This window comes from Dermacentor andersoni, chromosome 6 (assembly GCF_023375885.2).
Source record: "Dermacentor andersoni chromosome 6, qqDerAnde1_hic_scaffold, whole genome shotgun sequence".
NCBI classification, from domain to species: domain Eukaryota; kingdom Metazoa; phylum Arthropoda; class Arachnida; order Ixodida; family Ixodidae; genus Dermacentor; species Dermacentor andersoni.
The window spans coordinates 154,941,240-155,013,328 of NC_092819.1; positions in this window are offsets into that span (position 1 = coordinate 154,941,240).

Genomic DNA, 72,089 nt, shown 5'->3' on the forward strand with positions numbered 1-72,089 from the left:
TCAAAGTGACCCGCTGGGCACACACACACACACACACACACACACACACACACACACATATATATATATATATATATATATATATATATATATATATATATATTTAAATATATATATATATTAAAATTAAATTATGGGGTTTTACGTGCCAAAACCACTGTCTGATTATGAGGCACGCCGTAGTGGGGACTCCGGAAATTTGGACCACCTGGGGTTCTTTAACGTGCACCTAAATCTAAGTACACGGGTGTTTTCGCATTTCGCCCCCATCGAAATGCGGCCGCCGTGGCCGGGATTCGATCCCGCGACCTCGTGCTTAGCAGCCCAACACCTTAGCCACTAAGCAACCACGGCGGGTATATACATATATATATATATATATATATATATATATATATATATATATATATATATATATATATATATATATATATATATATATATATATATATATATATATATATATATATATATATATATATATATATATATATATATATACACAATTAGTGTAAATGACACATCCTTCTTTAGGACATTCAGGCAGACATATTGGTTGTCGTCACGAGGCTCTATGTTAAGTCCGAGCGGATGTAGATAATTACTTTCGTGCTTGCTTTCATGCTTTTGTGCTTACTTTCGTGCTTGCAGTCGATGTTTTAGTGGAATTGACGTATTTGGTTCGCAAATGATAAGTAATGGGAAGCGATTTGTAAAAATGAATTGGCGAAAGTCTGCCATACGGGTCCGTAGACCCCCGCCATTCCACTAAAACATCGACTCACTTTTAACTTCAATGCGGAAGGGGAAGATTCGTCGATCCATGATGCTTAAACGATGCTAGCAAGCACTGCATTTAGTGAATCCAGGAGCGTTATAACGCAAAACTATTCCATACTTTTCCATTCCATTTCTGCAATCAGCCCTCCGCGATTGGTCAAAAATATTTTTGGACCACCCCCACTCTACCTGTCTCGCTCGCGACGCCACGAAATTCGCGATAGCTCTTCATCTAATATGACGTGTACATACGGATTATGCAAGATTTAACAGAAAAAACTAGTTATTTCTGATTCGACGTCTTTTCGCCATTAGCCCTCGGATATTGCTCAAAAGTTTTCGTGCTGCGCCCACTTCGCCGGCCTGTTACGGGACGTCACAAAACCGCTGAAACTCACCGCGTCCAAGTGACGTGTACGCTTTATTGAGGAATTAATATGCCGAGCTAAACTGAATTTCTTCTGAATAGGCACGCGCTTCCCCGTTCTGAAAGGAATAAAAGATGGCTGTCGCCGATCGCTCAGCCACTGGCTAGTTGCACCTGCCGGAGAGCACAGGGTTTATTTGCGTGTAATAAAACTTCGGCTTCTGAAGCACTTTCGGCACGTTTACGATTTCATTCTTCCAACTCTTGTTTACTGAGGATCCGTTTTAACGTATTCTTAAGCTTCCGTTGCCTGCCGTCGCGATTTTTGAGCAGCCACCGCAAGCTAACTAAGGGAAAGCGGACCAATCGCTGAAGCCGGCGCCACCCTCTTCACCCGATTATCGATATTCAGTGCTATGGTTCCGCCCCATCGAATCCCTCTCCACTTAAGCGTGCTCCTCACTTCTTGGGAGCCAATTAGATACGACAAGCCGCTGAGTGCAGGCAATGTTATTCGTTTTTCAAGCAAGCAAAAGTAGCCCCCTATGAACGAGCAGAGCGTTCGATTTGTGTCTGTTTGCGGATGATCACCCGATGATTGCGTCGGCGGTTGCGGAAATTTGACGTCAAAAGATTGGAATAAAAACAGATTGGAATAGTCTCACGTTATAGGGCCCCATTTTTTGCAGAGCACTTCGAGCTGCTGGTGTTTGCAGCTTGTTCAGTAAATTGCGCATTGTATTAATTAGCGATTGTAGCATATCAGCCACCTGCCTGTCTTGGTCGCACATATCGATGGCAGTAGACGTCGGGGGTTGTCCAGTGAAAGTTTGCCGTGATTCTGTCGGTGAATGCTGTCGTTTCGGTAGAGCCAGCCAAGGTTCTGCTGTTGTGGTCTTATCAGTGGTCTTGTTCTTCGCGGTCCTTTCCACAGTGTCTGGCCTGGGCGGTAGAGGAGGAGGGGGTGTTGTAGGAAGTAGCATGCGCGTCGAAGAGGCAACAGCCTTCCTTGAGGAACGCCGCCGACGTGAACGTCACTTCCTGGTTTTATCGGCGCCTTTGCAATAAGATGAATGATCTCTCGCCATCTCTTTCAAGATGGCCATTTCCTTCTTAATATCTGGGCAGTTCTTCTATGAAGCTTCATGTGATCCTTCGCAGTTTGAACACTTCATCACAGTCGCGCCCCATTTATCTCCAGCGTGGGGCTCGCCGCAGCGGGGGCATGCAGCCTGAATTTCGCAGACGCTGCTCACGTGTCCCAGTTTCATGCATTTGGGGCACTGAAGTGGTTTTGCAATGAAAGGCCGCACTGAATATCTGAAGTGTCCCAACTTAACATGCGAGGATATATATTTACCCTTGAATGCTGTGTTTATGCAGCGTGAACTGTCTAGCCTCTGAACATCAACAATCACCTCATCATAGGCAGGCTTGATAATAGTGGACAAGTCGTTATTAAGGTTGACGACGTCTACGCCGTAGATAACGCCGGTGACTACGTCAGATCCCAGAGGGATGTAAGCGCGCACCTGAATGCCATCAAAGTCCGTTACGCTGCGTAGAGTGGTCATAGCAGCCGCATTCTTGACATCAACCTCTAGTAGATTTTCTTGGGTGCTCACTCGAAAGTCCAATATCTCATTTGGCACCAGGGCTTCCAGTGACATCGAGACAGATTGCCTGGTAAGTATCTTTACCTTGACGGTGGGAAGCAGGGGAATAAATATGGTGGTATTGGCGTCCGACCTTTGCGTGTATCTTAGTGTTTGCGTGCTTGACGATGAGGACGCCCTGGTGTTCCTTCTCTTTGCTCTTCGGCTCTGCAGAAGCAGGAAGTCGTCATCGGAAGTGTCCTCACTGCTGAGAGACTATACATGGGTGTCCTCGCTGTCGCTATCGCTCTGCTGATCGATTTGATTCCTGGAGGCGGCCGCCACTGACGCCACCGTCGCCAGCAGATATGCGGGGTCGTCCAATCCATCACGACCGAGCAGGGAGCGAGGACTAGCGGATGAACTCATAGATAAAGAAACAACAGCACTGCATGAAAAACACCTTCGTCGTCGTCCCCCTATGCATCAGGTTTCTGAATAGGCAAGGAGCTCTTGCTTCGGTCATAGGACTTGAACCTCCATTGTAACATTGTAAAATATGACCCACATATGTTTATCTACAGCAAATCATCATGGAATGCTAACGGAAGTTTGGCGCTGTTTAGTGTTTTAGAAGTTAAGAACTATTGTGTATAGCCGGCACAATGCGTTGGCGGGCTAGTTGGTGCGAATCCATGAATACTTTGTTTAGCGCAAAACGACAGACACAAGAAAGACGACCAGGACAAGGCGCTACTCTCAACGGAGTTGAGAGTAGCGCCTTGTCCTGGTCGTCATTCTTGTGTCTGTCGTTTTGCGCTAAACAAAGTATTCATGTGTATAGCCGGCACACAGCAAACAAACAAAAAGTGCGTCGGATAATTTGCAATAACAGAGCAAGGCACATGGCTGCCAGAAAGACAATCATCTTGCTTGCATATCCGAAATTTTATCTGAGCGGCGTTGGGCTGTTTTCTACCCTTATACTGTTTCTGACGTTAAAAGAGGCGTCTCTTAGACACCTTTAAAAAGGGCTAAGCACAGTAGGATGACAGGCGCGTCTCAGCCGATTGAATATTGTCACGTGGTGGTGACGTAGAAGAACACAGTAGCAATACTGTGAACGAGAAAACTAACTTTTATTGGGCGAACTTGTGCCCACAAAACAGGCTACACTTATAGCACAACGAAAGCGGCGAACACAGTCGGCGATCGTCGGAAATCTGATCAGCGGGTCAAGCGCGTCGGCTTTTATACAGCAATCATCGAATGTTCCAGATTAAACGTTGGGACCCGCATGCCTTCTAAAATGTTCTACACCATTCGTGTCAAGCGATGAAATCAGATAACACAACGTTCGGCGACAACAGACAGCGGGTAGAAGCATCGATAACTTTCCAGAAACTTCGGATACATGCAGGCGCGTCCCGCGCTGTGCGATAACATTTGTTCGGCGGCAAAACTTGTCGCCCGATAGAGACAAGTACACGTGTCAATACCCCCCTCTTAAAAAGCATCGACCCGATGCTGCAAACAAATCAAAGTAATAAGTAAGCACTGATAGCAAAGAATAAAGCAAAATAGAGAAAGTTCGTTAGCGTCCGTAAAAGGGTTTCAGACGCACCACGTGGACCACTTCAGGTCGTGCGCGACGTCGCTGTGAATGCGAAATGCCGTCTGGCACGACCTCATAGTCCAGTGCGCCAATACGTCGGATGACCTTGTAGGGTCCGAAATAGCGTCGCAATAGTTTCTCACTCAGTCCCCGTCGGCGTATCGGGGTCCATACCCAAACACGGTCGCCGGGCTGGTACTCGACGAAGCGTCGTCGGAGATTGTAGTGTCGGCTGTCGGTCCTCTGCTGGTTCTTGATTCGCAGGCGGGCGAGCTGTCGGGCTTCTTCGGCGCGCTGGAGATAGGCAGCGACGTCAAGATTCTCTTCGTCCGTTACGTGCGGCAGCATGGCGTCGAGCGTCGTCGTCGGGTCCCTGCCGTAAACCAACTTGAACGGCGTGATCTGTGTTGTTTCTTGCACCGCCGTGTTATAAGCGAATGTTACGTACGGCAGGACGGCATCCCAGGTCTTGTGTTCGACGTCGACGTACATCGCTAGCATGTCGGCGAGGGTCTTATTCAGCCGCTCCGTAAGACCATTCGTCTGCGGGTGGTAAGCCGTTGTCCTCCTGTGCCTTGTCTGACTGTATTTCAGAATGGCTTGGGTGAGCTCCGCTGTAAATGCCGTTCCTCGGTCGGTGATGAGGACTTCTGGGGCGCCATGTCGCAGCAGGATGTTTTCGACAAAGAATTTCGCCACTTCGGCTGCGCTACCTTTCGGCAGTGCTTTTGTTTCAGCGAAGCGGGTGAGGTAGTCCGTCGCCACGACGATCCACTTATTTCCGGTTATTGACGTCGGAAAGGGTCCCAGCAAGTCCATCCCGATCTGCTGGAATGGTCGGCAAGGAGGCTCGATTGGCTGTAGTAATCCGGCTGGCCTTGTCGGCGGTGTCTTGCGTCGCTGACAGTCTCGGCATGTTCTGACATAACGGGTGACGTCAGCGGTCAGGCGCGGCCAATAATACTTTTCTTGTATCCTCGATAGTGTCCGGGAAAATCCGAGGTGTCCAGCGGTCGGATTGTCATGTAGGGCATGCAATACTTCTGGACGAAGTCCTGACGGGACAACAAGAAGGTAATTGGCGCGGACTGGCGAGAAGTTCTTCTTCACGAGTAGACTGTCTTGAAGCGTGAAGGAAGATAATCCGCGCTTAAATGCCCTGGGGACAACGTCGGTGTGCCCTTCCAAATAATCGACGAGGCCTTTAAGTTCCGGGTCCGCTCGTTGTTGTTCAGCGAAGTCTTCCGCGCTTATTATTCCAAGGAAGGCGTCGTCATCCTCGTCATCTTGCGGCGGCGGGTCAATGGGGGCGCGTGATAGGCAATCGGCGTCTGAGTGTTTTCGTCCGGACTTGTATGTTACAGTGATGTCGTATTCTTGTAGTCTGAGGCTCCACCGTGCCAGCCGTCCTGAGGGATCCTTTAAATTCGCTAGCCAACACAAGGCGTGATGGTCGCTGACGACTTTGAATGGCCTGCCATATAGGTAAGGGCGAAATTTCGCTGTAGCCCAAACGATGGCGAGGCATTCCTTTTCGGTTGTAGAATAATTGCCTTCCGCTTTTGACAACGACCGGCTAGCGTAAGCTATCACGTGTTCATGTCCATCTTTTCTCTGGACCAGGACGGCGCCGAGGCCTAGGCTACTGGCGTCAGTGTGGATTTCGGTATCGGCGTGCTCGTCGAAGTGCGCAAGTACGCGCGGCGACTGCATGCGTCGTTTGAGTTCTTGAAATGCCTCGGCCTGCGGCGTTTCCCACTTGAACTCAACATCACATTTAGTTAGACGTGTCAACGGCTCGGCGATGCGTGAAAAGTCCTTGACAAAGCGCCTGTAGTAGGCACACATGCCAAGGAATCTACGCACTGCCTTCTTGTCGGTGGGCTGCGGGAACTTTGCGATGGCAGCTGTTTTCTGGGGGTCGGGGCGTACTCCGGATTTACTGATGACGTGGCCTAGGAACAAAAGCTCGTCGTAAGCGAAGCGGCATTTTTCTGGCTTCAGAGTGAGCCCTGATGACTTGATGGCCTCTAGTACTGTGGCAAGCCGCCTAAGGTGATCGTCGAAATTTCCGGCGAATACAACGACGTCATCCAAGTATACGAGACAGGTCTGCCACTTCAATCCTGCTAAAACCGTGTCCATCACGCGCTGGAACGTTGCAGGCGCCGAGCACAGTCCGAATGGCATAACCTTGAACTCGTAGAGGCCGTCTGGGGTGATGAAGGCGGTCTTTTCGCGATCTCTTTCGTCGACTTCTATTTGCCAATAGCCAGACTTTAGGTCCATGGACGAGAAGTATTTAGCGTTGCAGAGCCGATCCAATGCGTCGTCTATCCGTGGGAGGGGGTATACGTCCTTCTTCGTGATCTTGTTCAGACGACGATAATCGACGCAGAAACGTAGGGTTCCGTCCTTTTTCTTTACCAGAACAACAGGGGATGCCCACGGGCTTTTCGACGGCTGGATGATGTCGTCGCGCAGCATTTCGTCGACTTGTTCTCTTATAGCTTCACGTTCTCGCGCCGAAACTCGGTAAGGGCTCTGACGGAGTGGGCGAGCGCATTCCTCGGTGATTATGCGATGCTTGGCGACTGGTGTTTGACGAAGCCTCGATGACGTCGAAAAGCAGCTTTTGTATCGTCGGAGCAGACTTCTGAGCTGCTGTTGCTTAATCATAGGGAGATTTGGATTAATGTCGTAGTCTGGTTCGGGAACCATGGTCGTCGGGGTAGATGCGGCGGAATCCGAGAGGACAAACGCATTACTTGTTTCCAGAATTTCCTCGATGTACGCGATCGTCGTGCCCTTGTTGATGTGCTTGAACTCCTGGCTGAAGTTTGTCAGCAACACTTCAGTTTTCCCTCCATGCAGTCGAGCGATCCCTCTTGCGACGCAAATTTCATGGTCTAGCAGTAGACGTTGGTCGCCTTCGATGACGCCTTCTACGTCAGCGGGTGTTTCGGTGCTGACCGAAATAACGATGCTGCAGCGAGGCGGGACGCTCACTTGATCTTCGAGCACACTCAAGGCGTGGTGACTACGAGGGTTCTCCGGCGGCATTGCTTTATCTTCCGACAGCGTTACTGACTTCGACTTCAGGTTGATGATTGCGCCGTGTTGGTCCAGGAAGTCCATACCGAGAATGACGTCTCGTGAACACTGTTGGAGGATAACGAAGGTGGCAGGGTAAGTCCGGTCATGAATGGTTATTCTTGCCGTGCAGATCCCAGTCGGCGTGATGAGGTGTCCTCCAGCGGTGCGAATCTGAGGGCCTTCCCATGCGGTCTTAACTTTCTTCAACTGGGCGGCGATGTGTCCACTCATTACGGAGTAATCGGCCCCTGTGTCGACTAAGGCAGTGACTGCGTGGCCGTCGAGAAGCACGTCGAGGTCGGTGGTTTTTTGTCTGGCGTTGCAGTTGGGTCGTGGCGTCGGATCACGGCTGCGTCGTGTTGAACTGAAGCGGGAACGTCGCGTCGTCAAGTCGTCTTTCGTCGGTGTAGTCTTGGCTTCCCGACTTCTTCGGGACGGCGGCGTGTCGTCTTTAGGTCGTCGAGATGGTTTCTTCGTCGTCTTCGTCGGCGGCGGAGGATCTTCGTCAGTTCGACGAACAGCAACCGCACCTCCATCGGTTGCTGCTTTTAGTTTTCCGGGTATGGGCTCGCAGAGCGGCCCCGGGCTGGGCCAGTGTATGGACGGCGCTGCGGCGACAGGTAGCGGCCTGGTGACGGCGAACGGGACGGTCGTCGAGAGCTCCACTGAGTGCCGGCTAGGTAATCGGCAATGTCACGTGGGCGCTCCCCAAGCTGTGGACGCGGCGCGTTGACGGCGAACCCTCTCAGTCCCATGTCGCGGTATGGGCATCGGCGGTACACATGGCCGGCTTCTCCGCAGTGATAGCAGAGCGGGCGGTGGTCGGGGGCTCGCCAAATGTCCGTCTTCCTCGCATAGGTGCGCTGGGCGACGGGTGGGCGCGCTGGCGGTGGCGACGGTGGACGACGGAATTGCGGTGTTGCAGGACCTTGGCGCGGTCGCGCAGGGGGGCCTTGACGGCGGGCGACGGCGGCGGCGTAGGTCATTGCTTCCGGCTGCGGTGGTTCTGGTTGCACCTCAGGAACTCCAAGGGATCGGTGCACCTCTTCCTTCACGATGTCGGCGATAGAGGCCACTTGAGGCTGCGACGAAGGCAAGACCTTGCGCAGTTCTTCGCGCACAATGGCCCTGATGGTCTCGCGCAGATCGTCCGTGGCCAGTGATTGAATTCCTGCGTAGTGGGTAGAGCTTGTGCGGCGGTTGAATTGCCGGTTCCGCATTTCGAGTGTCTTCTCAATGCCGGTGGCCTCGCGAAGGAACTCTGCTACGGTCGTCGGTGGGCTTCGTACCATTGCGCCGAAAAGTTCTTCCTTCACACCACGCATGAGTAGGCGTACTTTCTTTTCCTCGGCCATATCCGGGTCGGCGTGGCGGAACAGACGGCTCATTTCTTCCGTAAAGATGGCAACGTTCTCATTTGGTAGCTGCACTCGGGCGTCCAGCATAGCTTCGGCCCTTTCCTTGCGCACGACGCTTGTAAAGGTGCGCAGGAAGCCGCTACGGAACAGGTCCCACGTTGTCAAGGTCGACTCCCTGTTCTCAAACCAAGTTCTGGCGGCGTCTTCTAAGGCGAAGTAGACATGCCGCAGCTTGTCGTCGGAGTCCCAGTTGTTGAATGTCGCGATCCGTTCGTAGGTTTCCAGCCATGATTCCGGGTCTTCGAATGTTGAACCGCGGAACGTTGGAGGCTCCCTGGGCTGCTGCAGCACGATGGGGGACGCTGGGGCTGCCATTGGGGTTTCCGTGGCCACAATCTTCTTGGTCTTCTCAGGTAGAAGTCCGTGCTCCGGGGGCAGCTGCTGAATACGGCGGCTTGCTCGATGTTCCGGGACGGCGCTGGTGTTGTCTTTGCGGTCCGGGCTTGTATTACGGCTTGTCGGGGGTGTCCGGTACATGGACGTAAGGCACCTCCACCAGATGTCACGTGGTGGTGACGTAGAAGAACACAGTAGCAATACTGTGAACGAGAAAACTAACTTTTATTGGGCGAACTTGTGCCCACAAAACAGGCTACACTTATAGCACAACGAAAGCGGCGAACACAGTCGGCGATCGTCGGAAATCTGATCAGCGGGTCAAGCGCGTCGGCTTTTATACAGCAATCATCGAATGTTCCAGATTAAACGTTGGGACCCGCATGCCTTCTAAAATGTTCTACACCATTCGTGTCAAGCGATGAAATCAGATAACACAACGTTCGGCGACAACAGACAGCGGGTAGAAGCATCGATAACTTTCCAGAAACTTCGGATACATGCAGGCGCGTCCCGCGCTGTGCGATAACATTTGTTCGGCGGCAAAACTTGTCGCCCGATAGAGACAAGTACACGTGTCAATATCTACTTACCTGTAGTTCACGTAGCCGTTCAGGTCATAAGCCCGTGTGAAATTAGCCACACCAATTCGAATAGTTTATTGTGTAAATGTCGCTGCAAGCAGCTTGTATTTTAATAGTTCCGTATACATTTCATTCTTAATATGACAACTCGAAAGCTTTTCTTTCATGCTGGTTTAACATTTCACCCAAGGTGCGGTATGGTACGCGACATACGCCACACCCGTATCAAGTACTTAATCATGCTGTGGATATGTCAAGTTTTGAGACGGCTAGATCACACAGACACAGCTTGATAGAATATTGATTCACCTGCATATCGCCCGCAGTGCCATACCAGAAGTTTTTATTGGCTTATCTTAGTGACACGAATATGCACAGGGGCAATGAAGGATGTCGTGGTCGAGGCCAGGGAATAAATTTGATCTAGGGTTTGTTAACTTTCAATGCAACCTACAGACACATGTACATGTAGGTTTTTCAGAGCGAAGCTGTATATCGCTAGGGCATTTCCTTCGTCGGCGAAGAAACCGCGAACTGCCTTGTTGGCGCCCCTCGGCGCCACCGCGGGAACGCGCTCGTATATTGCTCACGCGCTCTTCGTCTTGGTGTCCTTCAAGAGCTGGTTCCACTGCCGCTCATTGCTTAAGGCGGTTTGAGCCAATAAATGAGATGACGCAACTATCGTCCTCATCATCATGAGCTATCATCATCAGCAATAGCTCGAGAATTTTTATGTTCTTCCGCGACTGGCTCCCTTGCCGGTCATCGTTCTAGCGTAGAATTTCACTTCTCTTCTGTCTTCATAATGAGGAGGCCGTGTTTAAATTTTTTTCTATATTTACGGTGGTATCAACCATTGCTTAAGAGGACATGAGGCAGTCATTGTCTGACGTGACGGACGCATTTAACCCCCCCCCCCCCCCCCCATTAAGAACCAAGAAAAATCTACCAGTTTCAATTTGTTGATTTTTTGTCATAATCTTTTCCGAGTGTACATAGATTGGGAAAATCTTGTGAGTTGCACTTTATCTTTTGAACGGCTACGGTAATTTCCTTTTTAAAGTACGCCGGGCCTTTATGAGTCCAAAACCTGATGTAGGTGACGAAATGTATATGCTATGTGTTGGACCTTCCAAAAATGAGAGAGCTTGATGGGAAAAGTCAAAGGAAATTTTTTACAAGCCGCATAACGTTATGGTTGTAAAATTAGCGTTTCAGTGGGAAATATTATTTGTTATGGAGGTGTGTTTACTTGTCGGGTGTGCAACGTGACTTCATCAAGTAACAAGTTAGGGCTTTGCTGTTGCTTTCAGACGCACGCACGACCCAAATTTAATATTGGCGCCCATCTAGACGTGGTATTTGGCAATTAATACAGGCATTCAATACTAGAGCATTCAACATTTAGTCCAGTTGTAATCGAAACATTCAACAGACTGATGACATCTTTTCAGATGGCAGTCGGCTTTTCCTTTGCAATCCTGCTGTATGGTTATTACTGTGTTACAATTCCGTTGTACGAAGAGGTGGGGACTACATCTCGTTCACCAATCTTGGTTAGCCTACTTTTATTGCACACCTCATCTTGATTGGCATAATAATATACGTAGTTTTTGTTGCTTTCTTTTCCCTCTCATCGATTTTTCAATTTTTAATAAAGAATGTATGAATCGTATTTTTTTCTAAATATTCTTCGTATGATATCAAAACGGTTTCTTTTTGTATCAGTTTGCTTTAACAATGCACGCTACTTTATGGACTGATAAGACGAGCATCGCCATCTTTGTCGACAGCAACAAAGGAATCTAGATAGATAGTAGTAATGTCGATGTAATTTTAAATATATTTTTTTTTGCCAGCAGTCTCTAGAATTCTTGTAGCCAACAGAAATATTTTGACGGAATACAGGCAAAAAGAAAAAAAAAACTATCGTATGTGATTCGAGATCATGCACACGCCTCCAGCATACATATAACCCAAAGTACTCTACAAAGTACACCTGCTTTCATTTTCTTGCTGCGGTATAAATATCTATTGCATAGAATGCTATGCGTTCATCGTTTACACCTTCGTTTACTAAAACATACCCAAAAACTTCAGCTTCGAGAACTGTATGCTACGCTTGACGAAAAAGAAAGAAGCAGCATGTGCAGCAGCACCAGCTGTGTTCAGCACTTTTCCAAGTTTGTCGATGAATAGATCAAGCACATCATGCAGCTTACAAAAACAGCAATGCGGTCGTCTTTGCAGGCATCTTTTTAACAAAACAGCGTACCGAGGAACACTGTGTGTTTTGTCTGTAATTATTCACGCATGAAAATGGTACTTTACTTTTAAAGGTACGCTGGGCGCTTATAGGTTAATACAGACGTAAAATGAAAATGTGTGTGCACACCCATCGTCATGATGCCCACTGACCGAGAACAGTGCATATGTTCGCACCTGTGTTCAAAATTCTGCGTCGCTTCTGTGTGATATGCCAAATAGCATCGCTTGCCATGCACCTTCACAGAGTGGAATGGCTGATGCTTTCTTTAAAAACAGAAAAAAATATATGACCGTAAGGGCCGGCTTTAAACCTATGACCTCATACAGACCAGCAGACCATAAAGCCCCTGCAGCCAACGCGGTGGATGTCGCAATATTATTTTGGCCCTGTGCAACAGCCTATAATCGGTTTCATTACGCTTTCACCAATGCTTAGCTATGATGCAAGAGGGAGTATAGGCTTCCGTGTGCATAAAGACATAAACGACTGCACGTCTTTCTTTGTTGAGAGCTTACGAAAACAGTGGAACAATTCCCAGTTGTTCAAACTACCGCGCCTCACTTGAGGCACATCTGTGAAGCAGTCCTTTAAGCAGTGACCAGTTAAAGATGGATTTTCGCTACTCCCCCGTTTTACCACACCCTCAGAAAAGCTACTCTGCTTGTTGACGTTGCCTGTGCAGAAATAAAAAAAAAACAATCAAAAACAAAAAAAAAGAAATTGATGTTTGTGGCAGTGAACTGTTATTTGGCCAGGCGCCTGCACGCAAAAGCGTAAACCGAGGCTAAGCGACCTTAAGGAAGCAAAGCCTACGTATGGATATTTTGAAACTACCACTATTTAGCAAATCTGCATAACTTCTTTGAAAAGAAGCTTTCCAGATTACGAGCACTGCAACGACAAAAGGGTGGTCTTCCTTTTGTTTTATCCGTCACGCGGTGAAGCCGCCCGACAATCGCACGAGACGAAAAAGTTGCACGCGGCATGGGATGGAGGGATGCAGGTCGCTTAAGATTCTGCACTCGACTTCTGATAGGGCGACCAAAGCTCTTGTACTCGTATCAATTGTAGCAAAACCGCTGATTAATACACCGTAAACGTAAATGAGCCAAAAATGGCATGTTAAGGGATGTGGCCTCCCTTGAGACTACTTGCCTGAAAACCGTGCGCCCTTACACTGGTGTAAAAATGTTCAGCGTCCTCCATTTCGCTCCTTCGCAAAATGTGTATGAAAGAAGGAGGAAGAGCCTGAATTCTACATCCATTTAGGAGGGAGTTTAGAAGATAGACAACACCCTATAGCGTAAACGGAGTTCTACGTCTAATGTTGTGCGTTATTTTATTTTGTTTTACACATCTGTGAGAAGGAAACGAGAAAGGAGAGATATATTGTCCAAGTGGTTCTTTTTCTTTTTTTTTATTTCTGCAAAATTTTACATTTCCAGAGTATAAGCCAACTTATTTAGGGTGAGATAATAGAGGATTTGTTCGTCTCGTCGACCTGTACGTCCTGTCGCGCGGCCAGAACGCCCGGTCGGCACCTGACGACCTGACTTCGGAAGCGGGACCATGCAAAACTTTGACGGCTTCGGCCGCAAAATGTCCTCGCTTCTGTGCGTTTTCCCATCAACTAAAGGTGAAACTGAAGGCAAAGCCCGAGAAACACCACTGTCGTCGGCACCGCCGTGAAGGCACCTCTTTTGCGCTTTGTAGTTCTGCGTGTGTGTCTATATGCGTGCTTACGAGAGAATTTAGGCGGCCGTCGGATAGTGTTTCGTGCACTCTGGAACCTCCAAGAAAACTACCTACCCCCACTGCGCAGCACAGCACGCAGTGATCGCGATCACCGCAGCGCAGCACGCGGTGATCGGCCACCGCGTAGCCATCGCCTTCTCGTGATCTGTGTACTACCATACACTTCTGTCGTTCGCGCGGCCGTGCTCGGGCATTCCCTGCTGCGCCACGATATGAAAGAGGCTAGTCAAAGCTTACCCACAGTCATCACTAAATCGGAGCGCGTACAGTGTCAACTGCTTTGGAAACGGCGCGTTTCGGATTACCGCTTGCCCAGTTGCGTCACGTTTCACGCGGCCTTTTTCAGCTGCGGTGCTGAGTATGGCGCGGACCAATTGCGCCATGCGCATAATGCTCACACCTTTTATGTCGCGGAGTTGAGAACCATTGGTCCGCTCAAGAGAACTCTAGGAGCTAGTGCTGCATAAAGAAGAGACATTTCTTTCTTTTTTAAATTTCTCGTGTTTTACGTGCCAGAACCACGATCTGATTATGAGGCACGCCACGCAGTTGGAGACTTCGGATTAATAGTGACCTCCTGGGGTTCCGAACCGTGCACTGTTCTTAATTGCACGGCACGCGGGCGTTCTTGCACGCCCTCGTATCAAAGTGCGGCCGCCGTGGCCAGGATTCGATCCTGCGACCTCGTGCTTAATACTAAGCGCAACGCCAAGGACACTTATAGCAACCACGCCGGGTCAAAGAGTGTTGGATTATCGTCATCAGGTGTGCTTGATAACCATTTCGCCCTAAGTGTCGATATAGGTGGCGACAGCCCACTTAATTGAAAAACAAAACAGGAATTTTTAGTCTGTCGTATTTTGGGACGTTGTTTCTGTTGTCTGTAGTGTGACGTCCTGTAGTTCTTGATCAATATTAAATTAAAGATTGACATAGACCTACTTAACGCTATGCAATTTTGTTTGTAGAAAAAAGAAAAATATAAAAGTTAAAGATGCTTCGCCGATGATTTCATCTTTGGACATGACAATCCCGAGCCTAGCATCATACCACTGCACCATGACGAATTTTTTTTCTTTCTTTCATGGTATATATTATAGTCGCATTCAACCCGACATTCACCAGTTCTGCATCGTCAGAGAATGGAAAGCACAATGAAAGTCACACACAGAAAAGGCAGCTTTCATACTGTGAGTAGAAACGTTGGTTTTACTTTAGAAGGGTGGTGAGGATAAGCACCTCACCGAAATAGGGTACCAGTCCGGTTGTATATCGAGTTCGTCGTAAACATGTTTAAGGTGCAGGGTCATTTGGATAAAATGTACCCTTGTAGGTACCACCGTTTCGGCGTTTCTGTCCATTATTCGCGTTTTCCACAAACTGTGCATTCCCATGAGAAAAAACATATCGAAAGGTGCACTATTATCAGAGGTTGGCAGCAGGTATCGCACAGTATGAGCGTTAATCTCAAAATCTTTCTTTAAAGTCTGTTGGAGGACGTCCCAGAATAAGATGGCATCGGTGCAGCTAATAAATCAATGTTCAATTGTCTCTGGTACATCACAAGGGCAACAGTTACAAGAAGAAACAAAGATACCCTTTCTTGTAGCCATGTTTTTACCGGTACAGTTTCACTATGAAGTTTATGAAAGAATGTTTTGCCGCAAGGGGATAAATACATTTCGCGAACTTGCTTTTACACATCGTGACCTGGTCATTTATTGTATAGTGATCGGTAAAATGGAGGCGGAAATATCATGGACAGTATATCTTAGTGCAACGTTTTGAAGACACAGAGTACAGGTATTCAGTGGAAAACTGAACTGTGAGGAAACGAACCGCCAAGTAAACTTCTTGCACGAATGCCCACAAGCATAAACGCGAAGAAAAATTTGAAGAAACAACTAAATCAGGTAACGCATTACCAAGTGCGACTTGCATGTATGAGCGAATTATAGCATGCGAAGTATCACGAAAAAAGAAGAAACGAGACGCTATTTGCCGGACACAAAGATGTACTAAGCCCGGCCCACCTTCACAAACAGGCCTAAAAATATTGTCTCGCCTCATGGGCTCAAAAGTTGAAGACCATACGAAGGTTGCAAATATAGGTGAAATCGTTGGATGTATACCCAAGAACAATAAATAACTTGCAATACATAGCAAATTTTTGTTGCCAAGAAGTTATTACAGGCTTCGGCTTTACCAGAAATAGGAAATCGTTGTAGAAGAAATGTCTGGGTGTAACTTTGCAGGGCCGAAACCCGTTCTTTCCAATCATCATCATCATCATAATCAGCCTGGTTACGCCCACTGCTGGGCAAAAGCTTCTCCTATACTTCTCCAACTACCCCGGTCATGTACTAATTGTGGCCATGTCGTCCCTGCAAACTTCTTAATCTCATCCGCCCAACTCACCTTCTGCCTCCGCCGGCTACGCTTCCCGTCCCTTGGAATCCAGTCCGTAACCCTTAATGACCATCGGTTATCATCCCTCCTCATTACTTATTCTGCCCATGCCCATTTCGTTTTCTTGATTTCAACTAAGATATCATTAACTCGCGTTTGTTCCCTCACCCAATCTGCTCTTTTCTTATCCTTTAACGTTACACCTGTCATTCTTCTTTCCCTAGGTCGTTACCTTGTCCTCAACTTAAGTAGAACCCTTTTCGTAAGCCTCCAGGTTTCTGCCCTGTACGTGAGTACTTGTAAGACACAGATGTTATACACTTTTCTCTTGAGGTATAATGGCAACCTGAAGTTCATGATATGAGAATGCCTGCCAAACGCACCCCAGTCCACTCTTATTCTTCTGATTATTTCTGTTTCATGATCCGGATTCGCGGTCTCTACCTGCCCTAAGTAGATGTATTCCCTTACCACTTCCAGTGCCTCGCTACCTATCGTAAACTGCTGTTCTCTTCCTAGACTGTTAAACATTACTTTAGTTTTCTGCAGATTAAGTTTATCACCCGCTCTCCTGCTTTGCCTGTCCAGGCCAGTGAGCATGCATTGCAATTGGTCCCCTGAGTTACTAAGCAAGGCAATATCATCAGCGAATGGCAAGTTACTAAGGTATTCTCCATTAACTCTTATCCCCAATTCTTCCCAATCCAGGTCTCTGAATACCTCCTCTAAACACGCTGTGAAAAGCATTGGAAATATCGTTTCCTCCTGCGTGACGTCTTTCTTTATGGAGGACTACGGTGGCTGTGGATTCGCTATAGATATCTTTCAGTATTTTTACATACGGATCGTCTACACTGTGATTCCGTAATGCCTCCATGACTGCTGTGGTTTCGACAGAATCAAACGCTTTCTCGTAATCAAAGAAAACTATATATAAGGGTTCTTTCCAATAGTGTGCCCTTAATTTATATGCGTCTAGCGGCACGCCAACATCCTTTGGCGGGACACCGGTCCACTTAACGCCTGCAAACTGTTCTGGTGTATAGGACCATGAGCCAAACCATAAGCCTAAAGTTTTTGAGGAGTTCATTCGTGCTCCTGATACGCTGCCAAATTCTTCTATTGTCGATACTACCTCTACGGCGCTACTATACCTATACCTATACCTATACTATACCTATACGGCGATAATATACGGCGCTCTGTCCTGTTTACAGGCTCGTCCTGTGTTGCGCTGTTCCTGTTTTTATTCTAAAGATGAAGCAACCAGCCCTATTGAACACACTGCTACATTTTCAACACTGGACTTATCGGTGCAGAAGAACGCTGGATCATCTGCAAAAGCTAAGAATTTTACTTCATTTATCCAGTATTTTGAAGACAAGGATGTAACTCGACTGAATTACGCTTAAGCACAGCGGTTCCAGGTAAAGGGCGAATAGTAGTGGGGACATCAGTCATCCTGATTTTACTGATGAGGAAATGGAAGCGGGTTCGGTGAGTTAACAACTAAATAGCCGAATTGCCAAATAACTGAATGAGTCATACAACAGGTGCAGAAAAGTCTAACGCCTTTAAGTACAACGGAGCCACATTGGCATGCTCCAGAAGAGAAAATAAATAGGAGCGACTGACACGATGAAAAGCTTTAGCAAGGTCTACCTGGAGCATTGCAAGCTGCTCAGTGGAACCATAACAGTATTGAAGAACTGTACGGGCGATATGTATGTTGGTTTGAATTGATTGGCCCCTAATTACACACGTCTGATGGGAACCATTTGGAATTGACATCGCAAATTGCAATCTATTAGATAAATCTTTTGCAAAAATTTTATAATCCACGTTTGACAATGTTATTGGTCGGTAGCTTTCAACAGAATGCAGTTTCTCTTTATCTGAAGTTTTGGGAAATAAAACTGTGCGGGTTTTGCAAAAAGATTGTGGAAGGGCTTCCACCTCTAAATATAATAAAAATGTCCACTATTATGGGACTGATAATTGATTTGAAAGCTTTGTAAAATTCACTTGAAAGTCTTTCGGGGCCGGTTGTTTTCGAAAAAGGCAGCTGATCAATAGCTAGCTCAATTTCTTGGATCGTAAGGCTACCACTCAGGACTGCACAGTCATCATCCTGTAGCGGTTTTACAAGAGATACAAAACTATCTAAAACTTTTGCATCGTGATTGCCCAGAGGGGCACTAAACGACAGTCTAGTAAGTTTCGAAGTGAGAAATGGTGTCATATGTATTTGTTATAAGACAACCTTCGGAGTATATTTCCGGAATTACTTTCGAAATACTGTGACGACGCTCGTCAAGTAAAGCTTGACGTGTTGGTTGCTCAGACTGCAGAGCACGCCTATTTCGAGATTGAGTTCGTGCACCTCTGTAACGCAGTGCATCATACTTTTGTAACTCACATTTAGGATTTTCTGTGTCAACAATGTAAGTGCCTGGCATTTCGCATTCCATCTCATAAAGGCTACATAGGCCTCTAAAAAGCATTTTTTCTTCATTTCTTCTATAGAATGATTTGATCGTTCCAATTTCTATAGCCACTGTACGAACCTACTGTATAAATAGTTCCCAAGCAGCAAATAATGGCAAGTCAGCGGAAAGAGAATTTGTTAGGGCCATGCGCCCGCGATTAATAAATTTCTGATAATTTAGGAGCTCAGAGTTAAGCTTCCAGAGGGCCCACTGGGGTCGGAAATTAGTTGCAGATTTTTTTACCAATCTTTGCAATAACCACACAATGATCAGAGAAGGAAACTGGGATAGTAATACAGGATAGTCCTCGAGAGAGGAGTGATGAAGAAACATAAATTCTATCAAGGTGGGCGTAGGAACGACCTTGAATTCATGTATAAGGGCGAGCTCCCTGTGTCCACACTCCTATATCAACGAGCTCTGCATTTTCTATTATGTTAGACAAAACTTCACCACTCCTGTCCCGCTGAGTGTTAATGTCGCTTCGATCGCTCGGATCGCAAAGACAATCGAAATTTCCCATTAAAACAATCACAGTCTAATAGACTAGACACAGCATCAAATCAAATAATTCGTTTTGCAGCGTCATTAAATGCATAGACATTGACTATTCGCCATGACACACCCTGCAACACAAAATCACAACATATATATCGACCTTCAGTTTCGACATAGTAATTATATGCTAAACAAAGTAGGCTCTTTTTCTGAAGCAGGAAACAGCCCGCGGATAAGCCAGGAGCGTGTGAAACGCAAACATTATACCCAGACAGAAAAGGTCGCAAAGCCCTTTCTGTCTCGTCATCACTCTCAATCTTCGTCTCCTGCACGGCGACGAAGTCGAGGCGCTTCCTAGACAAAATCCGGCGAAGCTGCGCCTGTTTTTGCAAAGACCTAAGGCCTCGTACGTTCAAAGTTGCGAAAAGAAGTTGCTGGGACAGGGCCATGGTGACAACCAACTATTTGGTCATAATGATCCATGTGATCGGTCCTAGAGGGCAAAGTTAAGGTTCCCTCCGTGCCCCCACCAGGCCTTCTGGACCGTGATCGTCGGCACTTTCCTGAGTGTTTCGATGTTTTGCGGTGACGTGCTTTTCTTGTGGTACTGGTCGTCTCGCTCTCCGTGCTCGATTCCTATCTGTTAGTCACACGGCGCTTTGGAATTGAAGTATCCGCGATACTTCGCCTGTCCTCTGCCAGCATAGCGCACATGTCGACATGCTTGGGTGTATCAGATGAGTCATCTCCGGCTCCCTCATTCGCTTGCTGGGCAGCATCTGACTCCGTGGTAGCGGGTGCTTCTTTGTGTTGTTGATTCGGTTGGTCATCTTTCTCTTCGCCACTTTCCTTTTTCACGGGCACTTCTGCGATGCCATTGTCTTTAACATGTAGAGGGGCTTTACTGGCACAGCTGGTCTCCGCGGAAGAGGAAACGTCTCCAGTCGCGTCGAGAACCTCCGTAATATTCATTATATGATTTTGCAAGCTTTCATCTGGAGGTGTTGTTCTCTGTCGTAACTTATAGGCGTATGTTATGACACATTCTTCAGCTGTGTGGTCAAAGCGCTGGCAGGCTTCACAACGTGGGGTTCAGCAGTTTCGACGAATGCGCGCCACCCTGTTACAGCACAGACAAAGCGGGGGCTCGCCTGGAATTAATACAAGGCTCCGTGCTCCACAACCAGGTAGTAGATGTGGAAGGTCCCCCACGCTGACTTCATCGGCAAGGGTCAACACCACGTCACGATTTAGCGTACGCATTTGTTCTATCCCTGATACTCTCCAGCTTTCTGCTGATATAGACTTCACATTCCCGTAAGCCTGGAGTGCATGTCGAATGTAGCCGTCTTCCAAACGCGCCTGAAGCCACAAAATCTTCATTTTAACTTCTGTGGGCTCAGGATCAATAACGACGCACCGTCTACCTTTTACTGATTATTCCCCCCATGTGACTAGCTTTGATTTTGTCATTCCTGATTTGCACGTCACGATCCACACGTGCGACATCTGAAATTGACCGATGAAACTCATTTCCTTCAGGTGAATAACGTTCCGAAGGGCGTCTCTGAAGTCTTGGGCTCTGTACGGTCGACCACTTAAGTAAGTGTACAGGAAAACAGAGTCCACAACCAGCGTACCGGTAGGAAGACGAGGTAGCACAACACAGTAGTCATTGCTGCTGGCTGAAGCCTGAGCAGCACCTCGGCCAGGGGCCAATAAATCGTTCGAAACGGAGAACATGAGAACCACGACGAACATGTGTCTAAGTGTAGATTTTAGCTATGTCAACAGTACGAATCTCTGTCTGTGTTGATGTTTACATTTGAATTTTAAGAGCCAAGGTGCGCTTTCACTCCACCGCGTCAGCTGCCGCATCTCAAGAAAAGTAAAAGTGCTCTTACCATCGACAGGCACATTGTGTAGTCCTAGGACATCGATTTCGATGTAGGATATCGATATTAAGTAAGAAATAGAGAAATAGACAATGGTGACCGGGGACACTGTTAGGGTTGTTACTGCTAATTTCGACAGTTGTCTCTCGCTCTTTACATTTTCGAGCGTACACATTATTATGTGTTGAATGCAAAATAGCTACATAAACATTCGTGGATGATTGTTCATTCTGACAGCAAAGTGACTTCTCTCGGCAGTGCTGTACCAGAATAATGAGAGCCGAGCGAGACACATTTTTCAGGCAACTTTGTGCAACAACCCAGAACTTCTTTTTCGCTTCGTAAAAGCTTATGCAATATTTCTGGGAAATGAACAGTGTCAGTGTAACGGCACATGTAAGTCCACAGGCCTGTGTGCCACACCTTACCAAATAACACAAAACGGATACGCAGCCATTCCCGCAGATGGTATAATTTTGATCAGCGGCCGATTTTGTGGAGCCCGGTAGGGCGTTTATGGTGCTTCGTCATCACGGCACAATTATAACAATTGGCCACGTCGACTTTAATACCGGTGTCGGTGCTATCAGCATTGCCGGTTTCAGAGAAGCACGATTGAATACCGCACAAGAGAAATGTACAGAGTACGCCACCGGTATAAACTGATATATAATTTTAAAGCGCCGGGACTAAAAGCGCTTCTGTCGCGGCGTCAAAACTTATGTCGCTGAGACAGAAAGTGGCACATTTCTAACGCCCCGACAGAAAATGTGTAGTCCCGACAGAGAGTTGCTGTTGCGACGTCACAATCGCTGTTGCGGTAGAAAGTTGTTGTTGCGACTTCATAAACACTTGTTGTCGCGACAGAACGTTTCTGCTGCGACTTCAGAACTCTTCGTCCTCACGACACAATCTTTCTGTTGCGACGAGAAAATCACTGTCAGAACAGAAAGCTGTTGTCATGACTTCAGAACTCTTGTTGTCCCGACAGAACATTTCTGTTGCGACTTCAGAACTCTTGGTCTTCGCGACAGGATGATTTTGCTGGGACATTCGCATTTCTGTCGCAACTAAAGAAACATCGTGGACTTCTGTCGGGCAACAGAAATTTCTGTAGTCGCGACAGAAATTTCTGTAGTTGCGACAGGAATTCCTGTTGTCTTTTTAAACTGGGAGCGATTTGTGTCCCAGCAACAATATATTAAAGGCAGCAAATTACTGTTATGCAGCATGAACAATGCAAACAGTCAGCCTGTTTCTGTGTTAAATGGAGGCACGCAGTGTGTGTACACAATTATAATCATTTTATTAGTTTTGTAAAATAAGCTACAAACTGCATGCATTTTCACTGGGAAATCTGTACCAGCACTTCCATGTACTAAATTGTCTATGCACAAAAATTTGTGCGTTAGAAATCACAGTTTCAGGCAGTTACAGCCTACAATTTTTTTTTCTGTGTGGAGACACCAACTGCGCTTTCATAGTCATGTATTGCACGTTTGACCAGTGCTGAAATGCATAAATGGAATAAATTCAAAAAAGCGCGCGAATTTGTTTGCTTGGTCAGGTTTTTTAATGTATTTTAGTAACGTGTTCATGTGCAGATGTCGTGTGAATGCATACTTGGACTTTAGTTACGTTTCACTGCATCAAACAAGCCACCTAAGCAATCTCAATCCTTTTTTGTTTCTTGCCCTAGGTGTCCACATACCTGAATGTATTCTGAGTTTTTTGTACCAAAACAAGAGTAGGGCATCACACATGCTAGAAACATTAAAACAAAGAACAATGAATGTGGCAGAAATGATCCACCGAGTCACAAAACAAAAAAGAGGCTTCAAAGAAGCGAAGTCAATCAGACTTGTGCAAGCATTCATATTAGCAGCGTAACCTATAGCCTCCCTTTTCAAAAACTAAATAAGGCTAAAATATCTAAAGCGAGCGCCATCATCAGGGCAGCTAGGGCTCCCAAAAACACAAGCGCCAAAAAGCTGGAGGCTCTTGGTATTCACAACAGATATGAAGAACATGACACGGCAGTGGTCACGCCTCAGAGATAATATTTGATTTCTACAAAACAAGGCAACACCCTGTTACAAAAGGTGGGATATCCCCTAATAGCGCAGTATGGCTGGGAAAAAGCAGTTTTGCTACCCAGACAGCTACCAAGAAGAGAGAAAATTCCAGTTTCACCAATCCCAAAGAATATGAGCACGGAACACCTCCAAAGCAGAAGAAAAGCGCAATCGAAGGCTTTACAAAATAAATCTGAAAGAAATCCAGACAAATACTACCCAGATGCGTGTAGAGTGGCAAAAGACAAATTCACAGTAGTGGCCTTCAATAGGTGCACAGGGATAACAACCTCCATTTGGAACCCTTTACCCTGCACCATGAAGGCAGGGGCCATAGTACTGGCCTTTCAAGGTGCAGAAGCAAAAGAAACAATCAGAATTAGCCTTGATAGACTCTAAGGCAGCATGCTGTTCGTGCAAGACGGGTACCATCCCCCACAAAATTCACAGAATTGCCCCACGCGGTAATTTGGTGCCCGACGAACTCTGGGCTCGAAGAAAATGAGAGGGCTGGCCGAACTGCTCGAGCAATAAGCATCCGAGCACTAGTCGGTCCTTTCAAGGAAACCCCCTTGACCCACACGACACTTTCGAAAACCGGAAAAACAGACAAAAAATACATGCGCTCGCACCCTAACCTTATGGGAGAACAGGCCAGTAATTGGCGCGGTTTACAGACTAACACTTATCTACACCTACAAATACTCAGCAAGATACACCCTGCCTTCTATGAAGGTAAGTGTTCTTGGTCCGGGGAGCTGCCAAGTTTTGCCAACGTAACATGAACGTGTAAACTACAGTCTGCAAATTCCAATTCGCCCCTTACGGCGCAATTGCCAAGTAACAGGCACTGGGGTGTTTGGCTTGCTATTGAAGATGTAGAGAGCCAGAAAGCTCTTCTCGATCAAGCCCAGTGAACCACAGAGACCAGTGGAGCCCTGGACTGAGCGACGCACTGACCGCCCAAACCACTAAGAGAAATAAAGTTTATACCACTACTACTTGACCTTAGTGCTATCAGCCATCAAGTTTACCTGCAAATACAAATGAGCCACATGTCACTTGATTCACTCAGTTTCCATCCAGAAAATGCACTCTATTTAGGAGGGTATGCATGATTGATTGCCTATGTGCAGCATTTTGTTGCCACAGAGCTGCATGTAATATGGAAACCGACATAGACATTAATACACTGGGCAGTAACTTGTTCTGAATTGAACTTTTTAAAACAAAAAGCAATTTCAATAAATGAAAACATGTGTTTGTTTTTTAACTCGGTGAGTAGTGTGCCACCGTCTGGTTATTTTTTTATTCCACGTGGTGGAGGTGTGTGCCTGTCACTGTATTGCTTTCAAGCTTTTGTATTAAGTGCGCTGGGGCACCATGGACTAATTCTCAAAGCAAATATGTTTCAGCTAATTGTGAATTCTCTTCAAACATGACACGCATATTGCTGTCTTTTTCTTGAAAAATTTATTCAGAAAAGCAGCTTTTATAGCTTCAGTAAATTATTATTTGTGGCCAATTCAGCTGACCCTTTCCGAGATTGACCATTAATTTTACAGCAGGGGCTTTCTATCATTCTAGTTTTCAGTGTGTATACTGCTTCTTTTCAAATATGTTAACATCATACAAGTCCGCATTCCTAAGAACATAAAGAGCCAGAGGCCACATTGCAAAGATGGGGATCTGAGTATCAAGAAAAACAATCAATAATAAAGGTAGCAAGAATTACTCACAAGCAAATGTTTGTTGTCAGAGGGATGCAAGAATAATACAGCCCATCCAAGGGGTGCACGAACGCCAGATAATAGCCACAAATAACAAAGCCTACTCATATGTCAGAGCCATTTTAATCAAAAAGGACATTTACATCCGGTGTACGCAAAATGAAGCCTTGCTAATTATGTCAATTTACTAGAACTACCGCTCAGCAATGGTGTGCTCCTGAATGGTGGCTCACATTTGCCGGCAGCAATAGGTACACCGAAATCCATTATTCGTGCATCACTCATTTTGCTGAAAGAAAAAGGCGCCACAATATAACTTTCTAACAATTCTTGGCAATTAATTAGAGAAAGGCGTATCCAAGCACACCAGATTAGACCGTCATTGCCTTGCAGCATGCTCTACACCGGGAAAGTAACTCCTTGCCCCCAAACCCAATATTTCTTTTTACCTGGCTTAAGACGGTGTGCAGACAATGCACACCCGCCTCCTGGCCTTCTCGACCCCCCCCCCCCCCCACACACGCACCAAAATATTCCTGGCTACGGCACTGGCCCTTGTTAAAATTAATAAAGTACGGATCCTTGGTCTCGATGTTCGCCCATCCGGAACAAGATCAAATTGGCTAGGCAAAATAAAGAAGACACCAATGTCAACCTTCCATCTGATATGAAGGAATGCTTCTAAATATGGAGGAGATTGTACCGAAGTAGCCAGTAACGTTATTTGGTCTGTACTCCAGCCACGTATTATTTATCAGGCTCAGTTTTACTGGCTCTCACCAGAGCAGAGGGACCAGATTGAGATCATTATTCAGAACGTGATCAGGGAAATAGCTGCTCTCCCTCTGTTCGCTGAAGAACATGCCCAGGTGAACACCATGGCGACGTTGCTAATTCAACGTGAATGAGCATGTGAATTAAAGAGGTTGCATGTTGCAGTCACTTCTGATTGATTCGGTTCAAGAACAGACTTAAGGCCATTGCACGGCTGTACACTGATGTTCCTTTGGACCAATGTATTTTGTACAGACGCTGCTATTACAGGAGATAAAAGCATAGTATGAGTCAGTCTTAAGTACTTCCCTCTTTATAAACATAAGGAATATACAATAGATGTCTGCAACTCTACTTGAGCTTCATAACATACATGACAAGAGTCTGCAGAACAGGGCTGGTACACGGTAAAGTCACACATGACACCAATGAGGCAGCCTCATTTTTATCAAACATCACCCAAACACAGACACGCCAATTCCTTGAGTGCCATTTAACAGCTGAAGCAAGACAGTAAAGCCACATAGCTTTGTCAGAAGATACACAAGCTTCACAACTACTCACTTTTAATGCTTGCTTACACTAAGTACAGGGACACATCTCTGGCCTTTTCAATGCCATGGTAGGTAACAAAGAACAGAACAACATCAAGAACATGGATCTCCTGCACCTCTTGTGCCTCCTGCACCCGGACCTCTTGTGCCAGGCTCACTTACTGTCTTTCTACACCGAAAAGTTTGCTCTGATGCGACACATGCGTTTACGCTCAAACGTGACAGCCACTGCTGCATACATTTTTCCAGCACTGTCAAGGACGCAGTATTCTTAACTGCAATTTATTATCAGGAAATACGTAATTTCAATAATGTGAGCACTGGCATTTTGACTCACCTATTATGAATGGAAGGAAATGTCACTGCTGCCTGAATGAAGAGAGTAGTCTTTTGCAGTTGCAGAGAGTCAGTGTAGCTTCATGCAATGCTGTTTCACAGCAAGTTTGTACAAAGGATCATTACAGGCAGGGAATTATAGGCCTAATTGTGCTTTTCACTTGCTCTGAATGTGACCCAAAACAAAGCATATTGTGTAAAAAGGCAAATGTTCATTGAAATGAAGCATCTAGCAGCGACTAGCATTTTGCTTTTTGAAACGTTTTAGCATCCATGGTAGAGAGATGAAATTGCCAATGCATCTCTATAAGTCATGCCTCTAAAGATGCCCCTGGTGTTTAGGGAGGTAATTTTTTTTAACCAGGGAGGGACGTACGGAAAAAACTTTCATGAGAAAAGGATCTGCAAGGTTTCCAGCCGGGGCTCAGGCCACCCGGGCATCATGTGCGGTGAGGCATAGGCTTTCCACCGCTGCCTGGGCCCACTGGATAGCCCACAGTTGGTCGTGTAGTTCCGAGTTAGTCGGAGCGCTTAGCCATCGCCCCTCGAGAAGGTCCAGTTCGATCTTGTCCTCTGCATATATTGATCTGATCTGTGTGCACTTGCATAAGATGTGTGCCATGTCTGCGCGTTCGTGCTTGCAGAGCTTGCAGCTCGCGTCTGGGTATATTATTGAATGTACTCTGTTTAAATGTACTGGGTTTTGTGACGTTCTGATTTGCAACCTTCTCCAATCTGTTTTTTGATACCTGTCGAGTTGTTTGCGGGGTTGCAGGTACGTTTCTCTTTGTTTCGTATAGTGTGTCAGAATGTCGCGGTTCGTGACAAGTCGGTCCCTGTTGTCTCGTATCGCTACTTCATTGTCGTTGACTCTCCGCAGTCCTTCCCCTTTCCCCGGGAGTTACGAGGTGTTGGGCCGTCACTTTCAGAGCCGCTGTGGGTTAGTTCTTGCACCGCTCGGTGGACCTTCTCGTTGAGGTTGTGAGGGCCATTTATGGTTACTTCTCCCAAATGTGCCGGGATCCATTTCAGGTATTTCGGTCATGTCAGAGAAACACAACTGTATTGTTTCAAAATGGTACGGTGTAACTCCGCTGTTAGAAAGGTGACTAAGAAGAGCTATCTAACTCAATTGACTAAATTATCAGAGGTGATTGCAATGGGTGACTCCCCTATTACTCTGGTATTGCTAGTCTGGTGCTTACTGTCAGTGATGTACACAGCATACCAATCTTGGAGCTCAACATTCAAGAGCCAATAGGCATGTCATGGGTGATTTAAACATGTATTTTCTCAGACAGATGGAATTGTCACACTAAAATTTGTACAAGCATTTCATCATCAGTACAGCTGTGAAAAGGTGGTAGTTTTGTGTGGTACAGCCTCCAAAATGCCTGACCAGTGGCATTCTTTGTTGAGCCAAACATTCAGGCCTCCCCACTAGATAAATTGTGGACACCACAGGCAGTATCTCCTCCATGCTGGGTTACGAGTTTATTAGGCTTTTTTAAACAAATTAATTTATTCTTTATTTTTGCTGTCATTTTGATGGCCTACCTATGCTTTATTTTTCAAAGACCATATTATTTTCAGTATTATGGCCTTCAATGTTTAATTGAAGTATCCCATATAATCCACCGTGATTACTCGAACAGTCACCCGCGAAGGTTTAAAGTCAGGTTGCTCAATTGATTGAATAATCTCAGTTGGAACGTAGCACTAAATGTGCTCATATTCCCCTCACTCATCCAGTATATGTAAATGTAACCAAAGGTAGTATATGTAACCAACACACTCTCAGACTTTAGTGCAATAATTTAATATGTTGTGTTTTGCTGTTCAATTGAGACTGTGAATGGAACCATTATTAAAACGAGAAAGCTGTAGACAACTGTTGCAGTGTTTATAATTTGGGGTAAGTGCAGCATGATATTGCAAAAGAAGATAAATAACGCTCGTCTCAATGTTTCTATCTATGCCTTTCATTCATCTCTTAGTCTTTATGAAATTAAGCAGCAAGGCATGATACAAGCACTTCTGCTTACGTTTATAATGGAGTCATCAATGGGTTTCAGACAGGGTCAACTCTTCTCTCATACGCACATATGTTTTTTGGTATTTTCAAGACTGTTCCTGCCATATCAAAGCCAAGTCACACTGGCCGCTCATGGTATTGAAGCTGGCTCATGAATTACTTAGAGTGGATGATACATTTTCTGGATTTTGTCAGGTGCCATCTGCCTTGCCCTAATCTTGGTATGAAAGGTAGGTCGTGCTGGTCCAATGCAGCTATCTTAATAAAAAAATATTATAATTTGAATCTTTCTTCTCTTCGTCACCGAAGTGCATCATGCAAGCAGAATACAAACACCTTTCTTCTTAGGTGCGCTCTTGAAAGGAAAGGCTTGCAGCCACATGCATGCAGCAAGTACAGAACAGATTATGCAAATGCTCTGCAGTGTGCAGATTATGCAATGTGTTCAGTAAGTAATGCTGCACCTCTAATGCATTGTGACTGTATTCAAGATTATGCAAGGTCTTTGCTAATTAAGCCATGTTCTAAAATTGGATTGCATACCCTAGCTGTATGTGACTAAATATGTGGTAGCTCAGTTGACATAGCTACAAGTGGCATTCCTGTGGGCTATCTTTGTTCATTTGAAAAGCAGATTTTACTCAGTCGGTCATTTCACAAAGATTTTTGTTGTGTTCTTAATACTTCATTCCTAGATTGCATATTATACTACACGCTAAAGGTCCATACAGCCCACATATATCTTCATTAAATTAATAAAATGGGAATACCATGTTCACATTTGTAATGTTCCTCTTCAGGCGAATATGTACGGTACTGTACTTATATGCCCCGCTCATCATTCGTCTACACGCTAATAGGAAGTTCGTTTATATTGTTCTGTGGGAAAAAAATACTAAACAGCATTTCATCGGCATGTCGTCGGCGAGCATATCTCATGAGAGCCTCTCAACTGAACGTGCCAATTTGACCGAGTCATACATACATGCGGTGCGATTCGGCAAACATGAGCCCATGTTCAGGGCCAGTATGTCACATGGATTCCTTTCTCGGTGTTACCCTTATTATTATTACCTGCCGTCCTAATAAGCGACCTATCGGTGATAGCTTACGCCGAGCGCGGCAAGGAAAGGCCCTAGCGGGTACGGCACCTCGATCCAGCCTGCCTGCTCTATCGCCGACGACGTCGCAGCAATATATATATATTGGCTTTAAGCATACCCGTCGGAACAAAGGGATCGCAATCGCACCTACTGTGTAATATAATAATAAAAAAAGCGAATGCCAACGGAGCTGCGATACGGAAGTGACCGACGTTTCACATACCGTCCACACGCTAACTTAATAGTTGACAAAACATAATTTTACTACTAGCACTGGCCAGAGAGAAAGCATTGTCGGTCGCATATGTCAAACTCGGTTCGAGCACGTTCGGGGCGGGCAAACAATTGCTGACTCGTGCCCGGGCAGGGCTTGGACCTAAGAGCGTCTGGCCGGGTAACATTCATTGGCGACAGCTGGGAAGTCAGCGCGTCGTGGAAAGTTCTTGGGCGAGCGAAACGCAAGCGAAATTAAAATACGTTCATTTCGACGACAAATTTACAATATCCACCGTCTACAGTCGGGCAGGGCGAAGCTTCGGGCCACGCAACTGCTACGCAGTTTTTCTAAGAACCCTCGGACTAATCGCAGGTCTTATATCGAACCCCGCGTCGTAAGAATGGGCTATTTTAACATGCCCTTCCCCTGCGGGATTCCCTCACGCAGCGAGCGTACCATCCAAAAGTCAATCTATTATTGCCCGGCCGGCATCGCGTACGGCGGACGTGAGGCGGCACACAATGACGGGAGCTTTGCCCAAGCCGGATTAGCAAACGGCAAGAACCTGCCGTATTGTAATTAGTCGTGGTTATCAGCGTGTGAAATGACAAGAAAGAGGTCGATCATAAGCTAGGCTTATCCATGCCGGCCTGGTCGCTGTGGTCGCGGATATATCACATAGCGTTAGAGAAAAGTGTTCACAAGCCATTAACAGCCTTGCTCGTGTATTTAATAACGTTTTCTGCTCATCATACCTTTCCGCTAGCTGTTACAAAAACAAAGGTAAATCCTAACGAATTCGCCTACCTTGCTGTCTTGCTGACATAATATGACTGGTGAAATTTAGTCTAATGCATGCACATGTCGTATTCACATGTGTATATATTGATTGTTTACTTCAGCATGAAAAAGAAAGGATGCTGCATCTGTATAATTTCACATAATTACATTTTCCTTCCTTTCCTTCCTTTTTTTTACTGTTGCAGTGGGTTGAGTACAGTATGTGCAAATAAAATATTTATGTCACTCCCGGACTACTCCATCACTTAGGAGCCGCAAATCAGAAATCAAGATGACAGATATATTTATATTCTTACTAATTTTTTAAAGTTTGTATTCAGTATGAGACACATCACACTTAGCTTGCTTGGTTTTTAGCAAGCTCTTGGTCAACAAGGGCGCGTATATTTGGCACTCGGAAGTAAACTGTGCAGTGCGTGTGTCTCAGCATGCTTCGGAATGAAAAGCCAAGCCTTCATCTTCTGCAAGTGTTGAAACTGGCAGGTTATGCAACCACACACCCATAACACTTCTACAAATCTGTCATTCTTATGCACAAGCGCTTGAAGTGCCATGTCGATATATATGTCGCTTTCATCACTCATTGATTCATGCGCGACATCTCTTGTACTAATCAAGACGTGGCCAGACCATACCGTCTCCAATAAATTTTTCTTTCCACATCTGCATTCAAGACTTTTTGTTGTGAATGATGCAACTGCATAGAAGGTGGAGTGCTCATAGCTTTAAAAAACTTTCTTGCAGTTTCAACTGGCATTCGTTAATTCCTAGAGCACATATTCATTTCACTTCAATGCTCAAGAAGATTGTTATCATAAGTGCATACTACTGTCCTCCGGATGTAAATTATTCGTTTTCAAGCGAGTTTCAGAACATTCCTAATGAAGGGCATATGGTATTTTGGCATTCTACTCTGGTGATTTATGGCAATTTTAATTTCTTCGGTATTAGCTGGACGACAGAATCTGTCACAGCTGCTCACGCTCAATGGTATATTTTCCCTCATTCCTATCTACACTTCATGTAACCTCAACTCATTATTCTCGCAACCTGTTCATCATGCACATTGGCCAATATTCTAGATCTCATCAGAGGTAGAAAAAATTAGCATTCAAATGTGCAAAGCCATCCAAACTGCCCTGGACCTACCATCTACGGGTTTGACTGCGCGACTTCTCAAGATGGGCATTCACAACCACTGAGAAGAATTAGCTGGAGCTCATATAGCCAGTCAGTTAGAATGACTTAAGCTCACGCCCACCGGGAGATCAGTGCTGCAACGGCTGAGCTACAGTGAAACTTTTTAGGCCACCACGGACCGAAAAGAAAGAATTCCTCCAAACATCCGAAAATCCAGGAGCATAGCACCAAGTACACGCAACATGCACCTCACGTACCACAAGAAAAGAAGACAAGCTTGAGTGGATGCCCTACGGCGAAGACACACGCAAGATCCGTACGCCAGATACACCGACGCAGCCAAATACCCACAATGAAATGCTTACGTCCTGAATGTCATAAATTCTCAGGGCAGAGAGCTAGCGTCTGCCACAGTCTGTGCGCAAGACCCTGAGACTGCAGAAGAAACGGCGATCGCCCTAGCAACTACCACGTGCATGGACGCAGCTGCAGTTCTTTCCCTTTCTGAAGCAGCTGTCAGGAACTACGCTAAGGGTCACGTGTCGACAGAAGCAATAAAGACATGGAAGCACGACAGCACTCCGATCCCCTACACCTGCGTGACCGGGGTTCCTGGGCATGACGAGCTGGAGGGGAACGAAGTAGAACACGGCGCGGCCCGAGGCCACACCTGCCGGGCCAACCCTTCCTACTCTCAAGATGCCGGTCTGCGTAAGCAGGGGCAAAGACCGTACCCATTACCTACTCAGCGCTCCTTCAATATTGACACGTGTACTTATCTTTATCGGGCTACCACGTTTCGCTGCCTAACAAATGTTATCTCACAGCGCGGGACGCGCCTGCATGTATCCGAAGTTTCTGGGAAGTTATCGATGCTTCTATCCGCTGTCTGTTGTTGCCGAACCTTATGTTATCTGATTTCATCGCCTGACGCGAGTGGTGTAGAACTTCGTGGAACGCACGTGGGACCCAACGATTAGCCTGGAACATTCCACGATTGATGTATAATAGCCGATGTGCCTGACCCGTTGATCAGATTTTCGACGATCGCCGACCGTGTTCGCCGCTATCATTGTGCTATAAGTGTAATTGTGGGCACAGGTTCGCCCAATAAACGTTAGTTTTGTCTTTCACAGTATTGCTACTGTGTTCTTCAACGTCACCACCATGTGACATCTGGTGGAGGTGCTTTTCGTTCATGTACCGGACGCCGCCGACAAGCCGTGGTCCAAGCCCGGACCGCAAAGAGAACACCAACATAGTCCCGGACCATCGAGCAAGCCGCCGTCTTCAACTGCTGCCGCTGGAGCACGGACTTCTGCCTGAGAAGACCAAGATTCTGGCCAACGCAACCCCAATGGCGGCCCCAGCGTCCCCCATCGTGCTGCAGCACCCAACAGAGCCTCCAACGTTCCGCGGTTCAACATTCGAGTACCCGGAAACCTGGCTTGAGACGTATGAGAGGGTCGCTGCTTTTAACAGCTGGAGCAGCGACGACAAACTCCGACATGTCTTCTTCGCATTGGAAGACGCTGCCAGGACGTGGTTCGAGAACCGAGAAGCCACCTTAACGACGTGGGACCTGTTCCGAAGCGGCTTCCTGCAGACCTTCACTAGCGTCGTACGCCGAGAACGAGCCCAAGCACTACGGGAAACCAGAGTGCAGCTACCTAATGAAACTACCGCGATAATTACAGAAGAAATGGCCCGCCTATTCCGCCACGCCGACCCGGAAATGTCCGATGTAAAGAAAGTCCGCCTACTGATGCGCCGTGCAAAGGGGGAACTTTTCGCCGGAATGGTAAGGAGCCCACCGAAGACCGTCGACGAGTTTCTTCGCGAGGCCACCAGCATCGAGAAGACACTGGAAATGAGGAACCCGCAATTCAACCGCCGCACGAACTCAACAAACTACGCCGGAGTAGCGTCACTGGCCACTGACGACCTGCGCGAAACTATCCGAGCGGTCGTGCGGGAGGAACTACAGAAGCTGCTGCCTTCATCACAGCCCCAAGTGTCTTCGATTGCCCACGCCATGCGCGAGGAGCTCCAACAACAACTCGGAATAGGCCCTGAATCACCGCAGCCTCAGCCGCAAGGAGAGCACATACGCCGCTGTAGCTCGCCGTCACGTTCCCCCTCCGCGCCCACGGCAGGGCCCTGTGACGACGCAGTTCCATCGACCACTGCCGCCGCCGGCAGCTCGCCTACCCGTCGCCCAGCGCAGTTACCCGAGAACGACAGACGTTTCGCGCGCTCCTGACCGCCGCCCGCTCTGCTACCACTGCGGCGAAGCCGGCCATGTGTACCGCCGATGCCCATACCACGAGCTGGGATCGCGAGGCTTCACCGTCAACGCACACCACGCGAGGGAAGGTGAACGCCCTCTTGACATCGCCGACTACCTCGCCGCTACTCAGTGGAGACCTCGACGACCGTCCCGTTCGCCGTCACCAGGCCGCTACCTGTCGCCGCAGCGCCGACCATACGCCCGGGGCCTGTCAGCTAGCCCATATCTGGAAAACTAAAAGCAGCAACCGATGGAGGTGCCGTTGCTGTTCGTCGAACTGACCAAGATTCTCCACCGCCGACGAAGAGGCCGAAGAACCTACCTCAACGACATGACGACACGCCGCCGTCCCGACGAAGTGTGGAAGCAAAAACTACACCGACGAAAGACGACTTCACGACGCGACGTTCCAACTTCAGTTCAACACGATGCAGCCGTGATCCGACGCCAAGACCTAACTACAACGCCAGACAACGAACTACCAACCTCGACGTAATGAGTGGACACATCGCCGCCCAGCTGAAGAAAGTTAAGACCGCATGGGAAGCCCCTCGAATTCGGACCGCTGGAGGACACCTCATAACGCCGACTGGAATCTGCCCGGCAAGAATAACCATTCATGACCGGACTTACCCTGCCACCTTCGTTATCCTGCTACCACTGCCACAACACTGCTACTTTGATGTAGCAGTGTTGTGAGGCATTTTGCCACCCGAGGTAAAGTCATACTACTGCAGTCCTCTCACCTCTAGTACCAAATTTAGGTGCATCATATGAAGAGTTTTAAGACACATTGTAAGGCGTTAGTAACTAATATGGGAAGGAAGTTGGTGCACAGGTTTCCAGGCATACCACGTGTACAAACCCTGGAAAAACACAGGGAAGGCGGGAAATTGAAATTCAAGGCGATGAACAAAATGAGAACAAGGTGAAAGCCGGAGCCAACGTTTCAACAAGTGGACTTGTCTTCTTCAAGGCGACATATGCTTTCCTCGCCACAGTTAGAGATATTAAGAATAAGTTTGGTTGATGCCCAGCCTGATACTCTGTGATTATACTGACACATATGCATGCAATTCTTTATGCTTTTTCTGTGGATTGCATTTCACCTACTAACAATTGAAAGATATCAGTCAACGCGCGATGCAAATAGTGTTGTACTTTGTGGAAGTTGTATATATAGCACCAACCATTATGTTACGACCTTTGACGAGTCATATGACGCGCTCGACACACCATGCTCGCCGCTAGGTTGTTGTACTTCGAGGCCACATGTTTTTCCGAGCACAAGTTTGACCAATAAAGAGTTAATCCTGTGAAGTGATGTCGCCAGTGTCTTTTTCTACACTGTCACGACACCGCAACAATGCTCTGAAGTATATTTATTGATTTGACAGCAAGAATTCCATAGTCATTTTCTGTGGCATGATGAAAGGAGACGCAGATGTGGTAGCAGATCTGAATCATTATTATTACATATACATATTAATACTGTATTATACAATAATATAAATCGTTGTACTGTGTGATAGTACAATATACACTACACCGATCAACACAGTCAGTGCTCAAAGTTAGCCGGGGCAGGAGAGACTCCGGCCTCTCTTCCATTTTGTAAGCAAGGGTTGGGTCCTGTCTTTTCAGGTCAACTGTAGCACTGCAGCACCCGTTTGACAAGCACCATAGGTGATTTTATTGCCAATAGTGCATTGTGAGGGGAAATCCCAACTCACCAAATTTTTGAATAATGACTTAAACAAGCAACAACTTGGTTTACAACTTCTGTCCGAACGGCGCGATCGTGAATGGCTTAAATTGTTGCATAATCTAATTAACACCCCAGGCTATTCATTAAAGAACAACTTTCTCTTTCCTGATAAATTGAAACCTACTAGGAATAGCCACAAACTTAATCTCGCAACATTTCAACCGCGTACTAACTTATTTACGTATAGCTTCTTTCCTCATACAATTGAAAAATGGAACTTACTCCCAGGTGAAACTATGTCACTGCCTTTACAGGAATTTTGCATAAATTAACTTGATTCATGCTGTATTTATTATACTAATTGTATGGTTTATTTTGAAATTATCATGTTTCTTGAGGTGTTGATGTTCATTTGTGCAGAAGAATATTTTGTTATATGCGATGTACAAACCCACTCCTGCTATAGCCCAATCGGGCTCCAGTATGTTAAAATAAAAATAAATAAATACTAATGAATAATCATTTGATAGGGCTTGAGCAAAGACAGGGCAACAGCTATTGTCCTACTTCTGCATTTCGCCAAGGCATTTCACATGACAGTCACCATCCTGAATGGCTCGACTAATTAAGATCCTTGGCACAGCTAGCATACTGTTTCATGAGTCAGTTGAATGTGAACCTACCTGTTCGTTAATCATTGAATGTTCACCTTGGTTTCTTAGTTTACCAATTAATTTTAATTGCCTTATTTTTATTGATGGTTCACCTTGGTTTCTTAGTTTACCAATTAATTTTAATTGCCTTATTTATGCATTATGAGTACAGACTTGTGCTTTACCAAAGATGCATGTACTTTGTACATTTATGCAGTAAGCAGGTGTTAAACCGTGAAACATATTCTTGTAGTGCCCTAAGGTTCTGGGCCCTTTCGGCTCCCCTTATTACCACCGGTACCACTAGTCGTTACCACCAGTGGTGCGGCCGGTATGTCGACACCTGCCGGAGTGCTTTATTGAGCGATATATCTGTGAACGTGACGCGCACGGCTTGCCCGCAAACCCGTTTCACTTGCGTGTGCCACGTCAACAGAAACACGCCGCTTTTCTTTCTTTTTCTGGTGAAAATGGCGCGCGACATCGAATAAACGAAGCTTTGCACTCGTTTACAAACGGGCAAACAAGAAAGAATAACCGGTCTGACTCATCATTTACATGTCTAATTGGCCAACAATTTGGCGGCTATCCATTGTATTTGTTGGGTTGTTAATTATCTTATTTCACACTGGTCAACCAAGTGAGACTGTGCGAGTAATCATGCAAGCCGTTTGTTTTCTTGCATTTGGCGAATTGCTCGTCCGGCTCCTTTTGTCGACGAGAAGCAGCCTAATACTCGCTCCAATCCGAGCAGCAATACTCTATAGAACAAAATATTGTCCCTTTATTTAAACCCCATTTAACTAGGTTCAGTATCATCAAGATTGACCCACAATACGTAAGAAATATCGGTTAAAGGCCGCAGGCCGCCTGACAATGGACATAAATTGGAGGGGCCAAAGAAACTATGCGAAAACGTTGCCATTTGTTGGGCGTGTTGGTAAACTGAAAGCATATTTAGCGCCAGCATATTTTGTGGTGTCGGCTCGCTTCCGTCCTTGTTTGCTGGCGCTAAATATGCTTTTAGACTAAAACATTGTTTGCCGTGAGTATTTTCTGAACACCATGTGCCTTATATGTGAAATGAATAAATATAAAAAATCTACATGGACATATGTTAGAACTTTGTTTCGTTTTGTCCATATTCAAACTCTTCTGGGTCGCACCCCAACAGCTGAAAACGCTGTTCACTGAAAACGTGCCGACCAACTTAGAAAGTAAAGTTCCTTGCCATGCAGTGCAAGACTTGTGGATGCAAACTAGGTTTTTTAAAGAATGTGTCATCATAGGATGCAGTCACACTCAACTGATGCGCGAGATTATTGATGCTAAGGCCATATTCAGATATGTTAGGGTGTGCGGGAGTACACCCTCCTTATCTTTATCAGGCAACTGATATGTTTGACTGATATATTTTTATTGACACGGTGCAAAACAGCACCGTGTCATCATTTTGCACCTTCTGTTGTCCTTGTCTTAGGTTGCGCTGTAACAAGCCTTAGTATGAATCATTGATACCTGTTCCCGTCTGTCTAACGTAGACGCTCTTGCACGACAAGGGAAACTTATATAACACAGCTCAAGTGCAGTCAACATGCCCGTTCATCTTTTTTCTAACCAGTGTGTCAAAACACATGTAAAATACTCGCGAACATGCAATGACCAGTACGTCACTTCACATTTATTCTGCGATATTGTGCTATCTCAGCTGCAGTTTGCCAAGAATTCAAAGTTACCAGAGGGTACTACTCGAATGGTGTTCACTGTATCTTGATGAGTGATGTTCATGGCAGTCACTGCAAATATTTCTTATTCATTGTGCACGAATATGGTTCATTAGCAAAATTTTTATATATACCTAATCGATGAGAAGTCAGTGAGAAACTTTTGTATGATGGTTACAAATGGCCGGTAACAGGATTTAAAATAGCATAGGATTTGTGAAGACACGAGAAACAAAGCCCGTGAAATAAATAAAAGGTGAAAATAAACTGCCCTGGCCATGACAATGCTTTGCGCACCAAATATTGCATCAATCTTTAGGCAAATTTTGCCAAATAGGGGCACTGGGAATGAGCAGCTGCAGTTTTTTCTCGACATGTCAGCAGTTTCTGGCGGGTAAGTACAGTCCCTACCAAACGCAAAGTACAGCGATCTTGGTAACCGTTTGCTTTGCGAACCTTTACAAGACTGTGCCCCAGGTTTGCACATTCGTAATATATGCAGTGCGCTTATGACAATGTTTCCGTCTGAGACCACTTATATCACTGATGCGGGGCGCATTGTCACGTGAATTTTTAAAGAAAAATGTGCATATTTTGTAGTTTTTTTTGTCGAAAAAGACCACACTTTACCTAAGTCGTTGTAACGCTGTTATCGGTCATATTTTGGCTTATTCCACAACCTGTGCATTGGTGCCGTGTTGGAGTAAGGAAATAAACATTCATTAAAATTACATAATAATTGCATGTGCCCGATGGAAAAAACAAATTGAGTAGCACTAACATAAGGCTATCAACATAGAGTGGGCAATGTTCAGGGAAAGCACTCACTTATTTTTTTCTTGGAAACAGTTAGTTGTCACATCCAGTATGTAATTTAATGGTGGTTTCCGAAAAACCTGTACATGTTTCCTTCGTAGCTTCATGCTAAAGTAGGGTGGGTGAAAATTTTTCCTGTCATGAATTTTACTTGCCTTGCAGGCTTCTGAAGAACTGATTTGCCGTAATCAAATAGTGCTGTGTAAAGTAAAATAAGGAACACCTTTTCTTCATATGCCTGAATTTTCTCATTGGCCTTTACCAAGCTCCTCATGATAACATGTATCTACTGCTCCAAAACGGGCCATTCATGCTCCAGTGTGTCAAAATTGCTGCTCCCAGAGCCGCTCCAAAACTTCTTTGACTGCTTCCATTCCTGTATCAGTGGCCCATATAATGTTTAACGAAATTATGCTGGCATCCAGGAAACTTCAACATGTTAGCATCCGTCTGCCAAAGTGCCTGCATCTCAACATTTTGGTTAGAACTGATCACTTTATCTGCTGCCGGACTGAAGCTGCCTTGATATCTACAATAAATTGGATACTACGTGCAGGAAAATGAATGGCTACCTGAACGCTGCTTGAAGTGACAAGCTCTACAGCATCACATATGCTCCTTTCCATGGGTTGGCAAGAGGAACCGTGGCACGCAACTCTACAGGCACCTGTGCTCTTCACTACCTTCCGAGGAGATGCATTGGTATGCTGTAAATATATCTGACTGTGGGTTCCAGCTGCATCTCTTGCATTGTCATTTGATGTGCAGGCAGAGGAGTTACTTATTGGGCTCACGTGTTGGTTAAAGATACAAAAATGAAGGTACTTCTTTGAACACCGAGGCTCTGAAGCCAAGAAAAGGATAGGGGTAACTAGCTGTGGTTGAAACTGAAATGTTGAATTGGCTCTGCGGTCATCTATCAAATTTCAGCGCAATGCATTATCGTAACTCAAAGGCAGCACGTTTAAAATTATAATTCAGAAGACTGCCGGACTTTCAACAAATGATCAGTTAGCAAGAATGAGAGTCCACACCTTTCTAATATTCTGCGTACTTATGGCACATATTCGTAACTTTTCTGCTGTGTTATATCAGTGTTTTAATTCGGACCAAAAACCGTGCTATAATGTAGCAAAGAAGTTCCGGTCTAGCGGCGTAAATGTGCATGTTAATGAAAGGGCAAAACGTCTTGACGTTGTTAACTGAGAGTTCTTTACATTTGGGCAGCCTTACGAAGTATACTTCTTTTGAAGTTGCTGCCCATTGAGTTACACTGGTGCACTGTGTCGTGTGAGCTACTGCAACGAGATGGCGCTACGAACACGGTCATGTAAGACGCAGAACAATGCCTCGGGGAGAGTGGACCAGACCATGTAAGTCGAGCCGGCATGTAGCCGTGCGTGTTTTGCGTACGCAACCTAGTAAACAGTCCCCAGTTAACACTTATGCTTTGTTAATCACGTATGCTCGTCATCCGACCGCGACATGGAGGCAGTGGTGGGATACTCAACAACGCTGCAACAAATGCACCACACAAGTTGAAGTCTACACATGCAGCACAGTGCGGGGAATACGAAACTTTGCTACCCATGGTTTCGCCTACAGTGTCCACAGCTCAGCACACAGCTACGCTCAAATTGTTCGTCGTCGAACTGCTGGCAGAACGTGATTTACGGCGACCCGAGGAGTGGAAACAGTGCTTCACGAGATAGGAGTGCTATAGAGCCATCTCCAGACTAAAGAAGCAATACGACGAGACGTAGGAGAACACACTCATTTATGCCATGGGTCGTGCAGCCGAAGACCTCCTAGCCTTGCTCAGGCTCTGTGATGCTGGGAAACTCGACTACAACACAGTAATGCAAGTGTTCATAAACAATTTCCTCCCTCGGATGAACGTGTTATACGAGTGTGCAAAGTTCACCAGCCGGAACCAAGACGCGCACGAGACAGCCGATATGTTCATCACCGAACTCTTCAGAGTAGCTGAAGATTGTGAGTACAGTGCACTGAAAGAGGAACTGATCTGTGATAGACTCGTGGTCGGTCCCACAGACACGCAGGTGTGTGAGAAGCTGCAACATAACGCCGACCTTACTCTTGGAGCCGCTGTCAACGCTGCTCACAACATGGTGACAATCCAACCGCAGCAAAAGGACCTACGACCACAGCTACAGTAACTTGAAGCTGTATACACCATGCACAGCTTCTCAAAGAGCAAAGGAAAGTCAAATGATTATCGAAAAATACCAGCGTGACCAAACTGCACAGACATGAAAGTGGTATGGTTCATCAGAACACCTATGGTTCACCATCACACACTGTGTGCCCAGAGAATGTCAAAACATGCAGTGCCTGCAGTAAAAAGGAACACTGCTGCCATATGCTTTTCTGCTTCCAAGAAGCAGAATAAAAAGCACATACCAAGCTGTTTGGAAGACGTTTACTTTGACAATTAACTGACCAACAGCATCCTGGGCCATGGAAAATCAATGTGATGGTCAATGGCTTGCCAATGAAGTTCAATGTAGACACTGGTGCAAATGTAACAGCCATGCCAACAAGCGTCTACGACCAACAAGTCATGGGCAACCTGAAGCAAAAAAATGAATAGCTGCTCGGACCCGGCAGGACCAAAATAGCAACGGTTAGACTCTTCACTGCGACCCTGTGTTGAAATGGCTGGTTGTGTCAAGAAGAAATTTATCTAATAGACTACCTGCATGACGCACTTTTTGACGTCCCGCAATGAAAGCCTTCAATGTCCTACCAAGTCCCCTATAAGTAGCAGAGTCAGCAGGCAAGGTCAGCGGCCCAGCCAACATTTTATGCCGCTGCCGGTACCTGGCTACACATCTGCGCCTTCTCAAGACCGATTACAAGATATCGCTACTCCTTGATGCCAAGCAGTGTGCCATTTGTACTCAAGGCGAGTACCTCTGCCCACGTTGCCGAGTGTCCAATGTGAGTTGGAGAGAAGGGAGAGCCTGGGTGTCATCATAAAGGTCGAAGAGACCATAGAGTGGCGTGCATATATGGTAGTTGCGAAAGATAAAGGAGGCGAGCTTCAAATTTGCAGTGACTTTGGAAGGTTGAAATAGAACATTCTGTGAGAACGAGTCTTAGTGCCCACCATCGATGATTGCCTGGCCAAACTCACCGGAGCTGCCTGGTTTAGCAAACTTGATGCAAGGGCCGGTTATTGGTTACTGGTTACCTGTGTCCTAGAGGTACAACACTTTACTGATGCCAATTGGCCATTTCAGTTCCTCCGATTGTCCTTCGGAATTTCCACCGCAGCTGAATTTTTCCACAGGGAAATGCTAAGACCGCTAGAAGGCCTGGATGGCCAAGCATGTCTGCAAGACAACATAATAGTCTTTGGCCGCACGAAGGCAGAACAAGATGCATGACTGCACAAAGTACTTCAGCGCTTGCAAGAAGCTGGCATCACCCTAAACGCAGGAAAGTGTGAACTACACCAGCAGTAAGAAAATCGGGCCCCTTCGTTAACCCCCTTGTTCATTACATAATGAGGGTCTCGAATCTGGCAACATTAATGCCTTCAGGTAGCATGTGTGGGTTTATTGACCAGTTGCCTTCACCCAAAAAAATCACATACTTGTGATGCATGTGGCAGAAAGGATGTTGTACATCCATCGCAAAGGGTTTGGAGTGGTAGCACTGGCTAACAATCCCAGGGTTAGATCTAGTCGTAACATAAGTACCCCAGAAAATGGATGGGAAGACGGTGCCGTGGTAGCTCAATCGGTAGAGCATTACACGCGTGTAGTGAAGATGTGGAATCGGTGTAGGCATGCGGGAAGTTGTTTTTTCATCGACATTCAATTTCATTAATTTATAATTTCTTTATTTCAATTAGTAAGTACAAGTGTTCACTTTGGTGTCTTTGTTTGCTGGCGTTTTATGATATGATTAATAAAAATCGGGCCCCTTGGTTAACCTGCTTTCTTCTCGTTCATTACATAACAAGGGTCTCGAATCCGGCAACATTGATACCTTCAGTTGGCATGTGGGGCTTTACTGACCAGTTGCTTTCACCCAAAAAGATCACGTAATTGTGACGCCTGCTGCAGAAAGGATGTTCCACATCCATCGCCAAGGTTTCTGAGTGGTGGCACTCCTAGGGTTAGTTCTAGTAGTAGCACATAAATACCCCAGAAAGTGAATGAGAAGACGGCGCTGCTGTAGCTAAATTGGTAGAGCATTGCATGCGTAATGCAAAGACGTTAGATCATTCCCCACCTGCCGCAAGCTGCTTTTTCATCCACTTTCAATTACATGAATTTTCAATTTATTTTAATTAGTAAGTGTAAGTAATTACCCCTGTGATGTCCTTAGTGTCTACGTTGGCTTCTTATATGATTAATAAAAATCAGGCCCCTTGGTTAACCCCCTTTCTTCTCATTCACGAGCAGTCGGTGGAATTCCTTGGCCACATTGTATTGGCAAACGGTATCTGTGCTGACCCTGAAAAGGTCAATGTGCTTTGTCAGGTAGCAGAGCCAACAGACGTAGGATACAGAAGTGAGGTCCTGTTTGGTATGGCCCGTCACCTGGTCAATTTCTCCAAGGGCTCTCACAGCTCACAAAACCATTACGTGATATGCTTTACAGTGATGCTGAATCCATCAAAAAACCATTGACGACGACACCGGTGCTCATCCAGTACAACCGTCAGTCTTCTCACTGTGTCTGCGTATGAATCATTGTACAGTCTTGGGACAGTCCTACAAGAAACAGAAGGTCGCAGGCTTGCAGTAGACTGTGCCTCAAGGTCCCTCTCTGACATAGAGACATAATATGCTTGTATAGAGAAAGAAGCATTGACAGTTACATGGGCCTGCAAGCATTCCCGCTGCTACATGGTAGGTCTGCAGTTTCATGTAGAAAGAGACCTCAAGCCACTAGTGCCGCTGCTGTCATCAAACTGCCTGGGTGAACTGAGTCCACATCTGCAACGGTTCAGAATGAGACTGCTGGAGTTTGATCACACCATTTCCCACATCTCTGGCAAGGAAATATGCCCAAATATGCTCTCAAGGAAACTGCAGAAAGAAACAGACAATAGCAGCCCAGGGACCCTCAGCGAGGCCATCATACAAAACGAAATTCTTGCGATGGAACTGCCGCCTGCCTCCCAAGACTTGCTAGAGAGGATAAAGGCAGCGCAAATGAATGATCCCGTTTTATCAAGGGTCAGGGACTACTGCACGTCGTGGCCCAAACAAGTCGCTTCCCCCAGAAGTGCAGAGGTATGCAGAATTTGCCCACGAACTGAAACTGGTTATTGACATTTTACTCAAAGGCAGTTACATTATCATCCCACTGAATATGCAAAGTGATGTGCTTTAGCGCTTGCATACTGGTCATCAGGCTGTTGGAAGATGTAAGGCTTGAGCCATTCAGTCAGTCTGGTGGCCAGATATTAAGCAACTCATCCAGAGTTATGTGTCAAAATGTCCTGTCTGTCAATAGCACTGTAAACCAGCCACTGAGCCCGTGACACACACCCCACTTTCTGAACACCCATGGGAATTGATTGGTATTGATCTCTTCTGTGAGAATGGAGAGAATTACATCGTAGTGGTGGACTATTACTCGCGCTTCTTTGAACACATGAAGTTGAGGCGTACAACAACACAGAACATAACTCAAGCACTGAGCCAGATCTTCGTTCACTTTGAGGCACCAGCTATTACTTGACAGTACAACAGTCTTCAGTTCGCTTCGGCACAATTCAGCATGTTTGTCAAGCAATGGGAATCGTGCGATGTAACCAGTAGCACCTACTTACACCAGAGCAACGGCGCTGCAGAGAGAACTGTACAGATGGCTGAGCAGTTGCTCAAAAAGTCATCCAACATTCACAAGGCTCTGCTCACTCATCATGATTACCAGGCAAAGAAGGGCTCACACTTGCTGAACTCATAGGAAGATGCCGCAGAACCGATTTGCCGGTGACACCAAGAATGCTGAAGCTACTGGGGAACACCGGGACATTCAAGAAAAAAAAATGAAGCATATACGGTCAAGAAGCGCAGGTAATACGACTGGCAACAAAGGACATTGGTAAAAGACCCTATTCAGCCACAGACTGCAGTCCGTATCCTGTCCGGTGCTGCAACAGGGACTGTAGTTGGGCCAACTCCAATGAACGTTGATATGTGGTGAGCACAGCTAGTGGTCTCACTCGGTGCACAAGTAAACATTTACAGCCGATGCAAACTAAAGCGATCACAAGAAGTGGACGTAAGAGTTCGAAGAGCACGTGAGAAGTAAGAGCTCCAAGTCGGCTCGACTTATGACTGGGACCCTATAAAGAAAGCGAGGTGTGTTCGCCACCGCAACGAGATGGCGCTACGAACACCATCATGTGAGATGCGAAACGATGCCTCTGGGAGAGCGGATCAGACCACGAGAGCAAAGCCGGCTTGTAGCCTTGCATGTGTTGCATATGTAACCTATTATACAGTTATCAGTTAAAAAAAGTGTTGTACGCTTGTCACTTGATCATGACACATAGCAGTGAAGATAGAGAAATATCGAAAGGTGCATTGTCCAAAATTTCTGGTCTTGCTTCTGCCACCTCATCGTTCAATACATATAAGAACAGATTTTTTTAAAATTGATGCAACATAAGATGAGCAAAAGTCCGTAAACTATAAGAAAATTTGTCAGCCTTTGGCTGCAACTGCTTTCCTTGCCAGCGATTTTATCTCTGCAATTTACTCTGCTCATGTTTTATTGGGGGAGCTGGGGAAGAATAAGCCAGTTTGTTGTGTAGAGTAGTGGATGTCAAATAAGGAAAAAAAAAAGGATTGACAAAGCGAAGTTTCGAGTTGTGTAGAAGGGGAGAGGAAAGGGACTACTCGTGTTAGGTTCTTTCAGGAGTTCAGATAAAAACCAGAAACACAAAAGAATTTCCATGCAGTGGTAGGCACCGCCAATCCAGTGTGCCATGTTTTTAAGAAAGCAGGAACTATTCATGTAATCTCTCTGGAAGTTCATGAAAGAGGGGGAGGGATGAAGAATTGCAATGAAGGGAACAGGGTCAAACAAACTGAGGTGTAGCAGCCTGCGTCAACCAAAAGCAAAAAACATTCATGCACCATACCTGTGAGAAATAGAAAAAAATCAGAAAATGAATATTTACACAGTCACTCCCACTCTTTGATATTAAAAGAGCTGATGATATCAGTTGTGCATTCGTGTTTCTACTCCTCCCAAGAATATATTTCAAGTTGGGGATGACAAGTGCATGTGTTACAATGCTCACCTACATTGGTCTTCCTTTGTTTTTATATTCTGCAAATGTTCTCTTGCCCTTTCATCAGTACAGCATCCAATTTGGCTTGTGTAGTGCTTAGCACAAGTAAGACGTTATTTGGTAAACCATTCCAATGGCACAATTCACGAAAGATGTCACATGCCTTTTGTTAAAAGCAGCTGTATTTTTACACTCCAGCGTGGGAACAAAGCGTAGATGGCTTCTTCGGAACCAGCAGCACAAATGGGGCCCCATATTTGTCATCAAACTTCTTCAGTAAGTGTAACTGCTGTTCTCAAGAGGCAGTGCCTCTGGCTGCTTCAAACTGCGCGCTTTTAACTTGCTACTTTCAGCTCCTGAAATTTTCGCAGTAGGGATCCTGAGATTCCGATGATGAGAGTGAGGGATGCCAGCTGCTATGAACCTGCCAACCTGAGCACAAAATCTATTGCGCCTTTTCTGAATACACACTTTTAGAGCCTATTCAAAACACATTGGGGCAATTGTAGGTTCATACAGTAGCTAACCTTTCTTTTCTCTTGGTTGGTAACTTCGGCAAACATGCTTTAGGGTGACCATCAAATGTTTACCTAAGATATGCAGCGTATTCTCAAAGGGTTAACCAAGTGGAGTCTGACGAAGTCTTGTCCGGTTCGGAAGAGTCAAGAGAAAAAAGACAACTGAAACCGACCAAGGTGAAAAATTATTTAAAAACACGTGGTAGCCTTGCTTACAATGCTTTCGCCATGCCTGTCTCATGTGTAAAGGTTAGTCCTTTTGGATGCCCGTTAAAAAGATTTCAAATGTAATCTACTGCATTCTCATGTCATATTAGAGTTAGGTTGTAAAAGAATTAAGATATCGATGTATCTAAAAACACTTAGCACCACGGCCTTGTCAAATATGTAGTGATGTAATGTCACAAAGCACACGATCATCGTGATTATCACATCTCAATATCCCTAATACAAAAGCTTAAATGCCAAATGCAATGAAATTTCACTTTGGCTAAATTGTTAACAAATGAGTAGTAAATACTACTGTAGTGATCTTGGCAAAGCTGCGGGGCTGGTAACTGTCTAATTTTCTTTTTGGTATTCTTTTATTAGTGCATTAGCAGATGACACATGAACATGGTGATTAGTGGCTATGACGAGAGTCCACATCGCTTCCAGGTTTTTTATCACACTGCAGGCAGCTGCAGGTGGTCCTTTATCTCGTAGGCCACACTAAGGAGCCTTGCAATCTGAGTCTTCCCTCACTGCCAGTTACTGGTAATTGTGGCATTCATTTCAGTCTGGCTATGAAGAATGCTAGAAGGCTGTTTCGTATTGACACTGTTTGAACTATTAATTTACGCAGCCTTAACTTTTGTTGTAGTTGTGCCTAAAGGGCTGTAAAACAGCAAAAGCCAGCAGTGCACACTTACAAGCAGCTGAAGCAACTGGAAGTACTGCCTCATGAGCACCAAGTGACGCACTCACTGCAGAAGGCTGCTGACAAGCATGGGCCCTAAGTTGGGCTGTTTGATGCTGTGCTGCCAAGCTTGAGGATGGATGATCAAATTGTAGGTGTGGTAGCTGCATTTTCATAGGTGTTAAATGCAACAATGCATGTGTGCTGTGCATTGTATGCGCAGTAAGGTAACCAAGGGGGTCAAAATTAATCAAGATTCCCCCGCACTTCATGCCTGATGATCATATTGTTGTTTTGGCACATAAAACTACTGAATTTGATTCAATTTATTAGTTGGTGCTCTTTGATTTTCTAGTTCTCTAATTTTTCTTGCTTAGAAAAGCTCTGTTCTTGCTGCAAATGATGAGTTTGTTATCACGAAAGGCTAACCTTTAATCTAACTTAACTAATTTTTTTGCTTTAGTGTCCCTTTACCGTTAACTAAAAGCATGGAACACTAATACTTCTGCATTAATTTTTATTTGACTCGTGCTCAACAGCTAGATGGCATAGAAGCTGAACTACTGTGGGCTTCAAGTTGGTAGGTTGCCGTATAAAAGCTTGTCTTTTCTTTTAGAGGTAAAAACACCTGAGGATATTTTTCTGTCTTTAGATAGAATACTGAGAAAGGCAAACATCAATTGCTTGATAGGTAAGTGATTAGTTATTATGCTCAGTTTTTGCGCCTGCCCCAAAAAAGGCAAGTGAAAATAATTCTATATTGTAGTTGCAAAACTTGAAACTAGGAAGCGAAATGCACTTAATCATTTCCCTACTGAGGATGAGCAAGGCTTGTCATTGAAGTTTCTGCCTGTACAACTAAGGCTGCACTGGGTCCGCAGAAGAAAAACCACAAAGTTGTGCTTCGCCATCCATAGGTATGGCTCCACTACACACTTCTTTTTAATGCATGATAGATGATACCACAGGGCAGTAGGTTTCTGTACTGGCAGCCAACTTTTCAAAATGATGTTATCATCTTGTAGAAGCTCTGATTGAGAACTCCCGGAGTCAACCTCACAAAACAAAGAAAGTAAATCCCTAGCTAGTCACATCACGGCTTAAAAAATTAAATTCAGGGGTTTTGTATGCCTTAACTACAATTTGATCTTAAGACATGCCGTGTGAGGGACTTGAGATTAATTTTGACCATCTGGGGTTCCTTAACATGTACCCAATGCACGGTACACAGGTATTTTTGCATTTCACCCCCATTAAAATGTGGCGGCTGTGGCTGGGATTCAAGCACTTGGGCTTAGTAGCGCCGCACCATAGCCACTATACCGCCACAGTGGGTACATTATGGCTGGTTACTTGCCAGTTCTCCATGTGCATTCTGCTAACTGCTGAAAGTCAAAAGCCAACAAGGATACAATTCGTGTGCTAAAACATCCCTCAGGTATCGGAAGAGATGCACTTGAATGGAAATCAAGACATGGTGTAAATACTGCTGCATGGCACTGTGCACTATTCATTGCTTTGGTCGTCAGAACGGTCAAAGCCAAGTTACACGGGCATTCATCAGTTATAGCATTGTTGTTTTGGAGCAAAGAACACATCTTTTCGGCTGAGCTATTTCCTTCGCTTCTAGTAACCCACCTGAACCAACAGAAGTGTGCTATATGCGACAAAGGTAAAATATATAAAAAATACAACGAACTTTTATGTCCCTGTTATATAGCTCACATTGTATTACCAGCATTGTTTGGGTTAATAAAATTACAGTGTACAACATATACTGTAGCAGAGCTTCTGCTTAAGCTACTAAGTCAGACATACTAGTAGACATATAGCACGAAGAAATCGGCAAAAAGAAACACGTTGAAAGTGCTCGCACGGAGTACGCCCCTATTTTATTCTTGGAGGGAGTGCAATTATAACCACATTCACTCTTTTTGGGTGAGTGATGAGTCTGACTGGTCCAGTGATTTCATTTTACCTACTCAGTGCCATATACAAGCGGCAATGTTTTCATCAATTTGGTGTGAGTGATGTCAGTTTCTGAGCAAAAGGACATCTGAGCATGCAGTGAACAGAAATTATGCAGAAATTGGCTTGCCTGGGTTTTATAAACGACCGTGCAAAGTGACGTGGCTACAATGACAAAGGTTGCCTGCCCAGTGCAAGAATCTCATATCATATCAAAATATGTCACGTATTTGTTCATCTGAAGTAAAGAATTGAAGCTGGAAAACTAACAACTCATGATTACAGCTTCAACTTAATACTAATGTACTAACTTAATACTAATATTTGGGCCCCTGGCGACCTGTTTAGAAAAACACCTTTTTTGCTTTCTACTCTGCACTTTAGTTATCGTGCCGCACCTGCAATAACATATAAGAAGCCAACAAACACTTGCACCAAGAACTACACAGGGGAACTTACTTCCGGTAAAATGAAATACTGAAACTATAAATTAACGTGAATGAAAGTGGATGAAAAAACAACTTGCCGCAGGTGGGGAATGATCTTACAACCTTCGCATTTCGCGTGCGATTCTTGACCAATTGAGCTACCACGGCGCCGTTTCCCGGTCCACTTTCTTGGGTAGTTATGTTTCCTTGTAGAACCCTGGGAGTGTTAGCCAGCGCCACCACTCAGACCTTGGCGGCGGACGTGGAACATTCTTCCTGCCACAGGCGTCATGAGAATGTGATCTTTTTGGGTGAAGGCAACCGGTCAAGAAACCCAAACATGCTACCTGAAAGCATCAATGTTTCCGGATCTGAGACCCTCGTTATGTAATAAATGAGAAGAAAGGGGGTTAACCGAGGGGCGCAATTTTTATTAGTCATATCATAAGAAGCCAACAAACACTGACACCAAAGACAACATAGGGGAAATTAGTTGAGCTTAATAAATGAAATAGCGAAAGGATAAATTAATGGAAATGAAAGTGGATGAAAAAACAACTTGCCGCAACTTGTGGGATCGTTCCCCATCTGCGGCAAGTTGTTTTTTCATCCACTTTCATTTCGATTATTTTATCGTTTCATTATTTCATTTATTAACCTCAAATAATTTCCTCTATGTTGTCTTTGTGTTAGTGCTTGCTACATTCTTATAATGTGACTAATAAAAATCGGGGCCCTCGGTTAACCCCCTTTCTTCCTGGAAGAACATGTTTCATGGAGGATAACCAAAGTACCCTTGTCTTTCTTCCAAAAAATATGCTTCATGTAGACTGTTTCTGCGTCCTTGTCTGTTTGCAACCTTAAGATATGAAAAACAGCTAGTAAAAGACAGCAGAAAGTTGTAAACGAACTGCTGATATTGCAGTATTGAAAACTCTTCACAAAGAATAGCTCCTAAAAATGTTTTGGAAACTTCGGTGCTTTTCTGAAAATAAAATTGGCATGCAAATGGTTAATCTTGTATGGGGCACTAAGAAATGTAGCAAAAGAAATTACCGTATTTATTAGAATCTAGGCCGATAGTTTTTTTTTTCAAATAATCATATTCCAAACTCTAGGCTCGGCTTAAGTTCGAGGATTTAAAGAAAACGCAACAGTTTTTCATTGAAACTGCTAAATATGGTGTATACCTAGCGCATTCTAGAAAAGTCAGTATCGCAGCTGCTACTAGCCGTGCCAGTAGCCAACCGTGCACAAGCGAGGTGGCCATTTCGACCTGTGTCGTGTCAGCCGTATCGGTGTGCGGCGTGGTGTTATCGCCGTCACCAAGCAGATGACACTACAGTGCCGCTTTCAAACGAAAATTTGTGATAGCCGCAGAGGCATCGTCGAACCTTCAAGGCGGGCGGGATTTCGGCGTCGACGAGAAAAACGTCAGTCATTGGTGGGGACAACGACAGCAGCTCTTTCTGTGCGCCGCAACGAGGATGGCGTTTAGCGGACCAAAGAAAGGCCGTCACCACGAAGTGGAGAAAGTTGCGGCTGACTTTGTTCGGACGCAGAGAGCAGCTGCCCTTCCAGTGACAACAGACGTGCTCCATGCGAAAGCTAGGGAGCTTTCGAGGGAGCGAGACCTAATGCCAAAGGATTTCAATGACAGCCGGAGCTGGCTTCAGAAATTCATGAAGCGCTTTTGCTTCAGCCTCCGACGTCGCACTTCAATCACCCAAAAGCTGCAAGCGATTTCGAAGAAAAGCTGATAGCTTTTCACCGCTATGTGCAGCAAAGAGAGTAGCGGCAGGCTACAGCCTTGGGCAAATCGGCAACGCTGACCAGACGGCTGTGTATTTTGATATTCCAGTGGAGTGCATCGTTAATAAAAAGGGTGCCAAGGAGGTGAAAGTATGCTCTGCGGGCTACGACAAGCAGTGTGCAACTGTGATGCTGTGCTGCGCAGCTGATGGACATAAACTCCCTCCTTATATGATGTTTAAAAGGAAGACCGTGCCTGCTCGAGTAACTTTCCCAAGAAATGTCACTCTGCAGGTAAATGATAACGGATGGATGACAGGTGCGATTGTGGAAGAGTGGGTTAAGATTGTGTGGCGATGGCATCCAGGAGCCCGTTTGACAAAGAACTCGCTCCTTGTCTTCGGCTGTTACCGTGCGCACTTGACCGACAACGTGAAGGTTGCACTCGCCCAAGCGAACACGGACCTCGCTGTCATACCGGGCGGCATGACGGGCCAGTTGCAGCCGCTTGATTTCTGCATCCAATATCCTTTCAAGGATCGTCTGCGGAAATATTACACGGACTGGTTGACTGACGAAGACCACATGCTCACGGCAACGGCCGCATCAAACGTGCATCGCTATCGCCGCTGGAAGGCTGGGTAACTGCAGCCTGGGACGACATGCCAGGTACATTGATCGTGCGTGCCTTTAAAATGTGCAGCATCTCTAATGCGCTTGACGGCACCGAAGATAGTGCACTGTTTGAAGGTGACGGGGACAGGGAACACAGCGACGAGTCTAGCAGCGACGACGACACTGAATGAGCTCTGCATGTTCAGATTGAATAAATGCTGTTTGCATTTTGTGAACGCTGTCCTCGCTTCTTTTTTGTTCGGCCTACACTCAAGGTAATATGTATAATATTTTGTTGGCTTCGGACTTTAGGGGGTCGGCTAGAATTGGGATCGGCCTAGATTTGAGTAAATGCGGTAGTCACCTAACGCAATGTGTTTTATAAATCGAGGGTAAACGCTCTATAAAAAATTGCATGTTTTTGACGAGAGTTGGTGATTATTTTCTGACACATGTCGATCTTTATTTGCTAATCTGTACAACCTCAATCACATCCCTCTCCGCTCTGTCAGGGCTCTTTGCAACTAACCTCATGTGCTGGAAGTTAGGGAAACACCCATGGCTCATATGTGCAGCCAGGGGGCCACTGTAGTTATTCTTCATGCAAGTTCAGGGTTCACCCACTCCCTCATTGAAACACTGATAATGACTGTGGTTACTAATACTCGTTTCCATCCAGGAGCAAAATCAGCTTGTAGTTGGTGCTGGTCCTATTGATAGGTCTTTCTCCTTGTGTTTTTATGCCATCATACTTCTAAGAATAAATAATGTTGCTTACTATTGCTCAAAGCTGGGAGAGTTGGTTATTGGCATTAGGAAACAGTTATTACACTATAAGATGAAACACATGAATTGCACAGGATGAGCACTGCACATGAACTTCTTTTAGTACATAAGTGCGATTTTGCAAGTTTTTTGACCAAGACTGTACATAACTCATCCTATTTTGCATGTACCATACAACTTTTTCAAGTAATCACTTTCTCTATTCGAGATTTCAATAGAAGGTGTGCTATTGCATTTATCGGTTTGTCTGGGAAGGCCCTTATATATCAGTGTGCACTTTTAGCCTTACATTTTCTGAGTATTTTGTGCAGTTGTATTTTGCCATGTATTGACATCTTTTACGAGGTCCTGCAAGTTTTTCAAACCTTGCTAACCTACGTAGAATGCTCAGCCTGTCTTTGGGGTACCTTTGAGTGCCTTTAATACCTTCAGCAGCAAGTGTTACGTAGTATAGACCAGGATTTGTGGTAATGGCAGGCTGCAGGAGCATCGTGCACAGAGGTAGGTGGTAACAGCATCTGGATATCTCACGAAACATTGCAAAAGATGCCAAACTGTGGGAAAATTTGACTATACACATGCACTTAGCAAATATAAGGCAGGGAAGCGCAGATTTGCATACTAGGCCTTTTCCATCCAAGAAACCAATAACTGCATTAACAAACCTTCTACAGGGGTCTTGAATAAAGAAGTTGGTTGCTTGAACAGTATGATGTATGACATGGGTCCATCATGAACCACATAGTTTATATGTCGTGTATTGTGAAATTTCCTGCGAATGTGTCGTTTTTATATATCTAGTCATTGTTTAGTGAGGTCATTTCATGTCCAGCACCCATTCTCTGTATATCATGTTGGTATTTTGTTTTGTCTTAGAACTGTAATTATGCTTCATAAAACCTTACACTGCTAAAATTAGACTTTGGGGCAGTTTGGTCTTTTCATCCACATTCTTGTTTTTGTCATTTCCCTTACCATATAAGCATTTTTCTGGAGCACTTGCAGTATTTCGTCATGCTCTTGCGTTTACAAGCCAGATGTCTGCCTCTGAACAGCCCAAACCACTTGAAGCATGCAAATCTGATGCATCCACAATAGAACTCCATACCGAACGTATTACTAAAAATATTTTTTCAGGGGATGAAGCACTTCTGTAACTACCGAGTTTTGCAGCAATATAGAAGCAGAATGCTTGCGTCTGTGTAATATATATATAACTTTTTCTTTATATAATCTTTCATCTGTCTGTCTGTCAGCATGGTAGCATTGCCTATTATCTTCTTTCTTAACATTCATAGGTTCCAAATAGCTCCTATAATGTTTGTGTCCTCACATTTTCTGCAATATCTTCACCGGAAAGACAACTAGCAGTTCACCTGATTTACCACTTTACAGGCAACAAATTAACCATAATAGTAATGCCATGCCCATCGCTTAAAAGTTCCTAAACAATTGTGCACTTGTGAAAGTTCCTTGAATTCATGCAAGCATGTGTTGTTTATAAGATGGCTGAATGCAAATGTGCTTTTTTAGGACAATGTGAAAGAAAAACCCCAGTACCTATGTTGCTTTATGTTGTTGACCTGTATTAATTACTACGTTGGTTAACTGTATGTGCACTCTGAAGATATGTGCATTACTGCTGGTGTTTTGTATATTCTGTGCGTAATAAAGCAATGCATTATATTATCAAGAACACATTCACTTTATTAGTTTTTGTAATGTGTTGTCATGATTTACTTTCATTGTCAGTGCTGCTAGGCATCCTAAGACCCAATTAAACAGCTTCTGCCTAATAAAGAGTTGATTCGAAATTTCAGAAACCTTTAATTACTGTAGTTATAGGTTCTTTTAGTGATAAACTTTCTTCACTACAAAATAGCGGTTCCTAAATATGTTATTTGCACCTATAAACCACCCTAGCTGGATGAAAATACTTTTGAGAAATTGCTCGAAGGTCTATTATATTTAATCAAGTCAGAATAAGAAGATACTCTTTGCAGATACAAAACATTATTGATCCATCTCAATTAATGAAACATTTTGGGAAGCCTTATGGTCATTCATACAATCACTTGTTTGTAGATTTGTCAGAGCCGTGATGTTTCAATCTTAGTCTATAAGATAACGATGCTCACACGATGTGAAATTTTCACGAAGTATTCTGTGTGTGCGGTCTGCAACTTAAAAGAAAGAGGTCCATACAATGACCAAAATGGTGTAAAATAGTTATTTGCATTTAGGCTGCCTCTGGGAGTCTTGTGCACAAGGCTCCCGTGGGGGAGCCAAAACGTAAATAACTATTTTAAGCCATTTTTGTTGGTGCCTGGACTTCTTTTAGTATGCATCATCCCGACCAGACGGACTTTTGTCATACTCTCGGCTTCATTCAGTCTGCAACTGTACAATGAGTTTGTGCTGTCCACTTCTCTACTCTTGTGTCCTGTCGGCACACCTCACCTTTTTTGCGTAATGAATCCTTACCAACTAGCTCTGCTTTCTGTCATTCTAATGTACAATGGACTGTCTTTTCCTAAAATCTGAAGTGGCCAAGATACACTTGGCGTGGTACCATTGAAAGGCCCAGCACTGCTTGCACAGCATCACAGTCTGTTTGCCTTGATCTTGCGGAAGAAGAAAATACAAAATGCCTATATCTTTAAATGCATGCATGGCTCCACGCAACACCAGCTGCCGTCGGGGTGTTAGGGTTTTTTGCAGAGAAAATGTTTGTAATGACGCCTTGTGTGCCCTGCTAGCTAAGTGTTGTCCTCTTTGCCTGTGTAAAAATTTTATACTTATGGATTCTGTTAAGGGTTCCTGTATTATATTTTCTTTCACATCGTATTGAATTTTTTGTTTCATTATAAAACTAAAAAATATAGTTGATTTGCCGCTTTGTGTGACATGCAATATTCAGCTGAAGGTGATTAGCAGAGGTCGAACAACTGTTATATCAGGTGGAGAATTTTCTCCGAAAAGGGGACATCTTCGTTAGGCTAACAACTGCTTTCTTTAGCAGTAGCTATATAGTTCACTTTTCTCCACTTCATGGACATGCAGCAAAATGACTGAGTGCATAGGGAGGGTGAGGCAAGTTTAAATGCTCACCATGGGGGTTTATTTGGAGTAGCGAGTTGTGTAGAAGTAGGGGAGTTTTGCAGGTTGCTGACACCGATTCCTATGAGTGATTTTGATGTTTGTGTCTATGTCGGTTATATCATGCAAGGCGTCTTCTGAGGCCAGAAATTTTGAAAAATCTCCTTATAGTTCTGGAAATTCAGTAGGTGCCCCTGGGGCTACCATAGGTATGTGTCTCTGTGGCCATTGGTTATCAGCACTTGGGGCCACTGGGTAGATGCAGCTCTTCAATGAACTTTTTTGACACAAACTTGTGTATGTTCACTGGGTGTGTGCCACTGCATATGTGCCACTCTTTAATGAACCGCTTTGATGCTGGCTTAGGTCATGGGGCATCACAATAAGAACCTACGTAGTGACATTGGTTATGCATGTAAGTGTGAGCTGAAATTGTCTGCTTGGATTTTCTTTCCCTGATGACGACTAGTCCCCTTGTTGAATTTACATCAGCCTGAGATATCACCTGTTTGACTACTGTTATCACATTATGCCCATTCTGCTGTGAACTTGTCATGTTCTGTAGCTGGCAGGCTTCAATTTCAGGTACTGCACAGTGCTAAGGAAATTGATTCAGAGTGGGTGGTACTATCTCGGCTTCTTTTTCTTTGCAGCTGCGTGTAACATGAGGGAATAAGCTGTACGTAGATGCCGATTAGAAATAGCATAGGTATTCAAAGTTACTTTCATCATGTTCTAGGTCATTGGTGCTGTCTGGCCTCCTTGCATCATTCTTTTTAGCATGCTCGTTTACGTGAAAAAAACAAATGTGGCCTGTTCTAATGCATGCAAGGACTGCCCAATAGGTCATGATGTTTTCAGCCACTCAATTTCAGTCTTGGCTGCACTTGTGGATTTTCAACTGTACAGAAGCTTGCAAAATGCTTGAATTTCCTTTCAAACTGGCTTGCTTGTTTCTATCCAATTTATAGAATTATTCCGCTTTCTTTATGCTAATAGTCATTGATTGTACTGTCATGCTGGCACATTTGATTCTGGAAGTGCAATAAATTTCTAGACATTTTATTGCTTTGTCATAATTCTTGCACCTCGTTATACCAGCCTACTAAAAACACAAAAAAAAACTCCTTTTATTCTCGTAAAATTCCCAAAAGGCGCATAATAAACCCCCAGACCTACCTGTGAAAGCTCTAATAAAGACCTAACATGCACTCCCAAAACGTCTGTTTAAAACTCCCTTAATAAAACAGCTCCCTAAAGCAGTAAAAATTCACTCCCAAACATTCTTTACATATTCCCATAAACAGCAAAAATTGAACTCTCAAAATTATCCACAAGTGCTCCCTTAAGCAAAGCTCCCAAAATGTGGGAACAGTTACTCCCATGTTTACACCTAAGCACTCCTACAGATGGCAAAATAATTTCCCAAAGGTCTCCTTCAACGCTCCCTTAAGAAGCCAAACGTTTCCAACAATATGTACTTAAGAACTCCCATCGCTTCTCCTGTAAATTCCCATAAGCAGCAAAATAAAATATCCACGTAAACTTGTAAAAGCTCCGAAAGCTCCTCATAAAAACTTCCATGGTGCTGGTGTTCAAAAGAGGAATAAAAAACTCCCATCGTTTCCCATAAAGACTCCTGCAACCGCTCAGGGGTTGGTGTTCAAACAAGAATTTAAAACTCCCATAATTCAACATAAAACCACCAAACACAAGGGTGTGAAAAAGCTCCGTTCGAATGGAGGATATGGTCCTCCCTTAAGGGTTTGAGTTATGCGGCGAGGCCAAACCTCCCTAAAAGGGTCAAACCTGTTGACAGTGTACCGTGTTCGCGTGTGCCTAAAGCCGTCTGCCAAGCTTCGGGTGATCTCTATACTTTACAGCGTTTCTCATAGCCCGCGTACTTTGCGACGATAAACCCGATGATGTGCGCAATGACGCTGATGCTGCCCAAGGATTAAATGACTATCTCAAAACTGCTATCTCGAAATACTTTCTCGTGGCCTCAATTCAGCTCTACCTTCTCGCATTCTCTGAACATTACGCCAGAACACGCTACTTTATTGTCAGAGGTTATGTGCAAAACCTCGTAAAAGTAATTCTTCTCATAATTTCCAAAAAAATGGTCATTATACAGTAAATAAACACTTAACTCATTGCATCAACGACGCGGAGGTGCTTGATCGAACGATGAAAACGTTACACAAAACTGACAGTACTACTTTGCCACAGTTTTACCTGCGTGTATCTCCGGAAGGAGTACTTCAAGAGCGGAAGCAGATTCTGCTTTCCATGCCGCTGTAGCCAGTAGCATCAGGGCGACGTTTTTCGCCGCTGCAAGACTCATCGTGGAGGTCGTGTTCTGTGTAAGATGCTGTAAGTGGTTGAGCAAAAAATTCACGGTACGCCACCTTGCTTGCAGTTACAGATGCATATTTACGAAGGACTTTCGCTTATGATGCGCGAACATGGTTTCTGCGATTCGCTAGCCTGGCCAGCATCAATATCGGCTCCAATTGCTGTGAGCGAGCAGTTTAAAATATTTTCCAGGCCAGCGAGAGGAAAAGGTGACGCATCCGGTGGAGTGCGTGTTGCAGGTGTTGAGAGCACTACTGAGTGGAGAGCATTGCTCTTCTGTAGCAGACTTCCTGCTGAATTATTTAGGCTGCAGACGTTGTTATAATAACTATTACTGGAAACACATTGTCACCTCGTGGAGACGTTACAGAACACAGTAGCAATGCTGTGAAAGACAAAACTAAGTTTTATTGGGCAAACCTGTGCCCACAAAACAGGCTACACTTATAGCACAACGATAGCGGCGAATACGGTCGCCGATCGTCGAAAATCTGATCAGCGGGTCAAGCGCGGCGTATTTTATACAGCAGTCATCGGATGTTCTAGACTAATCGCTGGGACCCGCGTGTCTTCCACAAGGAAGGAAGGAAATCAACTTTATTCAGGTCCTGCAGGCCACGAGAGCTTTGGGCTCTCATGGAGTGGGCGTCTCCCACGACGGAACCGGGAGGTTGAGTTTCCTGGCGGCGTCGTGGACCTGCTGGACGGCCCAGAGTTGGGGAGCGAGTTCTTCGCTCCGGATTGCCTCTTCAAACTTGCGCTTGTCCTGTTCGTAGTTTACGTGAGCTTGCGAGCACGGCCAGAGTAAATGATAAACGTTAAGGGATGTATTGCAATTGGTGCAATAAGACTTGTCGTAGAGCTCAGGCATGTAATGGTGTAATCTGTTTTGAGTGGGGTATGTGTCTGTTTGTAGCATTCTGAGTGTAACCGCTTGAGCTCGAGTGAGCGTGCGGTGTGGCGTGCTATATTGTCTGCGTCGTAGGTAGTAGTGTTTAGTGACTTCGTTGTATGTAGTGGGCGCGTCCTTATTCTCCGAGTGGTCGGGTGAAGCCGCGCGGTCTGTAAGCGCGCGCGCAGCCTCGTGTGCCGCCTCGTTAAGGTTGGGGACGTCGCCGAGCTTTGGTCCTAAGTGTGCCGGGAACCAGTATATGAAGTGTTTGTTAATCTCTTTCTTTGAAACAATTTTGAGAGCCTGTGCGCAGACCGTGCCCTTCTGGAAAGCTCTGATAGCGGCTATGGAGTCGCTGTAGATATGGGAAAGATTGTCGTCGGTGAGCGCAACAGCGAAGTTCTATACCATTCGCGTCACGCGATGAGGTCACATACCTCAAGGTTCGGCGACGACAGCGGTTCGAAGCATCGATAACATTCCATTCTTATACATGCAGGCGCGTCCTGCGCTGTGCGATAACATTTGTTAAGCGGTGAAACGTGGTCACCCGAGAAAGATCAACATGTACACGTGTCAACATTTCGAATCACTTGGGCCGCATTTCAAAAAGCGCTTGGTGTAAAAATATCGGCCAATCGTGAAGAAGAGAGAGAGCGCGCTCTACCGGGAACCGCTCTCAAATTGTAGCCGCTCCATGTCGCGACTAAAACACAAATATGCCTCTATATTTTGCCCATGGCTTTGCAGATGCAGTTTGTCAAGGGAAGATTGCATTTTCAATGCACTGGAAGTGTTTCCTCAGTAATAAGTAAATAATTATGATAATATGTTGTCATGATCATTTGTGGCGTACTAAGTGTATATTGTTCTTATCCATAGGGTTGCCGCTGTGAGCGAGAAAGCACTATCGTGCTCGGTCGACCGCCAAATCAGCGCTTCAGTTCAAGTTCTTGCCATATTGTTGTAAGAGCCATGCGTTCCTTCATCCCAATTGGCAGGACACTCTGGCCGGATACTGTACCTTTGCTCTCCAGTACAGCTGTTGCTGGCTATTATGCTATTAACCTCTCTGCATTTCCGCTCACTTCAACACTCTCTGTTAGCCGTTCTGTAACTGACTGTCTGCTTTTGTCTTCGAGTGGAAAAATGCGAACTGGCAAACTACATTTCACGGTATGACTTTCTCTTTCTCACTCTCTTTTCAACAAAAAACATCCTTTGTTACAGCGCGCTTTATCGACGACCATTCGTGCCACGCAGCCAACCCTGAGCCAAGTACTGCCGCTTGTTTATAGCGAAGGCATTTCGGGCTACATCTCGCTTAGGCGGCTCAAAGTAAGGAAGCACCTCGATGTAGGGCAGGAGGTGTATTCTCGTCGTCACAAGAAAACTGCTGTGCCTGAGCTACCAGGCGAAGCGACAACGCTGCGACAAATAGTAGCAAGCATTTAGCATCAACTTTTGCATTCCGTCTTAATTGATTCTGCGGATGGCGGTTATGCATGCTTACTTGGTTCGTTTTCATACAATTTAACCGGAGAACAATAAAGCTTGAGAGGCGGTTGGAGGACCCGGGTGTCTTTGTCACTGCTGTGACAGTTGAGCATCCAACAACGCCGGGCACCTGGGCTATGCAACCGCCTAACCATCGCGAAACAAGGGCGACCCGAGGAGCAATTTTGCAAATCGCCTCACAGAGCCGGCGACCTGATAGACGGAGACGCCGCTCTCTTCAAGGGGAAGCAGTGACACTGGCATCGTCTGTCCGAAAACTTGATGTTGGAAGGCCTAAGGCGTTGATCGAGACCATGAGTTTGATGACGACAGAGGAAGCCGCATTCTGAAGTGGGCGAAATAGGTAAAGGCTCATGCACTTAGATTTAGGTAACACGCTAAAGAATCGCAGGATGTCAAAATGATTCTCGAGTACCCCACTACGGAGAACCTGATAATAAGATTGTGGTATTGGCATGTAAAACATTATAGTTTAAGTTGAAGGGGAAACTGAAGGCAAATACGAAATCAACGTGCGCTGTTTAAAAGGACATTAAAGGTTGATATTAAGCGAAGCTAAAGTGATGAAGCAATGCTCGAGAACCTGTAAGGCGTCAATCTAATCGCAAATAGAGCATTAGTAAACGAGAAATTGGGGTAAATGCAGGCACGTTCAGATACCAGCCCGATGATGAAGGCACTCCTCATCATAATTTGTCACTAGTACTCAACTACTCGTATTGAAACGATAATTTCATTAGATAAGACGGAAGAAAATGCTACGTGTCTACTTCTGTTGGATTATAAGAAAAAATAACATTTTGGCGTTACCCTTGAGTAGTATGCGTCATCGAAAGGTCTCGTTTTCGCTCGACTCTACGTGCTCGACTCTGCGCGCGCGCGCTTCGGAGTTTCAGTTGTTTCGTTATCACGTCGTGCTGCGCTCGTTCGGCTGGCTCACGAAACTTGCATTTGGAAGAAGCCGCAGAATGCCATGTGAGGTCGTGGGATGCCCGAACGGTCCGCGAAACTTGGTCAAGGGCAGTTGCCGCGGCGAATCCAACGTTACCTATCACTGTGTGCCAAGGTGTGAACCTCTCCGTTCGAAGTGTCGCACCTCTGCTAAGGTGCGTTGGCAAAGAGCCGAAAAACCTCATAGTGTGCTCGCTGCACATTTGTCCAGAGGATTACGAATTCAACGCAGACCCAATCAAGTCGTGTGGAGTGCCTTTCAAAGCAGCTTTCCATTGCGCTGTTCCGTCGGTCTTGCCTGCATTCTCTGAAGCGCAAGAACAACTGCAGAGCAAAGACGGCGCGGTCAGTGCAGCATTTGGTTTTCACGAAGGAAAAGCTACAAGTGCGCGAATGTGTACAGCCATGACATGCAGTTGCTTTTACTATCAGGCTGAACATAGCAAATCGGAAGAGTTTGACGTAGTAGTTCTGCGGAAACCCGCAAGGAGAGAAGTAATGAATAAAGGGAAAATCAGACATCCACCCGTTCGTAGCAATTGCTACAAAGGAAACCCATACGGGTTCTTTGAAAGAAAAGCCTCATAGTTGAAGAAAAATTCGTCCTGGTCCGGGATACGAACCCGGGACCACCGCCTTTCCGGGGCAGCCGCTCTACCATCTGGGCTAACCAGGCGGCTAGCAGATGGCAGGGCGAAGTCGAATTTGTCGACAACACGAAGCAAAGGCAAGAGTTTGACGTAGTAGTTCTGCGGAAACCCGCAAGGTGGAGAGAAGTAATGAATAAAGGGAAAATCAGACATCCACCCGTTCGTAGCAATTGCTACAAGGGAAAGCCATAAGGAAACCAAAGCAAACAAAGGAAACCATAAAATTCGTCCCGGACCAGGAAACAGCGCTTCGGAAATCGGAAACAGCGCTTCGACAGTGGACACCTCCATATAAAGCGCCGCGCAGGCACGCAAAATGCGCGAAAACTGGCTATTACTGGCGCTCTCGCTCGATAACGGCACTCACAGAAGTCACTGCACAAATTTGGCGCACCTGACATGCCACTTAACAAGTTTTTTGTTATTTTCTAGGTGACTTGTGACGCGGGGACAGGTGCGGTAGTATTGGAAATACGAAATCTGTACAAGTTCGCTTGCTCGACAGGAGCATCGGGGAGTTCGCTTGTGATAATGTTCGCACTTTGTAAACTAGGCTTATCCGACTACGATAGAGGACACCTTTACTTACATTTTTCCTTGTTCGTATGTACACAGCCACATTTCATTCACGAAATGCAGTTTTTTTTGGTTGACGAGAGGAGTATCGCAAGGGTAGTAAAACTGCCATATGATTGTAATTGCTCAGATTGATAAAGTCATTTTATAACAGTTGTGTTACTAATTGATAACTGCTATTTATTAGAATCAATACCTACATTTAAGGAATGTTCATTTTGATCACAGCTAGCCTCATTTCCATTAGCAGTAACATTTAAAACAATTCACAACTACAATGGTCTGTCGAATAGCTTTTTTTCCAACGCGACTTTTATTGCAGGAGTTCAAGTTACCACAACAATGAAGCAAACAAAGGAAAAGGGAACACAGGTTTGTAGGATAAGGAAGCCCGTGACGTCAACGCCTGTGAAGAGGCGTTATAGCACTCGAAGAGGTGAAGGAGCCAAGGGACGGCGACAAACGTCTAGAGAGGAGGCTAGTTCTCTCGTCTCGCCTGATGCATCGCTGGTAGCTTGCAAGCTGACAGGCATGACACGACATATGAGCCACACAACCCAACTTGTACCTTGAATGCAACATTGTGCATTTGACAATGACTTCCTTTTCCAGAAGTGACGAAGATGAAATGCATGCTAACCGGAAAGACTACTTCCTTGACCACAGCACCTGCCTGGTCACCCTTGTGAGTCAGTGCCGGGCTTGTTTGTCAGCTTCATGTACAGTGAAGCTATGTTACACTGGCACACGCATTACAGCAGAAACTGAATATCCCCACGCACATCTTCATACGTGGTTCAGCCAGCCACTTATTGGAACCAAGCCTAGGGGCGACATCGACCTGACAATGCTTGGCTTTTTACGGCTCAAGTACTACTTCCAGGCTTCCGGCTCAAGTCCTATACCAGGCTTCCTTCATTTACCAGAAGCCATAGCTTGTCCTGCGGTCACCACGGTAAATGCACAGCTTCCGTTTTTGATAACGCCAACCTGCAGTTCTTCTGGCGCCATACAGATATGCTACAAAAAGCACGTTATTTCAAACCTGAGTATTAGTTCTGTGCTGACTTTCACCATTGTTAAGGCAGATTATTATCATGTTATGCAGTTCATTGCATCAGTAATGAAAGAACAGTAAATTGGATTGCCATTTTAATCATATTTAAAACCACTAAATCGGTGACATTACAGACTTGGTCATTCCACTCCTAGCGAACCAACGTCAATTTGTCTCCTTCTTTTTCCTGTTATGAAATGAAACAAAAAATTGTAAGTGTTGGTTGCTGCAGGTAAGTATTTCCTTAAGCCATAGGATATGTTTTTCTCATAACGCAATTCCGTGAAAACACATCCTGGTAGCACTGTGTGAGGCAATGTACTGCACTGGTGGCTCAGATGAGTATGGCCGAAAAATGTAACTGAGCAACGTCAAAAATTCAGCAAGTTTGTCTTGCATAATGAAAAATGTAACTGCGTGACTTGGGACAAGAACAGAAATGAACGAATATGCGAGGACAGGCACTGCCTTTCTGATGGGGCTCTCTATTATACAAATACTACACATGTACGTTCTGTATGCTAGAAACTAAAAATTGAGGAAGTGCAGCATAGATAGAACACCAATGAAAACATGACAAGCGTATGTTTGTGGCTGTTAGGTGGAAAATGTAACTTGCAAGTTTGACAAGGTATTATTAACATCCTACATGCAACTTGTTTCCTGCCTTGAAACAATATAGAACAGCATGTAGGAGTGCAAGAAGATACTCTCCGTCCCACATAAACACTATCTTTCCAAAGCATCATACAGCAAAATGTAAATGTATTCCCAGGCAGCAGATGCATTATGTTTAATGACCCTCTGCATGAGTACAATAACAATAAGCACACTAACAATGTGCACAATGATGAACTAGACTTTTTAGCGAATCATTGTCATACCATTGGAGTGTAAACCCTTGTTTGAAGAAGAAACATAGGGTGGGAAGGCACACTGTGAATGAGCAATCCGCTTATCTCGTTACTGCAGAAATAACTGTTGTCTTTGACGATCATGAGCATGCTGTGCAGGCAAAAGCAAGTCATGTTTTCACTGCTGCTTAATTAATCTGTGCTGTACCTCTTCATTATTCCTTTGTTTCCAGTGTACAATGCATCTGCACTGTCTCGTTTCTAATGTGCAGCGCAAACAATGAGGACAACGAACTGTGCGGAATGAGCCCTGAACTAACTACATTTCAATTTAATTCACAGAGAAAGCCTGTTGGAATAGAAACAAAAAGTAAGTAAAACCAGCCATTACACAAGATGAACAAAAACAGAAACAAACCGCAAGGATAGCACAAATTTGAAAATATAAATAAGGGATGTGTGGACACCAGGTGCACCAAATTGTGAGACTAGTTGAAAATCAAATTCTGAAAAACTATGCGCCTGACCAGTCCTTCTGCAACAAGGTTACTTTGGATTGTAAAACTGATATGATGTCTGGCTGAGACACGTGATTCCTCTTTTTTTATGTTGTATGCGTCTGCCCGCTTGTCGGCTCTCTGATATCCGTGCTGCAAAATCACATCAGCATCACAAGAAATTGACGTGCGAACTGGTAGAGGCATAATACATACATAAAAGAAGGATTGCGTGCATCAGCCACACATCAGTATCACATTTAGACAGGAAGTAACCTGGTACAATGTTTGAGAACGAATGATTTTGAAATAGTGTGTGACTTTCTAATGTACCTGACAAGTTTTGTTACATTTCAAAGTCTGTGTTATCAAGGTTTGTTTCTCTTTCTACTGTCCTTATCGTCGTGTCATAGATAAGTTGATGTATTTTCCTTGTATTAAAATAGGTAATTTCTGCGAATAAAATGCTGTTGAAGATCAGCGTTCATCCTGCGTGTTTCTTTGTCTTGTCACTCGACCTGCCCATCACCATGAAGGCAACCAACTCGCCTAATTCTTCATTCTTTCAAGCATCTATTTATGTCCTCGTCCCAAGTCACATTTTGAATCAGCGTGAAGCACACTCATTTGGACGTTCTCGCTAACTAGTTGGTTCGTACTTGAAGGAAGGTTAAAACTGCGCGGAAAAACGGGACATACGGAAGGAACACACAAGCCTGCACTCGTGGTGAATTGTGTGTTATTTTCACTTATATTCGTTTTTTTGCGCAGTTTTATTCTTCCCGCGCTCATTGACAGGGTGAATTCCTTTAGCAATGCTCTTAGTCCCCGTGGCACTTTTGAGCTTAAACTCTACTCGTGAATTCCTTACAGGTCAGGAATGAGCATCAGGAAACTTTGCTAACAGAGCTCAGTGATACCAGCCTGCAGCTTTGTGGGGACGAGCAATGTGGTTCCCCTGGTCACAGCGCCAAGTTTCTCTCATACTCCTTCCTGTGCCCTTAAAAAAGAAAAATCATACGCACAGAGCAAGTTCAAGTGAAGGAGGTAAGTCAGGAAAGATGCAGTTCAGATGCATTCATGATAAGTCTTATCATGCAAGCAATATTTACCCCAACCAACTAGAATGGAGCATGGAACGTTCGCATGCAATCCGAGCCTTTCAGTGGCTCATCGCAAAAAACAGGTGGATCTTCTTTTGAGATTTCTAAACTGGGCATTGCTACGATTATGTTTTTCAGACTGTATAATAATACCAGACGTGCTTTCTGTGCATTCCTGTTTTGCAGAGTGAACAAGTACAAGCAAGGGCCCACATGGGAAAATAGGGCCTCGTAAGAGGTCTCCAATTTCTTTGTGAGCAAGGCATGACTGTGAGCTCATTGACTACAGACTGCCACTCGGGAATTAAGAAGCACACGCGGCTGCAATGTCCAGAAATCAATCACCCTTTCGACAGTGTGGCATGTTGCAAACAGTACGAAGAAATTAATGTTGTTCACCTGCAATAGATGGATTGTGTATAATCCAGCGTATTTACTGAACCGATGCAAATCTATGTTGGATTGTTCAGTGGATACGTATGATAAGACGAGAAAATTCATGCAATCATCGTACAATCTCGATTATCCCGCTCCTGTGATGATTATTGCAACGTTGTCATGCATTTGTCGTCGTATGCTCATCATACTGCTATCATCGCCATTTCACTGTCATCATGCTAGCTTGTTGTACTGCCATCATCATTCCCTCGGCATCATTATTCATCATATCATTGTACATGTCCCATGAGTGTCGTCATACACTCCTCATGGGATCATGGTCATGGCTAACCCTGATGAGTAGAAACGTTTCAGTATGGAGCATACACTCTTTAGCATACCAAATTTTACCAGAAAAGCAATTGAGATAAGGAGGAAAAATTGCGCTTTGAAACAAGCCATACTTCTTATTGGGTACTTGACCCATATGTCTGTGTTGTTCTTTACACTGTTAAAATTTCCTGAAAATAAACTAGTCCAAAACAAGTACTAATACATTCCTGTTGTGTGCGCATTGTTCACTCCGCTCCTGCAGGAAGTTGATTTGGGATTTTGAAGGATTGGTATGGCTTTTATCACGGTAGGCTCTTCACCGCCCTCATGGCTCCTCTGTTCATATCTTTAGTAGTCAACCTGTATCAGCCTTGGTTAGATTCTTGGGCGAAGGATGCATTTAATGAGCTTGCTAGCAACTTCAGTTCGTACAATGCCTACCGAAGCTGCTATCTCCTTATGAGGCTTATGGTAGGCCAAGTGTTGATCCACCTGACCTGGCTCAATAGTGTATTGTGCTGTTGCCTTGTTAAAGGCACCAGGAAATGCTAACTGCAGCTTCACGAAGAGCTGGATGGAGTGCTATTACGGAATGGACACAAGCCATCACCAACCACCTGCACTTGTGTGCATGCGCTTGCTGTGGCAATGGGGACATTTGGTGGTGGCATTGACGAGCATGCTGAACCGCATAAAGAACATATATGAAGGACATGGCGGCCTGTACCCCCGCTGTCTTCACGGACAATCCCGCAGCATGCAATGGATCACGGCTGGTATGCACAAATAACCAAACAGCACAAAGATAAAGTGCAGCACCATAAGAAACAACTGCAATTATAATCATCTTTCCTGTCAGACTCTCCAGCCTACATACAAGCAAATTGAGTGCACTATGACAGCACCACTGTTGCTGAAAGACGTCTGCCGGCTGTCACCATCTGTTCAGACGTACAGCCTGGAGCCCTTCTAAAATGTTCTAAATGATTTTGCCCCAAAGTCCACTGCATTCACGTATGAAGGCATGAAGACCGGTTGAGTCTGCATAAGCTAATGTAGCAATGAAACTACAGTGGATTATTAATGCTGAGACAAATTATTTTCTAGTACACTGATTGCTGTGCTTCACTTCAACCAGAACTCCCAGCGAGAACAAGCAACGAGCTGTGATGGCACAGAACAATGGCGCATACAGTCCTCCAAGGTCAGGCAAAGTACCTGGACAGCGTGTGCATTCAAGACAGCTCCCACATTCGGCAAGTCAAATTGAAAGTACTTACTGTGTTATGCTTCGCCTGTTATTGCAATATGTATTGCAGCAACGTTTGTAAAAAAGGGAATGTTTTAGTCCTCCTGTACTGTCTACCAAAAGTATCGACATCTCTTGCAGTTGCATCGCTTGCGACAGCTGTGTTTCACCGACATTTTCTGAACATTCATGGCAGTCTGTCCAGTAAAGATATTTCGCCAGATCAGTGGAATTTTCTTCACGATTGCCACCGACTGCCAGAATCGATACATCATAGAGATGTCTCACAGAAAGGGTGGAATGAAGGACACTCAGCGATACAGAACATGGGTACTCAGGTAGCTGACTTTTGAAAGACTTGTCGATGTACAACTTTGCTGCCAGAGCAATGTTGCACAAAGCAAAGTATGCCAGAGTGTAAAGCAGAAGAGATATAGTTGACGCCTATGTTATTTTTGTAAGCTAGCAACCTGTGCACAAGCATTCAATCGGTATCACACATAAAAAAAGTTAAATTGCAGCAAAGGTGTTTATTTCATATGAGACGCAATGAACCAACACTTGAAGCCAGCACATTTGTCTACTGAGGTGCCTCACCTTTTTTGAGCATTTTGCACTTATTAACTAATAATATGCACTAAAGCTCATACATCGTATATGGAGTGTTTGTTTATGCCATAAGACATCCCCAAATGCAGGTTGGAAAAGCAAGAAATGCAATATTTCATTGAACTTTCCTTTTTTCAGACTACGTGCAAGAACTGCACAAGAAATTGGTGGAGCTGTGTGCAAAGTACGAAACATTCTCAAAAGCACTTGCACAAGTGTAGGAAAGTGTTCCAGCTGCATTCTCATCTCGGTATGACCAAAGAGTGCCCAAGAGAGACCTTGTAGCGGCACACGAACACGGTTGCTCAAGTTCTCATGTAATGGACAGATCACCATCACCCATTTCCTTAAACCGTTAACACTGTGCTCATTTTCCATGTGATCATTTTATTTCAAAAAGTACTAGCCACAACCTATACGATACAAAAATTTTAGCTTATATGCTAGTTATACGAGCAAATTTAGCTTCACTTTGATCCAGTGCGCCATTAGTATGCTTGTAAGGAATTACTTTGCTGTGTTGCGTTATCAGACGAAGCTAAAAGAAGGCAAACGGTCAAACAGGAGAGAACATTGTTTCTTCCCGTTTTGATCAAATGTGTAAACAATATGCCAGTAAAATTGCTTGATTTTCTGTGTCCTGGTAAGGAAAAGTGAAACATGCACACATGATTCTTTCTACTCTGCCGTATCTCTGGCATTTTAGTCATCCCTAACTTTTACATTATGTCTCAAGTGACGCAACAAAGCATCAACAAGAATACAGAATGTGTGACTTCTCAGCAGTCTAGCATTAAATAACTGAAAACCTTGCGACTAGTGATACCTGCTGACGGATAAGCATAACGTTTTTAGACATCTGATGAGGAACTCAAATGCGCACAGCGATTTATCGATGGCACTACACTGTTTCCCCCATTTTTTCCTTGTAACACTCTGGGTACTTGAACCCTGTGGGTGTTTCTGTGGAGAATGTCGTCCAATTTTCGCCACAGCACATAATGGCAACACAAACAATCACCTTCCCGAAGCCACCCCCACAGCCACCGTACAAATTTCTTGTACGCTGTGTACCGGTAGCTCCTGTAAAAAAACATACAACAAATATTAAACACTTGAATGAAAAAATTCAGTGAATTGAAAGCACTTCACATGGTTAGATGGATTGATGCTGTGAGTAGCCAGCAAGAGGCTGCATGTTAAGACCACGAAGCAATGTTTTATTAATATTTTTAAAACTATATTTGCGCCCTCAGTTAAACTTGCATCCCATATTAAATAGCTGCCTACGAAACATTGCAAGTAAACTCAAGCCATACCTTAGCTAATAAGCACAGCTAAGTGTTCTAATGTATTCGTCAACCAGCAGAACCAGCAAGCCTAGAAGGTGGGGCTCTCTCACTGCAATTATTTTTTTCATAAAGCTGCCCCAAGTTGAGTGTAACGCAGTTATAATGTCTATTTAAGCGGCTAGTTTCTTTCTCATCTATTACTTTACATATTGTGCCACAACTTTCTTTCAAGATTACGTAGCAGTCGACAGCCACTGTACAAATCCAGTGTGATGTCACTTTTTCATTGTTTGTATGTTTACTATAAGAAGACTGTCTTGCTCACAGCTATTGGCGTCAGTGAATCCATCCACGTCAACCATGTTTATTAGTATTTTTATATGCACTACCAATTCTACCCATCCCATCCCCATACCCATCCGCTACATCATGCCACCTATTTTGCCACACAGTCAACCTAAAGATATTTTTACTCATAAATGTTGACCTCTTGTGCTACAAAACTTGATGAATGAGCATACTCAACTGTCCCTTTTTATTTTCGCTTTATATTTCTAGCATTCTTTCTAATTGTCATTTTCTGTAAGTAGCAGTCATTCTAGATCAAGTCTTTGTAAATACATAAAGAGCTATACATAAAGAGCTATGTGCTGTTTGTTCGATTCTTTCTTAATCACCAACCATCCTGCAAAGTTTTTATCACTGCATGTATAAACAAAATGCTTTGGCAAACAGCTGTTTAAACATCTCTTACCTTTGCTGTCGGGATATGTCATGCAGTGTGTGCACATCAAAATGTTTAGTGGCAGAATGTTGCAATGGGAAGCCTGGCTCAAAAGAATAGGAAAATGATCCGTACAAACAAACCGACTATGTATTCCTGAGTGAATCCTTGACAACAATTCTAAGGTGTGTGGTGAGGCCATTAAAGCGATTAATGTTAACAAACCAGTGTGCATGACCATTATAACTGAGACATCGGCTTCGATGCCCAGATATTTGTTAATCAATGCTGAAATCAGGTGCACCAGTCAAGTAACAGCCTTGGTGTAACAATTGTGTTCAAAATGAATTGCACTAAAAGCATAAGAAACATATCTGGATTCGCTTGGAAGATCAACTTTACAACAAGAAAATATCAACTTGTCTCCTCGATGGTACTTGAGGCCTCCTGGATAAGCTTGAGCTGGATCAAATTACACATATGCCAGGCAGGCACCCAGGATTTTTTGAGAGGGAGGTGGCAACCCCCAAAGTAACCTTCCTATGCAAAATCTGTGGCAGGTCTACTTTTACTAGTACAAACCATAATAATTTGCACCGCTCGCTATGAAGGCGCGTAAACCCGCAGTATG